Here is a 72,089-nt window from a genome sequence, read left to right on the forward strand (position 1 = left end):
GAATCACAGCAATCCGAATCTTTTAAGGTCAAATCAATTGGTTTTGCCATCAATGCCAAAGGGGGAGATTGTTGGCAATTTAGCATTATAATAGACAATGGGATATTGTTGGCATTTCAATAAGGATATTGAGAAGGTTGTTGATGATTATGGATATAACTGATTAAGGATGTTTACTGTCTTGATATTATTATTTTGTCATTGATGTCAATAAATTGATTTTCTAATTCAGTATGATGTTGCCATATCTTGAGAAGTATGATTTGAAGAGTATAAAGATGTCGGTAAAAGACACAAAAAGATTATGATGAATAAGAGGACGAATAAGGTATTCAAAGGGCAACTATTACCGAGTCGGACAATGATGAGATCGTGATGTTTAGATTATTTTGACATCATACATATGTTGTAAATTGTAAGGTTAATACTATATTATGTTACCAAGCAAAGAACCTAGTCGGTAAACCCTAAGGACCTAGTCGGTAAACCCTAAGGTTATCGCTATCGGTTAATGAAGGCAGAATGTCTACCAAGTGAAGTTTAGTATTTACCGAGTTGTAACCGAGCTGTAACAGAATGCATTAAATGTTTACATGCGTTATTTAATGAAGGAAGCTGATGAGCTGGAACTGATTAAATGATTGGTATGTTGTAAATAAAGTTTGTTAAGAATCTGCGGCAATGGAAGATTGGCAGGAAGATCTATAGTTCAAATTGAACCACAATACCTAGCACAAGTTCCAAGAAATATATGCAAGTTCCAAGGCGAGGTAAAATGTTTTTCAAATCGAAAGATGCATTGAACCTGGTCAAGCATAAAGATCTGATGGCTATGATTGATCATGGGAAATGTGATCAAGGAGATTAAGCAGATAGTTAATTGTTTATAAATAGGGAACTGTTGATAAACAATGCATGCGGGCAAATGTATGCACAGGGATGCTACATAGTGATTACCGAGCATAGAAACTTGAAGACCTGTTTGAATAACAAAGTATAGAAGCCCAACAGATGGACAAGATTAGTTCTATGTCTAGATTGTATTGAGCAAATAAGAATCTGCTTTAGCATTTTAGATGTGAAGTTGTAGATAGATTTTTATTACTGTTATTTTGTGAAAGTGATAGCAAATCTCTTAACCGAGTGGACTTAACAGTCTTATTTGTAAAACCCTCTAGCAAGGTGACATTCTGATTGAGTGTTTGAAATCCTTTAACAAGGTCACTTCTAACAAGGTGAAGATCCTAATAGATCTGAGGGAAATCCCTTAACCAGGTCACATCTAGCAATGTGTTTGTAATCTTTAACAGGATTTGCTTCTAACCGAGCATCCTCTAGAAGAGTATATTTCTTAGTGGGTTCGAAATCCCACAGTGGTTTTTCCCTATTTGGGTTTCCATGTTAAATTTGGTGTTATGAGGTTTATGATGTTTATATGCTTTTGAGTTTGTATGTTTAGCAGTTTTGGTTATATTACTGAAGTATATGTTACCGAGGTTGAATCTGATGTTTTTGTGGAAGATTAAGTTTGTATGATTCACCCGCTCCCTCTCATCTTGTTGGCTATTGGATCTGTACTTATATTAAGTATCAGAACTATCACCCTAAAACCTTTTCCTATAGGACCACCTTGAACAAAGAATCTCTCATATAAGGAAAGGGACCACTGAGATTTAAAAACAAATTGGGTTTGGAATGTACCTAGAATCCTTGAAACAATACAATCACCTAGCCATTCCTAAAAAACAAGCACAAGGAAAAGTATAGTCAAGGAATGAACTAAAACATGAATGACCAAGGATTTTGAAAGGCACCCCTAAACCTATTACTAGCATAAACCCCTACAAACATAACAATTGGGTACATAGGAGCAAGGAAAACCCTACAGCCCACCCCAATAGGACCAGGATCACCATAATTGGTAGAAGCCACCACAATAGGATCTACAAAACTAGCCTCAACAACAAGAACCAAAATCCTTGTAGGAGAAAACACAAGGGAAGATTCCCCCTCTAATAATCTAGATCTTAGAAAAACCACTCCCAATCAACATTGAAAGGGAGACCCACAAACCAAGAAGAAAAAGACCGTAGCAATGAAATCCACAACCCAGACAATTACGAGGAAGAAGTCAAACTAGAATGTTATTGGAAAGAATTTTAAAACTATCAGGACACATTCTAAGTACACATAATCAATTATGCAATAAATTGAACCAAAATTTTTCTATCTAAAATAGATATAGCCAAAACATTTTGGAAAGAGTTACTAATTAAAATGTGTAGTAGTGCTTGGTGTCAAGTTATAAACTTTAAGAAATTATTTGAAAATGCATAATTATCTCCACTTCAATTTATTAGTGCCCAAACAGAAGGTTGATTTCTTTCTCAAATAAAAATAATATTGTTGTTTCATACACAAAATAAGGATGACTTTATCTCATATGAATTCATCCATTGTTATAGATAAGCAAATCAAGCTACCCATATAATGCCAATATGAGAATCAACCAAATTGAAAATACTATGTTCTATGACTCGTCTTCAAACATGGAGTATAAAGATTTAAAATTAGAATTTCCATAATGATCATACGTTTGTTTTCATTTACCCTTTCATTAATTGTTAAAGTTTGTGCCTCATTCAAGTCTTTTAAAATGAATGACTCATTTAATCACTCTACAACTCCGCATGGTAAACAATTAAAGAAAGCTAACTTTTTAATCTACTTTTCATCGGAAGTTATTATAATTAGGATTTGATTAACTCTATAGTATTACTACAACTTATCTCTAAATCAATAGTTAATGTGAATGATATTTGTTTTTTTACTCACCTCATTTGGTTGATCATTCACACATTTTATTTTATGGTCTCTTACTATTTTAATTGTCATCTTACTCCTCTTCTTCTCTAAATACTATTAGAATGGGTGAGATGGAAATAAATATAAGGATTTACATGATTCCACAAAAAATATAACCACTCATTCTAGGTCAAATTGACTCAACCTTACTAGCATACAATTTCTCTATGTATTGGCCCCATGTTCAAATGGTGTTTCAAAGTTATTTAAAATTATGTTCTTAAGGTGACACCAATACACTTTAATGATTTAGTATCATCTTTGATTTCCACTCTAATTATATGAACTCAATGTATGATATAGACTTAAAATATAATTTCTTATGGGTATATTCAATATTTTTCACTATCATTTCCTATGATATAATTCTCTCTCTCTCTCTCTCTCTCTCTCTCTCTCTCTCTCTCTCTCTCTCTCTCTCTCTCTCTCTCTCTCTCTCTCTCTCTCTCTCTCTCTCTCTCTCTCTCTCTCTCTCTCTCTCTCTCTCACACACACACACACACACACACCTGGTTGTCTACCCACTACATTTAACTATAAATTCCTATTTTTCACTTTTAGTATTAAATATTTATTATTGATGATCTCTCACCTATTATTTTTAAATTGTATTGAAAAATGTGATGCCCTGATGAGAGAACATTTATTGAGATAGTATCATTTTTTGAACATTTTCAATGATCAAAGAAAACTGTCAAGTTTTTTAAAATAGCCTAATATTTTATATTTGGAATTTAAATAAAAATATAAAACAAATTAAAAATTCTATATTTGATTTTAACACAATTTCAATATTTAAAATATATATGCCACTTTCATACCATAGTCTAACATGATTCATTTCCTTTATTATAGTGTGTCATGGTACTCAAATTTTACTTGAGTCAATCTCTTTAATTTTAAATAATTTTTTAGTTCAAATAACTCTAGGAAATTAGAATGAGAGACTTGTTCAAACCCTTATAAAATGTAATTGAACTAGAATCTAATCTAGGAAGCTAAATTAATTGATAAAAATTGAGGTTGATCCAATCTTTTGTAAGCATTATAAATTAGAAAGTCATTCTGCACACAAAAATATCATAGAGTATCCCACAAATTATTAGGAAATGAGTTTGAAAAGCATTAGTTGAGCCTAAGAAATTCTAAAATAGAAAATCCCCACAACATAAAACATTATAGGAAATGAGGAGATTATAACTACCCTACCAAAATTAGTTGACCCATTTGTGCAAGATGACTTGCTCTTCTAGTTTGGTGGAAATTAAGGAAATTCCTCTTGAACTATAAATCAAATCATTAGAAAAAATTATAGATTTTATTTATATTTAGTTTGGAACAAAGAAAGGTATGTGAAGAGTTAAGGGAAGAAGTTGAGAGGTAGAATGGAAGTAGTATGAGATTTGAGAGGTCTTAAATAAAAATTGTGAGTAGAGAACAAGGACTATGAAGTGGAGTGCAATCTAAAGGGATATAAGAATGTAACATAGTGGAAGTAATTAGACCAATGTATAATTATGAATCTATATCATAGTATAATCTATGATTGAATTGTCATAGTAAGTGTAATTAAATGGCTATGAACTAACATGTAGGAGAGTGTATCGAAAAAAGTGATAAGTTTTAATCATTATTATAATAATGTAAGCTTAAATAAATAAAAATGTATTATTATTTTTTTGAGGTCTTTGTGTTGTGTGTATTAATCATTGTTATAATCGTTTAAACTAAAATAAACAAATCAATCATGTTCATATCTTGTAATTAGGTGTTATGTGAGACCATATTTCTCCAAGACATTATGTCAAATAGTTATGTGCCTTGTCTAGGCTTACACATTTTGCATACATTTCTAACAGGGCAAATGCGACTACACCAACTAACAAAATCCCTCATATGTTTTTCTTGTGATGCTCCCATTTTCGCACACGTTGTAGATGTTGATAGAGCATTTGGTTGAAAGCATATGAACTTTTTCATTAAACTTGTTTTGTGTATAGCCTGCAATTATAGCATTCCATGAGCCAACATTTCTTGGAGGCATTCGGTCAAACAGTTCACGTACCTCATCGATGCTTCCACATTTTGCATAAATGTCTATCAGAGCATTTCTGACTGTAATAAGAACTCCAAGAGCATTTCTGACTGTAATAGAATCTCCCAGAGCATTTTTTACTATAATAAGCCCTTCTATTAGGTCTACCCTGTTCAGAAGCTCCCATTTTGGCATAGGCGGGGAGTATGCTGGAAATAAAAACTGATGTGATGGAAACTTGTACGTGGAAACAAGCGGGAACAATTTGAATTCGAATGTTAACGACGCTATTCATTTGGACGGAATGGATGAGAATGTATGGTTAAGCAAAAGGACTGGGGCCACAACCACCTAAGCTCGGTCAGAGCTTAGTGTGTGATGTTTAAGGCCAACCCTCAAAGTTGATCATGCCACCTATTTTCCCAAGCATCCCTATTGACTCTCTTGGAGGGAATTTTGTTTTTTCTCTTTTTGGGGGGATTTTCTAAATTGTTTTATTTTTCATTAAATTGAGAATTTATTTCTTTTTAGTTTTGCATGTTGAAAGCACAATTCGAATGTCTCTTTTTAGTTTTGGTGGGTCACGAAAATAACATTTTATGTTTATATATATACATATCTATACATGTGTGTGTGTGTGTGTGTGTGTGTGTGTGTGTGTGTGTGTGTGTGTAGACACACACACACACACACACACACACACACACACACACACACACACACACACACACACACACACATATATTACATTTTAGTTTTATAAGAAAATTACATTTATATTCTATTTATTAATACTGATATATTGAATTCAATATAAAATATAATTTTAAAACAATTGAAATAAAATATAATCTAGAAAAGTTTGAAATGAAGAGCTCATAAGAGAAGGGGATTCTAGGTGAATTTCAAAGAGCAAAGACAAGGGAAGGAAAGTAGAGCATTCATCCAAACATGATTATGGGAGATCTAATTTCACACAAGGATGACATGAGATTGAAGGTAAGATTATCAATAACGAGAAAATTCTCTAGCTAATTAGATGCGTAGAGGGATCGAGGAGGACTTTCAAATGTGAAGGGTCTATACTAATACAAGATAATTAGAGGGAAAAGCAGTTTATTGGGATATTGTACAAAGCAAGAATGAAATACAAAAATACGAATGGAAACATGTGGCTACTAAGTGTAAACCCAATTATATTGGGAAACAAATGGTGTTTCAAGAAGAAATTAATACTATATTTGTTAGAGGTTGAGATGGAAAAGTCAATCACATGGCTTAAAGAAGATTCTTTCTTTTTAAAATGGGTTGGAACACGGAAAGCTAAAATTTGAATTCTAAAGTGGCACTAAGAGAAATAGTCTTATGAGGTGAATATTAGGTCTATGTTAAAAGGACATTACCTTGTGGAATATGGTTCATGGGTGAAGGAGGAATTTCTTTTACAATGACCCATGCACGATGGACATGATTGGATTATATGTGTGCAATTGGAAACCCAATTTCAATACATTAATGCATTTGGGTTATATAGCTCGCCTACAAAACAAAGATTTTATTTTTAAACACATCACTTGGGAAATTAATAATGAAGAAAAACCCTTTTCTCAAATGATTCATGTGATGGTCATAGACCAATATGTGATCTCCCCAATATTAAAGATTCTAGGAGAATTTTGGAGAATCAATGGGGCTTTGACATTAGAGACCATATTTAATTCAATGATAGGGAAGGTAGATGCAATTGAGAATGGAAGTAAATTAGTGACACAACATCCAGAAGGTCAAGTCCAATCTACTGAAGAAAACATGTGTCCGAAAGGAGGAGGACTACCCTAGATGGTGCTAGTCCAAGTCTTGAAATTATAAAGTAAATTTGGGATATATCATTGAGGAAGCATCTACTAGATTAGAACTCAATTGAAGTGGGAATAGCATGTGCCCTAGGTCCAATGTGTGTTAGAATTCGTCAAGTCATGGTCAATTATTCATAAGAAAGTCATATTTTCATGCATATGGTCAATGCAAATTAATCATTATCTAGGAAATCTAGAAATAAACAAATAGGATATTTTTTTTGAAAAATGAGATTTCTCTACAAATCATGGTAAAATTGGAAAGTATAACTAGAGAAGTGGTGAATGCTTGTCTACTATCAAAACATAAAAAAATAAATCATTTGCTCCTTGGGATGATAAGTCGAGGAGAAAATGGAAGGGCTTGAAGTTTCCCCCCATCCATAAGTTTATTCAATGTATCATCCATAGTCAAATTGTAGACAAAGGTATAATTGGTCTCCTTGTCCTAGGGATTGGAGTTAGCTTAATATTGATGCATCATGTAAGGGTAATCCTAATGTCTCAAATGTTAGATGTACCATAATATATCACGAAGCATCCCTAATTGGAATTATATTTAAGAGTGCTAAACATATAATAACAAATTATAGCATCCTAAAATTGCACCTCTTTACAATTTTGACCACATTTGGGTCCATACCTTAGCGTTTGCACCCCTGGGCCTGACTAGGACCTGGTTCTGCTCACACCATGCAAATATGGTTTTATTTTGACCTCACACATTAACTGGGCACCTTGTCTTTGTTGGCATTTTTGATGATTATGTTGTGATTGTCATTGATGGACACACACTTGTATTGAGATCCCCTTTATATGTATGAGCTTGTGCTCAACCGATATTTGTTGCAACCGGTATGTTGTATACTAGTCTCTAGACTAGTGATTTTGCAGAATGTGTTTCCCGGTCTGAAGCGGCATGTCGACCCCAAGCGGTTCATAGATCACAAGCAGTACGAGGGAGCAAAGCAGCACAACACATTCTTACCAGTCTTCATTTGTGACAAACCGACAACCGGTATTTTGTATGAACCAATAATACTCTGTGATGAGTTACCAACCGGCATTTTGTGATGAGTTACCAATCCACCGATTGTTTGACGGTGCCGACACATTGACGGTGATTCTTGTGTCGTGTTACTAAGTATGTCTAGATTCATTGAACCTAGGAAATCATAATGTAATCCTATTGGACCGACATGAAATCAGATTCCTTTAAAAGGACATCATGTCTAGGGTTTTAAGTTGTTGCTGAAAGGGTTAATGTTGAGCTAGGGTTTGAGGTGGAAGTTGAGTTGTTGTGAGAACGATCTTATTTGAGAAGATCAAGTTGTAACTGTGTGAGAGAGAGAGAGAGAAGACTAAAGTAATACTGGAATGCATTAGCTGTGAGCAATACTGGATCTAACCAAGCAATTTGTGCTATTAGATAGATCAAACACTTGTTGATTACTCACATCTTTGACAAGTCTGTAGCCCTTAACTGAGTAGGCCTCAAAGCCTTTGTAAAATCCTCCAACAAGGTGGTTCACACATGTGAATCTAAAATCCTCTAACAAGGTAGTCTTTAATCGGACTTATCTCCTAACAGAGATTGAGATTCCTAACAGGTTCTGTTCTGGTGAAGAACATTGTAAGACCTTAACCAGTCTGGTTTCTATTCTGCAGATAGTGACTTGTGAGTTCCATCTCACCGTGGTTTTTCCCAGTTGGGTTTCCACATCAAATACCCTGTGTTATGGTTGTATTGCTTTTGTGGGTGAATGCTTTATTCGCATTTTGGTTTGCATGTGTGGTAACTGGTTTGACTGTCAGACTGCTTTACCGGTTTATCTTTAGACTGTGTAAGTGTTTTTGTGCAGTAGTTTTTGGCATACTAATTCACCCCCCCTCTTAGCATTCATCAGTCTTAGCCCTGAAATGGGGTAGGACTAGGGTGTTATGCCTTGGTCCTCTCTATTTGGGCCCCTCTTCAAACCCTTTTTGCCTTTTCAAATTTGAGTAGGAAAACTAGCCTCGTGTCGTCTCATGTCAGAAAATTAGAAAAAAAATTCAATGGGCAAGTATAAAAGGAGGCTTTCCCCTCTCATTTAATGATCCACACACACAATCCACAAGCATTACACACATATCTAGCAATTGCATTCAAGCATTCAGGCAATCAAGTAAGTAATCAGTCTTCCTTCAAGCCTTGGAGCAACAACATAGTCAAGATTCAAGCATTGAAGTGGACATTCACACCCTATTTTATAAAAGACTTCATGAAACCCTAATCCCATGTGGAGACAAACAAAACTTCACAAAGAGGTATATCATTTGGTTTTCAGTCATTATTCAACATCTCCCTCAAAAGGATAATCTTTAATTACAACAATTCAATTATTTTTTCTCTATTTCATGGTTAATTCCAAATCGGGGTTTGACTTAGGCAAACCCCTATTCCCAACCTATTTCTCTTTCTTTCTATGTGCAAGAAACATGTATGGATATGTGATCTTCAGAATGGGCATTATTTATAGTGACGAATCAATCCCCCTTTGGTGTGCAAAAAGTTTAGAGGACCAAGGCGAATTTTGCCATGATTCCAAAAAATTAGGATCTCCTTTGAGGATCAAATCCGAATTTGCTTATATTTCTCATATCCATGTGTGTTTCAGTCCTACATCTGTAGCTCACTGTTTCTATGTTTTTACCTTCATTTTCAACACTTTACCCTAATTTTAGCAATTCAACTTACAAAAGAGGCTAAACAAATTCACACCTTGAATCCAATCAATATTTTCAGTCCTTCTCTTTGTTGGTTTGTGACTAAATCTATTGGATTCAACCCTCTTTCTAATGTAATAGGTCCTAAAGCAAAAATTGGCAGTTTTCATCCTTCTTGTGGTGGAAACCCTAATTTTCACCCATTACACAAATCAAGTCAAGGATCAAGCTTTCTATTGGTTTTAGAACTGTGTGTCAAATTTGGCATTAAAAATGTGAAAAATGAAGGTGATTCAATGACTATATCTAATGGATTAAATGAAAAGAGGGACCAAAATTGGAAAATTAATAATATTTGTTGGAAAATATATAGGTTCAATATCAAAGATTGTGAATATCATTCTTTATCTAATAAACCAATCAAAGGATGAGATACAAGGCTTGGACAACTACAACATGAAAATCTCAAACTAATAAACAAATTTGAGAATTAAGTTGCCTTGATGTAGAAAACCCATGATTTGATCCTTCTTCTCAATGATGTCAGGAATCAACCTATATATCATGCCTAACAATCCTATCTTAAGTATTATAACAACAAAGAATAAATAATAACATGTAAGATTCTCTCCCCTTAAATTATATCATAGAAATAAATAAATGCTTGAATTTGCATTAATATTAAATGAAATATAGTAACTCAATATTTACTTATAATATCAAATATATCTCAAATGAAGTTGTACCTAATCCAAGTATTAGCACATGAGAATGAGATAAATAATAGTACAACTTAGTTTCTCATGCCATGAAATTGACTCGTTACAAATAATAATATACAAGTACAAGTGATACACAAGATATGATATATAAAATATAATCAAAGAGTCTCAAAACTCCATCAACCCCAACAATCATCCACAAATCCTAGAAATATCTCTCAACTCCATAGCTTACAAGGAAAAGTTTAGGCTATTTATCAGTTAGTTTTGCAACTCACACATTGCACTCTTCCTTTCACACAATTTCTTAAGAAGGATAATGTTTTTAAGTGGATGTGGATTGCAAAAAACATTTTGATGACTTGAAATGTTACCTAGCCAATCCTCCTATTTTACAACTTGTTATACCGAATCATCCTTTTTTTCTCTATACTACTGCTTCTTCCAACACTCTTGTAGCCTTATTGGCCCAACATGATAGTGATGGTATATAATGTCTTATGTATTACAACAATCACACTTTACTTAATTATAAAGTTCAATATACTACAATAGAAAAACAATGTCTTGCTCTTATTTTTGCAACTCAAAAGTTAAAGCATTATCTCCTCACCATTGAAATGCATGTTATTATTGAGTTTGGTCTACTAAAACATCTCCTCTCTAAAAATGATATTTCAAGATGTTTTTTGACCTTAAGTTTGTTTCTTAAAAAGCAATTAAAGGCCAAGCTTTAACCGACCATCTAGATGATGCTCTTTTTCCTTTCACTTATCCCAACCAAGATTCACTTTTTGATGAGCTTGTCCTTCCTTTAGATGTGGACAATAATTGGGATTTATTCTTTGATGGATCTAGATGTTGAATTGGCTCCAGTGCTGGTGTGATATTAGTACCTCCTTCAAGAAATTTGATTCCTCTATCATATCATGTTAATTTTTTATGTACCAATAACATTGTTGAATATGAAGCCCTTATCATTAGATTGAAAGCAACTTTATCCTTTAAAATTAAGCACTTGCATATCTTTGTTTATTCACAATTGATCACAAGACAAGTTATGGGAACATGTCAAGCTAAACAATCTAAACTCTCTCAATATCATTATTAAAGAAGTTTGAGCTTCTTAATTATAGAAGATAATCAACATGTGGATATAGTGGCAAGTATTTATTCCCTTACATCCCTTAATGATCCTTATGTGCATTACTAAGTTATAATTCACAATCTCACCTCTCCTGATGTTTCTAATAGTTCTACTAAGATTGCTTGTTGTTATAACCAAGATTCTAATGAATAGTGTAACAAGGAAAATAGGTATAAGATTCATAACACAAATTAAGCTAACCACAAAAGCCTAAATGCTATGAAATATAATCCTAATAGAATCAATAAAGGGATTAAGATAAGACAATCAAAGTAAACACAAACCAATGCAGATGTCTCCTCCATTATCCTCCATTGTTCGTCTTTCTCCTTAAAATTGATATTTGTGGATCTTACCTACAAGTGCAAATGCAAATGAAAGCAAGTATGGTAGTGAAATCAACAACGTAAGGATATTCAAAGCGTGATTGAAAATGATGAGAAAAGGTGCTCAATTTATAGGCAAAATGATAAATCAATCAAATTGGAATGAATGATTCAAAAAGGCAAATGAATTCGAAAAAGGAATCATTATGACACATTTCTATGTTACCTTATGACAAATTACTGTGAAAAGAACTATGACAAGTTGCTATGCAAGGTTATGACAAATTACTGTGAAAAGAACTATGACAAGTTGCTATGCAAGGTTATGACAAATTTCCATGTCAAATCTATGACAAATTGAGAGTGGTTCATGCTTCCAAACTATGACAAATTAGCCTTAAAAATAGGAGCCCAATTTAATGGAGAAATTAATGGGAAAGATTAGGGGAGAAAAAGGTGGGAGAAATTAATAAATTTCATTTATTAATTTCTCTCATAAAAGGGACAATTGAGACAATTAAATAAATCAATTTAATTGTGACATAGGATAAATAAATAAAATCATTTAACTTAAGGAGAAGTGTTAATAGGATTAAATGATTAAATCATAAATCCCTAGGAGATGAACTAGAAATTAATTAGGTCTTGTTATAATTAAAATCATAAACATATGATGATGATCACAATTGAAGAGACAAATGACAGACTTGATAATTGATTGACAAAGACCAATTACAAATTGATCGAAGATGACAAAAGGATCAAATTGATGAATTCCAATTGACGAAGGACAAATGACTGGTTTATCCAAAATGATAAGGATTCGATAATTGATTGAGACCAATGACAAATCGATCAAAGATTGACAAAAGGTCAATTCAATGAAGATTAATTTGATAAAGAATTTGACAAAGACTAGCGACAAATCAATCCAAATTGATAAAATATTGCTAATTGAAGATTGAATGGAATCCCAAAATGATCCAAATTAACTAACAAATGATTGAAAATGATGAGATTTAGGACACAACCCTAATTGACATCGATTAGTGTTACAACAATGTTGAATTAATTTGACAAGACCTAATTTGAATTGTGAGAAATTAGAATTAAAGGAAAAGAATGCAGAGGAATGACATGATGTCAACAAATGATAAAGATTGAATGAACGACATAGATGAAATGTTAATAAGATGCAAAACCCCTAAAATAAGGTCACGTGGACATGTTAGAACATGACACCGCAAGCGTTGACCATTTGTAGATGCCTACAAGTAGTACTCCCATATTATTCAGTATTTGTGTGATGACCTACTTTTCTTGATCCCATAATAAAGAATACTATAACTTGAATTTGAAAAATTGTTGCACGATACATCATTCTCTCTAATTTTGTTTATAGGTGAGGCTGTAATGGTCTCCTTCTTGGATGTCTCAACAAATCAAATATCTCTATTTCTCTTGAGGAAGCACATTCAGGTTCTTGCAAGGGGCATTTTGGTGGTCAATCTTTGGTCCAAAACTTGCTATGAATGGGATACTATTGGAAAACCATGGAAGCATATTCCTTTGCTTTTGTCAAAAAGTGTCATCAGTGTTAGCAACATAATAATTTGATTCATGTATGTGCCCATGAACTTGGAGCCCAGGTTGCTCCTTGGCCATTTTCATTATGTATTTTAGATCTTATTTACAATATTTCACCTCCTTCTCAAAAACATACTTTCATCATTACAACTACAAATTAATTTATGAAATGGGTCAAAGCTATTCCTCTCTAATTTTCATTTGCTAAAGTAATTTGTTAGTTCATCCTAGATAACATCATTTCTCGATTTGGCATACCTTCCACTTTGATTTCTGACAATGGAAGCTCATTTAAGAACAAAGATGTGAATATTTTTCTCAAGAAATACCACATCCAACATCAATTTCCTACTCCTTACTATCCTCAATCAAATGGTCAAGTTGAATCTTTTAACAAGATAATTGAGCAAAATCCTTTGTAAAACTGTGAACAAAAATGGAAAGGATTGGACTACCTAGTTATCTTATGCTTTATGGGCTTATCGAACTAGTGCTTATACAATTATAGTCACCACTCCTTATAATCATGTTTACAATGTCAACGTGATTATGCCTTTAGAGTTAGAGATTCCTTCATTGTGAATTTATCTCAAGGGTATCCTTGACGATAATTCTAATAGAGAACAACATCTTCAACAACTTGAATGCTCAATGAATAATGAATAAATGCTCTGAAACATATTCAAGCTAATCAAAAGAATAGGCAGTGAAGCTATAATGACAAATTCATTCAACGTTCTTTCTCAGTTGGTGGCCTAGTGGTCTATGAGAATCAATAAAATATAAATGCTTTACCGGGCAAAAAATGAAAGTTCAGTCTAAACTGGCTTGGACCATACATTGTCACTAAGGCCCATTGATCGGGTGCTTATAAGATATTGAAACAAATGTGGAAGGCATGTCTCTCAAGGAACCCATTAATTCTATGCGCCTCTATAGATATTACATTTAATTTTCTCTCTCTTATCTTTATTACAAAACAGTATGATAGCATTTTCATCATTAAAGTATGTTATATTAGATAGTTTGATTATCTTTCTATTTAGTTTATATTGCTTCATTATTGACATAAAATTCTTACTTTGTCTTGGATTCATTTTGTAATTTCTTATTCTTAGGAGATAACATTTCTTTATGTTAGCAAATTGTACATCTCATCATGGATGATGGCTACCAAAGCCCTCAAGTCCTAGTTGTGGTGGTGGCATAAAGGATTGTCTATACAATTTCATAGATTGAGAGTGAGATCTAGAAGAACTCCTCCACTTCATCCCTTGATGACTCCCCTAAGTCTCCATGCCTCCAATCTAGACTTTGCAAGCTCCTATTGTAGTTGTTCATTCTTCTTCTAATAAATCTCCAATTCTACTCTAATAGGATTAAATGTATCTACATTCCTCCCTACACTCTACTAAGACCTAGTAATGGTTTATGAAGAATGAGGAGTGCACATGGATGTGATCATATAGGACACAATCCAGAAAATCACACCATCCATGTGTACCAACTACAACAAAATAGAGAAAATAATATCAGTAATATCATCATATGTATCAAAACCATGCATATAAACATAAATAAACATCATAAACAAATCACATATTGTTAGTTGGATCTCCCTCTTGCCACTCAAGATCAACTATAATAGGAGTATTGGATACTATGGTGTGCACTGCGTGTGGGGGCATAGCTTTACAACTCAAACTGTGCTTGTGCATACTAGGTATCTCAACAAAAGTGACTAGTGGTGATGCTCCATGTACTTTGGAGGTACATAGTTATAACATAACATTATCCTCCACTTCCTCTACTCCCTTCCCTCTATCCTCTGCATGTGGTGGGTCACAATAAGGTATCTCAAAATCCTCGTGATTAGGGACATAATCTTCTCCCTAATCTTGCTCATCATCTCCATGAAGCTCTGCATCAAGCTCATCCACTCTCTTAAGCTCATCATGTTTTTCTACCACATCATCGTACAATCATCTGACCCATGGCCTTGGGTCTCCCATATGATGACCCTTAGGAAAGATGAGAAGATAGCCTCCTAGTACCTGGTGTATGACTATTGAAAACCTATATTTAATCATATATTGTATGGAGTCAGTGCATCATATCTATCATCCTCCCCTAATTTATAATATCCACATGTAGTGTTGTTTTTCTAGGCCACGCACTAGATCTCCCAACAGACAAAGATGATTGCAAGAACACTAGTACTATAGTGGGAACACCATGTATCTGTCCAAATTTTCACATCACTGGATCATAGTAGAATGGCACAATGATGCAGCTACGACATCCATCCAATAAGTGATAATGTTGCATCCTCCTCAACTATCTATTATGTCCTAGGAAATCCATCGTACACATGTATGGTCTTCAAGTGATATCTACGAAATGAAGACAATTAAATACAACTCTTCAATACAATAAATCCCCTCTTTGTCAAGGTCTCCCACTGTTAGAAATAATGCACCACTAAGAGGGGGGTGAATCAGTGGTTCTCAATCTTTTCCCTTTAACTATTGTATGTGTATATACCGGTTATCATATCCAAACTAATGCAGACTTACCGGTTACTAGGGAGACTAGTCACAAATGCATTCACACATAAAGAGACATCACATAACTCCAACATATATGAGGAAAACCCAAGATGGGAAAAACCTCAGTGAGAAATGTTGCTGGAAACTACTACTCCAATCTAGCCTAGTGACAAACATATCCTTCAATCTTTGTACTGACAACTCATCATTCTCTACCCGGTTGATTCGGTGCATATCCCTGATCTCATGCACCTGGGGCATCCTTTTGTTTCACCGGTAGATCCAATGTGAGCCTTCAATCACTTGCCTTTACCTCTTCTTCCTTATCTCACAGAACTATGATGCGCACCATGCATAATAGGAGATAAGCTCCACTTACCGGTGGCAGTAGATCCTTGTCATCTACATCCTGCAATGTACTCATGTGGCTTCCCTATTTGTGCAACATACCCTCAAACAAGCACATGTGATATGGTGTGAGTACATTCACTGTCAGTCATCTCTTCACATGGTGACTACATCTTCATCCAATGGGAATCCTGTTGTTCTGCAACCACACAATATATCGATGACTTGTATATCCTTCTCCTCTTATGTTGATGTGAGTTAGGTAATATTTTGCCTCTTCATCACAAACAACAACTCAATATCTTGCCCACTCACAGATGTCATCGTGTACCGGTCGTTATATCATATCGGTCTCCTGTCCATATCTTCCACACAAGTCAGACACTAACTTGTGTATCGGTGACTCAACTGTGACTCCAATGGTCATTCCTTTGAATGACATTCTTCTTCTTTACCGGTGACCTGCAACACTTAGTTGACATTAATGACTTGATGTCAACAATAATCCCATATCAGTTTTCCTTCTATACCAGTTGACATCAATGACAACCCAATGCCAACAATCTCCCCATTTGGCATTGATGTCAACTCATGTAGTATCTGACATATTACATAATCTCTCTCCCCCTTTGTGTGATCCAACTCTCCCCCTTTGGATAATCCATGTATTCTCACACATGTAGTATGCGGTATACTATAGAATCTTTCTCCCCCTTTGACAATAATGGCAAAAGGCACTATCAGGATATCATTCCTCCTTGTACTTACCAGTCACTAACATAATTCTTTCTCCTCCTTTATCTTTATCAGATGCATCTCCTCATTTGATATGCATAAGCCATTCTGACCCCAATTAGCTGATATCAAATGTTGAAGCTGATACTAATACTAATTGCACCTTCACCGATACCCACTAGATGTTCTTTTGTGCAAGTAACTCTGCCTTTTTATAGACAACTCTTCTGGTGATCCAGTTGTGAATTCAATTGAATGGGCATTGAAATATCTCACAACCTGGGACACTTCCAAAAAACACCATCACACCAGTACAACCATAGATACTTGCACACCCTATGTGTCCAACAAGTCTGATACACATCAGAAAACATGGTTGTCAACTCCCCCTCAGTCGTACATCTCAGGTCCACACTGCTAGTCAAGTCCAAAATCGAAGCCAAACTACCCCTTATACCAGTTGAGTTGTGCATATGTGATCAATCTAATGATCTGTCAGCTCCATTATATCTACCACAACAAATGACATGATCCTGGATGTACACAATGCCACATAATGTCATCATCATGTCATGAATCAAACCGGTTAGCCCCAAAGATATGCATGCATGAATGATTAACAACCGGGCCAACATATGTCATTTAGGTCTTCATCAACACCACATGGCATCTTAAGGATTGTCACTTGTCCTCTTTGAGGATAAGTGTCTCGTTTTCAAGCCCTCTCACCTCCCATCTTGGCCTATTTAATCCCTCCATTTTCTTTGCAATTTATCCACTTTCATTCCATCACACCTTCGTAATGCTAAATTATCAACCCATATTTTGCACAATCAAACCATTTTAGCATAGCATTTTCATCCACTATTAGCTTAGCATATTTCGTCCTTGCATAATCATGGAGCACAATCGAGCATCCGTGATATAGGGAGCACACATCAAACCAAAGGACAATCAAATCAAGAAAATTGAGTTTGTACTTGTGAGTTTTGGCATTATCTGTTTTCTTTAATTTCCTTTTAGCATCCTTATCTTGAGTGTTTGGTTAATCTGTATTTGCTTGATTGTTAGTTTAAATATTTCAATCATTTTATTTAGCACTCACATTTTTACTCACACACTGTAAGATCAACATTAGGAAAAATAATTTGTCAAATTGTGATAACATACATGAAAATTATACTTTCCATGAGGAGACACAACAAAGTGGACTTCTAACTAAAAAGTTAAGGAAAAATCTAGATCTAGAGAATTTACCTATCCAAAGTAAAGAGGGGTAAAAAGAGCTTTACAATTTCTTTTAAAATATAAAACATTGACCTCTTTAAATGTTAAAAACTTGCCTAGGCCCTACTAGGGTGGAAATTTACTAGGGAGGTGGCATTTAGGCGGACCATAGAAGTGTTGTTTGGTCACACTATTCAAGTGATGAGGTGGTGGATGAGCAATGAACATGTGAGTCGTGGAGTGAAGGCGAGGTAATTTTTCTAGTTGCTTTACCTCAGTAGTGGTATTTTTTGACCAAATTTTCCTTTTGGTAGGGTCAACTATTGTTAATTTATTGGGTAGGGTACAAAAATGCCTAGCAAGCAATGGGCATATGAATCATTCCTACCAAGCATACTACATGGAGTACCATATTTAAAATTTTTTTTTTAAATAATGCCTAGTAAACTTTTTAACGTGACCGACGACGCGGGCATGACACACCCTCTGGCTCCACGTGAAACACTTTTGACCTGGAGCTATGAACTAGTGAGGCCACAACCGGGGGACCTCATCCCCACACTTCACTTGTTCAAACCTGCGAACACAACGACCCAACGAAGACACAAGGCTTGCAAGCACAATGGCCTAGTAGGGGTTTGAACCTTGGTGGCCGCTTCACCAACAAAGTTTTTTAACCACGACACTACATGTCCGAAGACCATGGAGTACCATATTTACTTTAGCCTACAAGATTTGATATTTTTTATTTTCTTTATTTTTATTTTTTAAATTTTAAAAAATGAAAGTATTTTTTTTCAAAAATAATGTTAATTTTCTATACATCTTGTATCATGCTTACACAAAGTTTGTATTATCTTGTTAGGAACAAGATTGCCTCTACCTATAATTTATCCAAAATATTTACATACTTTAGATGGATTTACATGTTTTGACACCTTCTAGATCCTACCATGGGGTGTGATGTATGTCAAAGTTCCTTGAAGTGCAAGTGACTAACACAATTTTGACATAATCCTCTATGCAAACGCTACCAAAATAAGCACTTAAAAATATACAAAAATAAAACTAGAGAAGAAACAAGGTCATGATGGGCATGCTAGAATTTATATCTTAGATTTGAGATGATTAGTTGGCAACTAATGTAAACATAAGATCCCTATTCTAAACTTAAGGACACCTCAAATAGAGCAACAAAAAATGCAAATATAATTTTAGAAAAAAAAAAGCTATTAGTAAATGAAAACCTTAGGTGCATTAGATATGCTCTTGAATGTTTGATATAAATATGTAAGCTTCTCCTCAAATCAAAGCATGTGTACTTGCACAATGACGATTCATGCATAATTTGATGAAGGATGAGGGTTTACTCTTATTTTTTTGCATGAGGATGTGAATAATGGGTATTTAACTGTCAATAGTGTAGTCGAGATTGATTAAGATGAGTGGAGAATCTTCACTAACCAAGAATCATCAAGAAGTATCATTGGGGATCATTAGTGGTCTCTAAAATAGGTGATATAATTAGTTTTTATTATTTATTTATTTAAAAATAAATTGATAAGTATTAATTTATTTAACTAAAAAATATAAAATATTTAATTAAATAGCGGTGGTAAATCAAGAGGGATATTATAGTGGGATTGGGAAATAGAATTAGGATACTACATGGTATTACAATAGAATGTTTATTGTCACATTATGATGTGGTGGGGTATAAGTGTCTACTCTAAGGTAGATAAGTGGGATAAGGAGAGAAGTATTGTGAATATGTTCGAGAGTATTAAGGAATTTATATTATATGAATAGGTAAGGGTTAGGTGTAAGTAAAGGGAAAAGTAATGAAATTGTGAGGTATAGAAAGGTCTACAAGGATTTTTTTTAATGAAATGGAGGGGTGTTGTAAGATCTTTACATAGTAAGAAAGGTAAGAATAAGTGTGAACTAAAGTTAGGTAGGATGGGAAGGGGTATTGGGAAAGAGTGGCATTTCTAGTTTGTTGGTAATGACTTAAATGCAAGGGTAAAATCATGGGACAAGGGTGTAAGAAGTTGGAGAAACATCATAAGGTGATGTTGTTCATGTTATATTTAGAATATATTTTTTGAAAGGGTGTTATAATTGTTCAAGCAATTTATGTTGTTGTCTAGAAAGCCACATTTCCAAGCCTCTACTAGCATTCTCTCATGACCTATGCCAAAATGGTGAGTGTATGAAGGTGACTAAACAAAAAAAGGTGGATACAACAGAATGACAAATGAAGATAAAATAGAAACTAGAGGGAATTCCAATGGCTTAGATGTAGTAAGAAAGTTGGGGCAAGTTGTATGCAGACATGGTAGGAAAACAAATTATCTATAAAACTATAACGGAAGAGGGAAAATAGGACAAATAGGGTGCACCAGAAAGACTAGAAAGCTCTAAGATGGCCCATACTTGAGAGGCAACTAAAGAATCTATATCTCCAATTCTACAAACTTAAGCTCCTATATTATACTCGCTCATTATTTATGTACCAATAATGCAAACAATGATTTTTCATATGTTGTAAGCCACATTATGTAGACAAATATTTTTAAATCTAGCAGTGTTTCTTCTCATAATAAGACTGACTTAGTTTACCATTTCCATTCTTCATATTTCAAAATGGATTAGACTCATCTTATAGTTAGAAAAATGACTATGAAATGATCATATTAAAAAAGGGCTAAAAAATATATAAAAAATTGTAATTGTAACTAATGATTAAAGAAAATTTTTTATTAGGACTGTACATAAATATGTGTTCATATTTGTATTTCTTCGAAATATTCATACTTGGGGAAGGGAATGTGAAGGATTGGAGACGCGCCTTAAAAGCATGTGATATTAGATTTCAAATTTAATACAAACATGGATTCTCTGCCCAATTATTTTTAAAATCAAATTTAAAATCATAAATGGTGATTCCTCCAATTCAAATTTAAAATCATGAACGGCTATATTCGTCTTCTAAATATACTTACATACAAACATGGATTCTCTGCCCAATTATTTTTAAATCCGCCCGTTTATCTACGAGGTTTTTATCTGCCCACTCAGTTTTAAAATCATTTTATTTTAGGCCTGCAGTACTACTCCATCTGTACTACTCCTTCTGCAGATTTAAATTTGTATTTCGTTTTGACATTACATTGTTTATGATTTACTGATTTCTTGTGATTGTTGTGTTGTGGTAGATGGACATCAAAGGCAACACGGCTTTGCATTTTACTGTAGACAATGGGAGGCGAATTCGAAATCGGAAAGGTATTTCGATTTCTTTTTGCTTTTCAATCGATTCAGTTTTATCTATAAGCAATATTCTTTTGCTTTTAAAAAAAATACCCAGATAGAATATTACTCCATTGCCTGTTGTATTCCATTGCAAGATTTTTCTTCTCAAAACATACCAGCCTCTCTAAATTCATTGTGTTTGATTCAGGAAAATTATTGATGGATTTGATGTACTTTAGATTGACTTACATAAAATTTCCAATCATATTTTGATCTTGATTAAAATTTCATAGTGGTGAATGTTGGCCCCTGTCTTGCTTAAATTAGAACATAGTTTTAATTGTGCACCTGAGCTCGTGTTCAATGCCCTCAGAGGACTGAGATTTCCCAGATTGGGCCCTCAGGCGAGTGGGATTTCCAAGAATGGGCACCTGAGCTTGCTTTCAATGTCCTCACGGGATTGGGTTTCCCAAGTTTGGGCAATTGGGTTGTGTTCAATGCTTTCAGCGGACTGCAATTATGTTCAATTCTCTCACCCAAATTAAGATTAACAAAATATGCATTAATCATAATAAACTTTTAATTGTGTACCATTTTCTATAGTTTTGCTGATGCATCTCTTAAATCATGGAAAAGTTACTGCCATTATTTTATTCACTCACCAAGATGCATACTGATGACTTAAAAGAGACAATTGGAACTAGTCATTTCATTAAGGACTTGTATTCTTCCTGGCACCAAAGAAGCTAAGTTGGAGATCTATATATATCCTTCTTCAAAAGCAATCTCACAAACATTAAAACCTGTATTTAGGAGTTGCATTTTGTATGCAAGATAATTAGTTGCTTGCCTGATCCCCTTCTGAAAAATAGCTCTGCTTTCCATTCCACTGTGGGAAATAGAATTTAACGTGCTTAATTTCGAAGCTTTCAAAACATGCAACATCTTGAAAAACAAAATCAGAATGCTTATGTTTGAAGTTGTACACAACAATATTGTCGAGTGAAAAACAGTTAAATCAGAAGCTCTGTTCTCTTGACTTGATTGAAAACAATTCTAGGAAAACATCTATAATTGAGCATGGCATAGATAGATATAGGTTTACAGGTATATGATAAAATTTGATAAACATTCAATGTAGGTCATCAGTGCTATGCTTCTCTACATTATATAATTTTCAATAAATTAAAATAACCATAAACATGGTTACAGGGAGATATGGTTATTGTTCTACTTCTGATGTATGTGTAGGTACTTGTCTGACATCGTTGAAATCCTAGGTTCGAAAGGGTACTTTGTGTACATCTGCATTTCTTAATTTAGAATGTCAGGTCTCGTGTAGAAAACAGTATAATTACATTTATCAACTTTATACAAGGGAAAATGCAGACATTTCTAAAACATAATTACTAATGTGTACATATATGCGATCTGGTGCATGGGTAGATACCATCATGCCATTATTGAAATCCAGGCAAACTGGAGTAACAGCTTTGCGCACATGCATGCATTTTTAAATTCAAAATGTCAAAAGATTCATTCTAACTGTAAAGAAAAAAGGACAAGATTATTTGAAACAACTGAGAGAAATTTCTTTGGTAGCGAATGATCTAGGCGCTGTACATAAGACTCTGTTAGATGCAGGACAATTAAATTGCAATAGAAATATAAGAAGATGAGTGCATTTAGTGAAAGAATATTCAATCTTCTAAAGCAAGAAAAAACCTCTAGCAGTAGACTCTTAAAAGGAGAGCACAAAGCGATAAAAACCTCTAGCAGTCCTAAGTTGGATGCAGATGGGAATCATGGCATAGGTATCCAACACTGAATGTCCAAAACATTGTGTATTTTCACTTGAGTTTGATCAAACAGTAATAAGTTCGTGGTTAATAAAATTCTTTCTAGCGAGAACAAAAGGTAACTGTCTTATCCAACATTTGGTCATCACTTGAAATCTTGTAATATTCAAAGATCTTGAAAGAGAATTTGTACCCGGATGAGCTCTCAAGGTGATGCCTAGTTTTTTTTTTAAATTGAGAATCCAGATTAACCTGCAACTCTATGAAATGCTAGCTGCGTACCAGAGGCTTTGCATATGTACAGGGCTGGGATATGTTTATTAATAAAACACATCATAATTATGACCACCTAATGCAGGAGCATCCTGGGTATAGGGTTGTGGGCATTCACAAGACAGAAAAGATTGTTTCTTTCTTATTTTAAAGATCAATCAAATGTATATAATCCTATACATAACTCAAACACATTAAGAAAGAAGACGATAAAGGATTCATTAGGGCTGAGTACCTTAGGTTGTTTGTCACAGCTTATAAACAAAGAATATCTCATATGCTCACAGATCTTGAACATATGGCTAGTTTTGGCGTGTCCAAAATCTGTAATCACCTACGCAATACAACTCAGACAAATCACATTCAATTTGTTGGCTAAAAGAGCATGGAAGCTTTTAGGTTATGTGTAGGCATTTAGAAACTAGGATATATTTAAAATTAACCCGCTTTTTTTTTGTTGTTTGCTTTAATTTATGAGCGTTACTGATCAAGTTTGAGTGTTATTTCAAACTACATGAGTTCTATTTGACTTGGCTGAGAGACATCAATTATTTGTTTTATATCTTTGACTAAATTAAGTTATTCTGTTTATTACATTTGGTATCTTTGAACTTCTTATGTGGTTTACAATTGTTTATAATCATTTTATGTTTCCTAAATTTTCTTCATGAACTGTCTTGTTTGATGGATCATTGTTTACTTGAAACTTACAAAATCTCGCTTGGCTTTTTTTGTGAGGGGTGAATGCAGGGATTGAAGAATGTCCTCTCAAGCGGTGCTGATGAAGATGGAGCAGACTCAAAAGGTCGGACAGTCCTGCACTTTGCCTGTGGGTATGGTGAGGTAGGTGAATTTCTTTCACAAGATTTTTTTGCTTTTCTCAATGGCAATGAAGATGGTTTCTCCTCCAACTGTACTTCTTCCGTCATGAACCTTCCTCCAGTCAACCCACTTTCCAATTTCGTAGAAAATTATGAATGCTGCTTAACCCTACTCCTCTGCAAAATATATCGACAGAGCCCAATTCTTCCACAAGCTTGTTCTGAACCTCTTCGAATTGATCCAACTGTTTCTGAAAAACCACAACCTGAATTACCCCACAACCCCACAATAAAGTGGCCAATGATTCTAAATGCACAAATAAATAAGGAATGTGAAGGAAATACATCTAGTTCATTTAGTTTTAAGATGCCTCAATCTTTTGTCGACATATTGTATACCCAATTCCATTGGCTGGCTTTATGGCTCATATGCATTGACCTCCAGAACTTAGATCTCCACTATATCTATTTGACATTAATAGTTACATCTGACCCTTTGATTTCAAATACCTTGATTTTGACAACTTGATTAAGGATTTAGATATTAACAAATGGAAATCCTAATAATGAGTGTCACTCACAAATGCCATCTGTAAAGACACTGTAGTTGAGATGTGTTAAATTATTGACACAATCTTCTTAAGACTTTAACTATATCTTACAACTAAAATATTAAATACAACCATTAGAAAATAAGATAAGAATGAGTTATCTATTGAGAAGACCCCAGAAAACTTTTGATTGGGTATTTGTAATTAAACTACAACACAAAATCAAGCAAAGCACTGAACAATGGAGTTAACAAATATACCAGTCTGCCATCAATGGTGTGCTTCTCCTGAACAACTCTGTCTGCAACTGCCAAGTCCAAAATAGAATACGAATCCAAATGATTTTTTTGTCTTGTGATAACAACCCAGATGATTTTTTTTTGCCTTTGGATGATAACCCAGATGTTTTTTTGTCTTGTGATAATAAGCCAAATGATTTTTTGTTATACTGGAGTTGGCAGACAAATATTAGAATTTCCCAAAGTCCGAAACCCTATAAAATGTCAGATTCTTAACAATTGTAGAACAGAGAAGGTTTCAGATGACGAAGATTTTTCTCTTTTTTATGTTCGCCAACATTGCAAGGATGAATCACAAAGTGTAATCCGATATATTGATGCTTAAAAAATTTACACAATCAAATTCAGAAACAAAAATCAACATAGATTTCAGATATTCTGAAGACCCAACAAGATGAATCTTATTGCCAAAATTTGACTCAAATGCAATTCTCTTATGGTGAGTGCGTGTGAGTGGTTACTGCAAAAGTATGATGAAAGCAGTTGATCGTTTTGTAAGTAGTTTTTTAACTACAAATGTTGGGTCTGCTCTTTTCATTTGTAACCTTACACCTACTATATTAGCAATTCGATTGACTTATTAGGGATTCAAATCCTTTGAAAATCTCTCAAAACCAGACATGATTGAGCCTGCTGATGTATAAATCATAAAAGAAATATTGCCCTAAAATCTTTTTTTGTGACCCCTCCCAATACACAACCCAAATTAAAACCCCCCTATTTTTACCACATATTGCATTTTTTCATAACCAGAATTAAAACCTCCCTATTTTCACCAAATAGGCAATATACTGAGATCATTTTTTGAGATATTAAACCCCCCAATATGAATGTACGTGATATAATATTACCTAACCAGTGAAGCCCTATGTTCGATATATAGTTGATAACACTTGTTTTTCCCATTGATAATGAAATAGAACATATTTTGAGTGAGGGTTTAATTCTTCAGTGTGTGATGAAGTGGGACTGTCTCAAACTCCAAAACTTAACCAATACCAAACCCAAAACAAAAAAAGACACTCTATTTCGAACTACCTCAAGGTTATTAAATCACATTCTCATACTTTTGATACAAAACAAAAATCTTCCCCCTTTAACTTAATTCACTTCTTTTTCATTACAACTAACTTAACTTTTGGGGTTTCAAGATTTCCATAACTTTAATTGAACCTCTTATATTCTTTCTATCCTCTTTAATCCCAATGTAAGTTACTAATTTGGGTATGGATATAGATAAGGAATCTGGTACGGATTCACGGATTCGACAAAAAAATAAAATCCATGGGTATGGGTACATCCACACACACACATGTATATATATGTTCAAACATGAAAATTATAATTATAAAATATAATAATATAATTTATAAACTATCACTACCATTATTGATAATTACAATGATACAATCCATACAAATATGAAATATACAATGTGACTTTCCATACATAAATGATAAATGATAAATCATACATCCATAATTGCCAGTGCCAATAAATATTCATTTATCGTAAATGTAATAACTAATAACCTGATAACTAATATCATGTTCATGTTTAAAATGGATCGAAATATCCTATTTCTACTTTTATTTTCTAATTTTCCAAATATATGCTCAGATTATCTCATGCCCCTCTCCAAATGAGATTTCTCTCCTTGTTATATTTCCTTAGTCCGCCCGGGTTCGCCTGGTTCCTATGGATTTCTCCCCGGTCTTTCCCAGGTGGCTGGGTCCTCTCTATCCACAGAGGACCCAGCCACATGGGAAGGACCTGGGAGGAATCCACCGCGAATCAGGCTCGGACCAGGATCAGGGAGGAATCCGAATTAGAAACCAAACATTTTAGGGAAGAATCGGTAACTTAGGTCCCAATGATTGCTCCATCTTCAATAGACATATCCATTTCTTGATCTAGAAGCCTTGATCTCTTCCTATGTGAATCACCATTATTTTCTTTTCTCATTTCCTGTCTACAAGTTATTTTATTCTATCAATGATGTCTTTTCCATCCAATCTTCTTAGGTTCTCTCATATTCTAATTGACCGATGTCAAAGTTTGTACATTCCTTATTGATTAGATCAAATGAAGAGATTAAAACTCTTCTTTAGAATCAACCAAATCTTATGGTACCTACACCAAAGTGACATTTCTCAAGTATGCCAAGGTCATGCAACTATGTTTTCGTGTACGAGCTTCATATGCAAATAATTATGTTGGACTACAATCATAATAATTATCTGTATGCTTTTGGAAATCAAATGAGAGAATTGTGTTGTACTACAATTATAAGAATTGACCTAATTATCTATTTGAAGGTCAAATGGCGGTACGATAGTTTGTAGGTTTGGCGAGACATGGATATTGTTGAAAAACCTGGGGCAGCATTACATTATTGTAGTAAGTGCTTTGAAAGCAGTTTAACCAGATAAACCACTCAGCTTGGGCTTCATATTTATTTGTTTCTAAACTTTTCAACAGGCTGCCCGGATTGGAATTTTACCAATTTTTTTCCTGTGGGTGCTGCCCTCTACAGAGCTTTTTGTCATATGTGACACGAAATGCATTTTGGTTGGGCAGCCAGTTTTGTTTGCCTTGCGAGTGATAAACCATCGATAAATTTGGCTTTAACCCTTAACCAAAGCAATTGGGCATGGACTCTCTCATGGCATAAGCCAATTAAGTAATAATAGTGAATAAACAATATTACTGCCCCAAAATACAATTCTTTTTTGTGCATTTGCAATAAACTTAGAAGTAGACAATAATATCTGACAAAAGCAATTGAATGGGAGCCGAAAGCTAAGTATACAGAATTGTCAGTTTAGATGAATTTCATGGTAATAAAGAATTACCTACTCATATGAAGAGAAAAGAAAAGACAGTCAGAGAAGCCTAATGCGCAGCTGCTTGGAAAGCTGGCTCCTCCTTGCCTATAAATTGTGCTGATCTTCTATGCTTTTTTCACAACCAACTTGCCTGCAGTGCTACATTGTCATTGCACATCTTTGAACTTGTTTTGTTGTCTAAGTTTTATATAGGAAATCATGGCTGCTATTACTGCTGGTTCCTAAATTAAAAAGGATCTTACCTTGATTGACTGCATTGCAAAGAATCTCTCTTGTCCCTGGAGTCATAGATCTCACATCACTTCCCATCAGCAATGGTGCCTACAATCATGATAAGAGGAAATGATATTTCAAGTTGTTTATCATCATCATTCAATATATAGTTGATAACACTTGTTTTAGTCATAATAGTGTTCTCAATGATAATGAAATAGAACATAATTTTTAGTGAGGGTTCAATTTTTCAGTGTGTGTAGCATTGTTTACTAATACCAGAGAAAACTCCATTTTCCCGATCCAAATCTGATATGGTGTTTTCTAGTAATGGCTCCTAAAATGGGTGACTTTGTTAAAATCGTTTATCTAAACTATAGACATTTTCAAACCCAAATAGCGACTATATGTAATTGAACCTTTCAGTAGGCTAAGATGAATGATTACAAAAATTAGATCTGAACTTGCTTGTGGTGATTTTAGTTTTAGGACAGTATAAATAAACAATTTTGTGCCCAGTTATGGTTTCAGTAAAATTCAAATAACGTGAAATATTAATTACAGTTCTCTTTAATTGGGAAAGTCCTCACCATTCCATCCCCCTGTTCTTGCATAGTCTTCCCATCTGTCGTTCAGATCTGCTTGAGAAGATATGCTGAACCACCTAAGCATCCCTGCTCAGAACAATTAATCTACAATAAGGGTGATTGTAAAGCAATCCATGAATTTGGGATTGATCTTCTCACCTATCCCAACTGTTGTTAATGTCTCATGTTGTCGTCCAGTTATTTCCAACTTTGCCTGCAAAAACATAATGTCAATTAGCAGCGTGCCATTAATAGGGAGATTTATTTTCCCTTTTCGATCAATTCTATTGTATTTGTTAGCAATATACCAGCCTTTTATGCTTTAGTTTTCCAGGGTACATTGTAAATAATACCCAGATAGATTATTACTCCATTGCATTTTGTATTCCATTGCAAAACATGCCAAACCCTCCTAATTCATTGTGTTTGATTCTGGAAATTTATTAGTTTTAATTGGCCACCTGAGCTTGGGTTCAATGCCCTCCGTACCTATGTATTACTCAAAGTTGTATATTAAATTGAGATTAAGTAGAGGGTTTTTAGTTTGATGAAATTATTTATTCAAGTAGATATGTATTACTCAAATTTTCCTAGCGTACAAACTTATAGTGGATTCTACCAAATCTTACGTAAGTACTAGCTAAAAACTATTATGGTTTATGTGCATATTGTAGGAATGTTACATATTTTAGGACTGGGTATCATTGCCTATACATAAAAGGGATTTACAGTATCAAAGTTTTCATTTATTTGAATACTCCAAACTTCTAATTTGTTTGCATGTCTTCTTTTAGATAATTGAGATGGATATTCACATGTTAGTTTTGACGCTGTTATTAATCCCTCTGAGTTATCACAAATTAACATTTTGCTTCCCAATCAATAGTTACAGTAATCAGAAAAGCCAAAGTAATAAAAAAAGCTAGAAAATATCAGTTTCAGTGCAATTTTACAATATTCATTTATAAGGAAAAATGAAAGAATTAAGTCTTCCTTATCTGCTGTAGCTGACTGGTCTCCTTTTTCAGACTTGTAGATAGAAATAGCTAAAATTTATTAATCTACCAAACTTAGCTAAATGCCTTAAACTAGACCCCTCCATTGCATATGCCCACAAAGATAATTGGTTTCCGCTATTAGAGTCTCTAATGCAGCTTAAACAACATAGAGAGCAATAGAGAACCAATAGAGAGCAATATTCAATAGATCAAAATTAATATTAAAGTTAAAATTTAAATTTTAGAATTATTAAAAATAATTATTTTTCATTATATTTCAAAAAATAAGAGTTAGTCATATATATTTACTAGTTTAAATAAATATCTTTTAAAAAATATAAATTATTTAAACAATCTTATTTTAGAATAGGTCCTTGTTTTAAAAGTTGATTGTAATATTTAAATTTATATAAAAAATAATTTGTATTTATTTTCAAGAAAAAAAGAATTAATTTAATTTATTTTCAAAAGTATTTACATATTTGTTAAAATTATTAGCACAAATTTAATTAGAATTTACTCTTTAAGTAACTTACAATTTTGAAAGGAAATTTGTATTAGACTATATTTTAAAGTATTTAGTATTAATTTATTTTAGTGAATAGTTTTAGTTAAATTTATATTTTAGGGAAACTAATTATTATAAGATTAATTTTTAAATTTATTAGTTTTAGTTTATTTTGAAAAACAATTAAAATTAATTAAATTTATATTGCAAAGTAATTTAAAAAAAAATTGTATAGTTCAATTTACTAGTTTTTAAAAGCCAATGCAGATTATTTGTATTTATACTGAAAGAGTAAATTGCAAAAGAAATAGTATTTAAAAGTAATTTATGTAATGTTTTTTGACTTCAAATTGAAATTTTATGAAAATTATTTTTATTGATGTTTATTCAATGAGAATTTCATTCTTTTTCTTGTAAGAAAAATTAATCTTTGATGAATAATTTGAATATCAATGAAAGTTTTCTTTGATTTTTTGTTTTTTTTGAGTATTTTAGCCATCAATTTTTTATAATATTTATCTTATGACATTGTTTCTATTGTTGAAATTGAGAAAAATATATTTTATGTCTTGATATTCTAATGAATATATTTCATGACTTATGTCTTATTGTTGATATTGATGCATTCTATGATCTATTGTTGAAATGAATTTTTTTGATTTATTATTGTAATAGATATACATTTTATGATTTATTGTTAGAAATCATACATTTTATACTTTGTTGAAATGGATACATTTTATGATTTATTGATGATTGAATATATTTTATGAATTATTGTTTTAATGGATAAACATTATGTCTTATTATTGGAATAAGATATCTTTTATGTTCTAAAGTTGGATATAATTTATGCTTTATGATTTGAATGAACATTTATTCTATTAGGTGTTGATTCATTGTTAAGAATAGTATTTTTTAAAATTTTTTTTTATAAAAGTGACAGAGCCAATAAATATATTATTAAAGTAATAGTATATTTTACATTTAAATGTTGTAATGAATATATTGTATGACTTATATCTTATTGTGGAAATTGATACATTTTATGACATATTGTTGGAATGAAATTATTTGACCTATTATTGCAATAGATATACATTTTAACACTTATTGTTTGAAATCATACGTTTTACACCATGTTGTTGAAATGGATACATTTTATAATTTATCATCAAAATGAATATATTTTATGAATTATTGTTTGAATGGATAAACATTATCTTATTGTTGGAATAAATGTTTTTTATGCTTTATAATTAGAATGGATATTTATTCTACTTGGTGTACATCTATTATTGAGAAATAATATATTTTACATCTTAGTGTTGTAATGAATATGTTTTATGACTTATGTTCTTATTGTTGATATGGATATATTTATAACTTATTGTTGGAAATCATACATTTTAGACCCTATTGTTGAAATGAATACATTTTACACTTTATTGTTGAAATGGAAACATTTTATGATTTATTGTCAATAATGAATATATTTTATGAATTGTTATTTGAATGGATAAACTTTATTCATTATTGTTGGAATAAGCTATCTTGTATGCTTTACTATTGGAATAATAAATCTTTTGTCTTATTGTTAGAATGGACATATTTGATGCTTTATAATTAGAATAAACATTTATTCTCCCTGGTGTTGATTTCATTTTTGAAATGGTTATTTAAATGATTTTCTTATTGTTGGAATGAATGTATTTTATGAATTATTGTTTAAATTGATAAACCTTATGTCTAGAGGATAACTTCCAAGTGGTGGGGTTATTCCTAACTCAATTGAACTTCTCTCTTCAATAAGCTTTAGATGAGGCGGAGATGGGTTTTAGATGGTTATGAATGTGTTAAAAAAATATAGTAACTTATATTTATACCTATTATGCTTTCGAATAGTGAGTTGAATGATGTGAATGTGTTGACTACCTTATAATTAGTATTTGTTCATCTATTGAGTAGATGACATCTTGTTTTGGATCCAAGTGATTTTTATGTGTTTGTTAAATTGATCACAAGACCTATAAGACTTTGTATATATGTTCCTAGATTCGTCAATTGTGAACTACTTGTTCTAAATTAAAAATCTCTCTTCCACTTAATGAAATGCATGCAAAGTGATATTTTGATGACCCATTTTGAGTACTCATTTTTATGACTCATTTTGATGACCTATTTTTAGTACCCATTTTAATGACCCATTTTGATGACCCATTTTTAATACATATATTGAGCACCATTTATTATGACCTATTTTTAGTACCTATATTGATGGCCCATTTTTAGTATCCATTTTGATGACTCAATTTTAATATCCATTTTTAGTATTCATTTTGATGACCCATTTTTAGTGTCCATTTTGATAACTCATTTTGATGGTTTATTTTTATGACTCGTTTTTAGTATTCATTTTTATGACCTATTTTGAGAACCCATTTTTATGACCCATTTTGAGTACCCTTTTTTATGACCTATTTTTATGACTCATTTTTAGTACGTATTTTTAAATACCCATTTTTATGACATATTTTAAGTATCCATTTTGATGACCTATTTTTATGACCCATTTTTAATACCTATTTTTAGTACCCAATTTGAGTACCCATTTTTATGACCTATTTTTAGTACTCATTTTAATAACCCATTTTGATAATCCATTTTTTGTAACCATTTTGATGTCTCATTTTGAATACCCATTTTTAGTGCTCGTTTTGATGACCCATTTTCAGTACTCATTTTAATGACCCATTTTATGACCTATTTTAATGACCTATTTTTAGTACCCACTTTGAGTACCCATTTTTATGACCTATTTTTTAGTAATCATTTTAATGACCCATTTCGATGATCCATTTTTTGTAACCATTTTGATGTCTTACTTTGAATACCCATTTTAGTGCTCATTTTGATGACCCATTTTTAGTAATCATTTTAATGACTCGTTTTATGACAAGAATTTTAATGACTTATTTTTAGTATCCATTTTTTATGACCCATTTTGAGTTTTCATTTTGATAACCCATTTTTAGTACCTATTTTGATGACCCATTTTTATGAACTATTTGTATAACTTATTTTTATGACTTATTTTTAGCTTTTTTAAGTATCTAATTTTATGACTTATTTTTTGTACTATTTTTATGACCTATTTTGAGTACCCATTTTGATGACCTATTTTTATTATCCATTATTATGATCTATTTTGATGACCCATTTTTAGTATGCATTTTGATTACTCAATTTTTGACCCATTTTGAGTATTTATTTGTATGACACATTTTGTCTACTCATTTTATTACCCATTTTATTTACTCATCTTGTGATCCATTTTGAGTATCCATTTTGATGACCCATTTTGATGACCTATTTTGAGTATCTTTTTTTATAACCCATTCTAAGTTCTCATTTTTATGACTCGTTTTGAGTACCCAATTTTATGACCCATTTTGTGTATCCATTTTGATGACCCTTTTTTATGATTAATCTTTAGTACCCATTTTATGTACCCATTTGGAGTACACATTCTAATGACCTATTTTGAGTACCCATTTTGAATACACATTTTAATGACTCATTTTTATGATCTATTTTATGACTCATTTGGAGTACCCAATTTTATGACATATTTTTAGTACCCATTTTAATGACACATTTTTATTACTCAATTTGATGACCTATTTTTAATACCCATTTTATGACCTATTTTTAACACCCATTTTGATGATTCAATTTAAGTACCCATTTCTAAGACTCATTTTGATGACCTATTTTTATGATCCATTTTGAGTACCCATTATTAAGACTCATTTTGTTGATAATTTTTTAATACCTATTTTCATGACCCATTTTGTGTACCCATTTTTATGATCCATTTTGACAACCATTTTGATCATCTATTTTAATAACCCATTTTATGACCTATTTTTAGTACCTATTATAGACACCTAAAATTGTCCAGGCCTAATTAAATATATATTTTTGTTTATTTAATTATTTTATCCTAAGTCTTCTATTAATTAAATAGATCTTTATTTATTTATTTAATTAATTCATTTATCCTCTTCTAGTCTTTCCCCATTTAAATAAATATTGTTATTTATTAAATTATCCTTTCCCTAAATTTAATTGGTCTCACTTCTATTAATTAAACAAATCTTTATCTATTTAGCTAATTCATTAGTTTTTTCCCTCTATGACACTTGTCATTTATCTCTTAATTTATCTCTTATCTACCCACTTCTTATTTTATTATTTCCTCTACCTACCCTTTAATCCTAGCTAACCATTTATTTCTTTCACCTCTTAATCTTATCCCTCCATTTCCTAAAGTGTCTTCTATATAAGAGGATACATTCATCATTATCAACCATAATCTCCTAATCATCTAATCTAGCAATCAAGTGATTTCACAACCACAATCCGTTTTTTGTTAAGCTCTTGTGCACATACAAAATCAGAGAGCAAATATATCAAACAAGATCAATGGAGATAGAAGACAATGGAGATCAAAACCTATTTGGCATGTGAATGATATTATCATCTTATTTGTTGATTTACATGTTTTTAGGTTTCTTCATTGGTGTATGGTGAATGCTTTATTGTAGAACTAGGGTTTTCTTGTGGGTTGGATCTATTATGGTTTTGCAATAGTTTATCATCATTCATTTTTTACTGCACACATTTTGGCACGTCCGGTAGGGTCCTAGTCCCTATTTTTTAACATTTTAGTGTTTCAAATTTTAAGATTCAAAATTTGCAGCGATTCAGATTTATGTAGTGTTTTCATCAGTTTTCGTCGCGTCCACTAAAGGTTTTCTGTGTTTTTGGTCCTAACAATTTTCTATTTTGCAGATTTATGTTGCATTTTTATTTTTTGTCGCATTTGCATAAGGTTTTCTGCATTTTTTATCCTAACGGTTTTTTGTTTTGCAAATTTTTGTTGCATTTTTATATTTTCGTCGCATCCGCAGAAGGTTTTATGTGTTTTTTATCCTAACAATTTTTTGTTTTGCATATTTCCGTTGTATTTTTATTTTCCGTCGCATTTGCAGAAGTTATCCTGTGTTTTTTATCCTAATAGTTTTCTGTTTTGCAGATTTGTGCTGCATTTTTACTTTTCGTCTCGTCCACAAAAGGTTTTCAGTGTCTTTTATCCTAACAGTTTTATGTTTTGCATATTTCTATTGTGTTTTTATTTTATGTTGCATCTATAGAAGGTTTTCTATGTTTTTTTATCCTAATAGCTTTCTGTTTTGTAGATTTTTGTTGCATTTTTTATTTTGAGAACCCATTTTTTAGTAGCTATTTAAGTACCCATTTTGAGTACCCTTTTTTATGACCCATTTTTATGACTCATTTTTGGTACGTATTTTTAAGTACCCATTTTTATGACAAAGTATCCATTTTGATGACTCATTTTTAGTACATATTTTTAAGTACCCATTTTTATGACAAAGTATCCATTTTGATGACCTATTTTGATGACCCATTTTTAATACCCACTTTGAGTACTCATTTTTATGACTTATTTTTAGTACTCATTTTAATGACCCATTTTGATAATCCATTTTTTGTAACTATTTTGATGTCTCACTTTGAATACCCATTTTTAGTGCTCATTTTGACGACCCATTTTTAGTACTCATTTTAATGACCTATTTTAATGACCCATTTTTAGTACCCACTTTGAGTACCGATTTTTATGACCTATTTTTAGTAATAATTTTAATGACCCATTTCGATGATCCATTTTTTGTAACCATTTTGATGTCTCACTTTGAATACCCATTTTAGTGCTCATTTTGATGACCCATTTTTAGTAATCATTTTAATAACCCCTTTTATGACCTATTTTAATGACATATTTCTAGTATCCATTTTTATGACCCATTTTGAGTTCTCATTTTGATAACCAATTTTGAGTTCTCATTTTGATAACCCATTTTTAGTACCTGTTTTGATGACTCATTTTTATGAACTATTTGTATAACTTATTTTTATGACCTATTTTTAGCCTTTTTAAGTATCTATTTTTATGACTAATTTTTTGTACTATTTTTATGACCTATTTTGAGGACCTATTTTTATTATCCATTATTATGATCTATTTTGATGACCCATTTTTAGTACGCATTTTGATTACTCAATTTTTTGACCCATTTTGAGTATTTATTTGTATGACCCATTTTGTCTACTCATCTTATGACCCATTTTGTTTACTCATCTTCGATCCATTTTGAGTATCCATTTTGATGACCCATTTTTAGTACCCATTTTGATGACCTATTTTGAGTATCCATTTTTATGACCCATTTTAAGTTCTCATTTTTATGACTCATTTTGAGTACCCAAGTTTATGACCCATTTTGTCTACCCATTTTGATGACCCTTTTTTTATGATGTAATAACCCACTCTACTCAACCCAAAAAAAATTGACTATTTTTTTTTATTATTCTTAATTGTGTTTGATTCAATTGCATACTCTGGGCATCTATCCAAATGGAATAGACATTCATCCATCTGGGATGAACATCTAACCATAGGGGTTAGGCATCTGTCCATACAGGACAAGATGTTTCATCTATCCAATTCGGGATAGGCATCTACCTAAGCGAGGTAAGCATCTATCCATTTCGGGATAGGAAGTACTCTGGCCAGAGACTTAGACTCATCGGGACCATCTGGGTCTTGAGTCACTCTCTAAGAACTACACTCCTCTGCTAGGAGTGCACAAAGGTCGCCATCCTTAGGAGTAAATTAAATAACATAACACAAGCTTGAATTCTGCCTCAAAATTTGGCCTAAAGCTTCGGGAAGTTAAGCAAATCCATACAAGATTCCTTTCGAGTATGCGTTTTTTTCTTAAAATCTTCCAATTAGGAGGCTTCGCAATTCATCTATTTTCCTTAACCAAACCCTAGACCCCATCCCTAAATGCCTGATACCCATTTCGGCACGTGATCAAGGCGTAAAGTATGTAGTTCTATTTTCTAACTAGGGTTTAATGTAAATTGATTTGGTGGGTACGCAACCCTTTCTAGGGTCAATGTCCCAAACAGTTTCTCTACGGTTGCTACCCAAGATGGTAGCTCTAAGCAAAGGCTCAAGGTGGCCTATTGCTTGTGGCCTAAAACAACTAGATCCTACTACCTATCATAAGCGTCACCCTTGACCCAGTTATGATCTGTTGAAAAGCATAAAGATAAATAAAACCTAACATCATACAAAACCAATCCCTAATGGGGTTTTTAAAGGTTAAACAAAGCGGATGTAGAATTCATTTAAAAATTATCCTTTTAGATTATCGATCCAAGGGGGATTACCCGCCCCTTGGATTTTAACTTCCATATGACCCTTATTACTCCCCAACAATTTATAGGGATGATGTCACAGACGTCGTTGTTGCAGTTTTATTAGGCATTAAGTGTAGTAGTTCAACACGATGACATTACCCGTAAGTGTGACCTAGAGGCACCATAGATACCGAATGTTGCTAAGGTTTTGGCTTCAACTCCACTTATATAGTTATCTAACTAGGAATGAGCCATAAGTTCACGAAAGCTTGAATAAATATTTACTTAACAATTATGAAACTATTACATTGAAAATAAATGATTGATTGATATTGAAAATAAGATATAATCGAAAGGAACATTTGACAAGAGCAAAAAATAAATAAATCAACTACCTTGGAGTAACATTCTTGTGAAAATAACTATGATACAATTCTAATTCTTGAACTAAATACATGAAAATTCCAATTTCTTGAAAGCTAGGATACTTGTAGGAAATAACTTACAAAATTATTTGAATTACTAACTGTTACACTTTTAATAAGCACTTAATACATGAAAGATACTGAATTGCTTGCAAGAAGGTTACCAACCAATTTAGTGCCTACTAGCTTGAAGGGAAAAGATCTTGATAACCACACTACCCACGTTTGAAATATGAGGTTAGGAGAGACAAATTTCTTGCTAATTAACCAGTATGAATAAGGCTCCTAATTAATACCAGTTGATCTACCTTTAATCAACTGTTATGAATATCAATTATTTTTAATTAACCAATATGAACACGGTTCTCAAATAATCCCAATCAATTCACTTTTAATTAACCAATGAAAATAATTCCAATCAATCAATTTTAATTAACCAATATACAAAAAGTTCCTAAGCAATTCCAATTAACCAATATACAAAAAGTTCCTAAGCAATTCCAATTAACCAATATACAAAAAGTTCCTAAATAATTCCAATTAACCAAAATACAAAAAGTTCCTAAATAATTCCAATTAACCAAAATACAAAAAGTTCATAAATAATTATAATCTTTGTCTAGTTTCTCTTGAGCCAATGCCAAAACCTTCACAAGATTATAAGGAGATAGCTAACTAACCCTCCCACTTGAAGAAATTTAATCCTTGGTTATTTAATAACTTTATCAATCTCAAATTTTTAGACGGGAGCTAAGGTTCACTCCTAGATCTTCCTCAATTAAAATTGTTGTTTAATCTTCTAAGTGATCATGGAATGAGATTCTCAAAACCCATATTAAGGAAAGAATCCAACAGTAACAAATTAAAACTCATTCATTTTCGAAGCTAAGTTTCATTAGACATTTACAATGAAAGACAAAAACCTACTTTGAGGTTCGCAAGCTAAGACAAGTCTCATGGTAGAATGATTTCAAATTTGATAATATAAATGTTATAACAACATAGATTATACCATGTAGATTGTATGAAGCTTTATTATGAGATCTACCCTTACATTAAATGTAATTTCCCCCTTTTACTAATCTTATGTTTTCTTAAGGTTAGAAAATAAATTTGACCATTATTAGGTTTGACTATACTAAATACCTTGTTTATTCTGCATCTTGGAATATAATAAAGAATAATCCAATATTCAACCTACTACTACTAAGAGATTTATATTCAAAATGAGAAGGACTATGGTAACTTCAATTATGCAACTTGCATGATAATCATAAATATGTATTTGGTATGATGACAATAAATGTGTAACTTGCATGGAAACAATAATTAAGTGACTTGCATGATAGCGGTAAATATGTAACTTGCTCGATAATAATAATAATGTAACTTACATGAAAGATTAACAATGTTCATTTGAATCATTTGCTTGAAACAAACAATTGACTAAGGTGGCTATGATTACTTAAAGATGAGGTCCCTTTAGACAATCTAAATCAATATAAATTAATAATGGAATAAAAATACCAACCAAATAACCCAATTAAATCTAAAACTAATTAGATGAGTCTAAACTATAAATTTAGCTACAACTCAATTTATGAATTTAGTTCCCTTGTTTTCGCAAGATTGAAGGGTTCATTAATATTAATTCTTCTAATAATTGCCCCATTCATTTGATACGAAATTAATCCCCAAATTTATTCCCTTAAATAATCTAATTTTAATGGTGAAAGAATTACAAATTTTATATTAATAAAATTTTATTCATAAACTATTCAATAATAAACTACCCCTCATAGATTAAATTTTATAATATAAATTTAAATTAATTCACTTAAAATTTCATATTAATAATCTTAATTTCCACTAATTAATAGAAGTAAAGTTTATAAAAAAAAGGTTGATTGCAATTTAACTAGTACAAATTAAAATTTAATAATAATTTTTATTTATAAACAAACTAAAACATTTTTTATTATAAAGTTAATATAAATAAGTTTATTTTTAATAAATTGAAATTTTAATAACCAAAAAGGGAAGAGGTTGTGGAGAAAGGAAGCCCGAGCCCCCCCCACATACCTCTTTTTTAATATAATTGATTTTTTTAAATCATTTTTATCTATATAAAGAGAAATATCCAATGATCATATCAATCTTTTTAATTGAATCTACCGAAGAGGGGTTTTCAGAGGAGAAATTTACACAGTATGCTATTTTTTTTTTGAAAGCAAAAAGGGTAAAGTATCACAAGGATATAAGCACAATTTCTTTGAGGTTATATACATATATATATTTTTTATTTGAATTTGATTGCAACATAGGGTGATTTCACAGAGGAAGGTTTCACAAAGGAATAATTTATACAAGATATGTTGAGTATAAATTTTCACGGGGAGATAGAAAGTCTATTGAGATAAGGAGATAAGATATCATAGAGAGAAAAATTCTTCAGGAGAGTGATTTGTACATTCTTTTTTTTGGATTTAATATAAAAAAATACATAAGAAATTTCTCAAGAAAATGCTAGATATGAATCAATCATGCTGAGATATTGTTTCACAGGGAAAAAGATTTCTGAGAGAAACAAATTGAATTAATATGATTGGAATAAGGTTTTCACAGAGGAAGGATTTCTCACAACAAATGATAGTTTATACACTCATTGAAAATAAATAACAAATAGATCTAAGACATATAAATCAAGAGAAGGACCTCTCTAAAAAAAATTGTACAATATGTTTTTATGCAATGTTTTTGAGGAAAAGAAGAAAAACTACTTTCACAGATAATCAAATATAGATGTTTGCAATCAAGGGAGTAATAAGTTTCAAAGAAAATATTTTTTCTCACAAATCTTTATCTAGATTTTAAATTCAAGAAAAGCAAAAGGTAAAAATCTGATTTTTTTCCCTTAAAATAGATGAATAAGATCTACATGTGCATTATTGAAAGAAGCTTTTTTTTTTTTTCAAATGCATTTCTATATTTGATTTGATCTACCTAAATAATTAAGAAATGTTTTCTTGAAGAATATTATCATACAAATAAAAATCTAAGAAAGAAATAGTAGATATTTATATAAAATTTACACATGAATGAATGCAAAGAGGGGAACTTGGTTGACGGAGCTCTTTGTTGCTGAATTGTCTACAATCCTTTAGCCAGTTTCTTCGACACTTCTTGTAGCTTGATGAAAATTTCTTCAAGAAAAACTTAACAATTCTATAACGAAGTATGACTACAAAATCCTACTACTATTCACAAGCACTTACAAAAATTTGAGAAAATACTTCACCACAACAAAAACCAATGAACTCCCCCTTTTCAAAAATCTAGAATTCAATATATAGGAAAAGAGAACCATTTCCCACTACAAAAGAATTAAATGATTTTTCATATTCTTTCTCCCAAAATAATTTCATGCAAAATTAATTATTGACAAAGTGGGAGTTACATGCAAGAAATTTAAATTTGAAATTCTCTTCTAGAATCTTCTCATTTCCTCCTAGAACATGTGCTAAATTAAAATAAGTAATTTCTAAATTAATTTTATGTAAAAATAGTTGTTGTCATTGGAGGGGTTACATTTGACCATGCATTCAAAATTTGAATTTGAATTTTCCTCCATTTTATCAAAAATGAATTTCGTAACTCCCTTGTCATAAAAAGGCCATGAATAGAATTATTCTTGTCATAGAATAATTTGTACCTCCCCTATCATATATTTGTTAAAAATAATATTATTCCTTAATATTTTGAATTTGAAAATTTCTTTTCTAGAATCTTCTTATTTCTCCTACACCATGTGCTCAATTAGAATATTGAGGAAATAAATAATTTCCAAATAAATTATGACCTCATGACCGAGTCACCACTTATTACTCCTTTTTATTTAAAATTTTGATTTCTAACTCATAAAAGTAATAATAATAAGGATAATAATAGTATTATTAGCAAGTTTTATCGAAGTCTAAAAAGAGGGTTATGACATTTATTTTTATTTTTAGGTAAGTGCTATCAAGTATGGGGATAGCACCCTCTATTAAAATACTAGAAAATTACAACAAGTTTCATCACCTACATATGACAAAAGGCGGGTGAATCGATCCATCCTGACTACCCTAAGACTCAACATTACAATTTGATAACAACACAGAGATCAGAGACAAAGACTAGAGCAAATGACCCAAATATGACGAACATATACCGAGATAGGGTAGTTATTCTCCTCGAAGAGCTTGAAGAATCAGAGCTGCATATTCTCCAAGGCTGATAACATTTGTCGTAGAGGTAGCAGGGAACCACCATTCGTCAGAGTTGGTAATGCGTCTGAAGGGTTCTGTGTTCCCATTCAAGACCACACACTTGAATATCTCCCTTTGCTCAACCTTCTCCAATCTTCATTGTGTTGTGTTGCCCTTATCGCTATTCTCAGAATTGGACCCATCCTCCACCTCTTCCTCTTCGGAATTGTTTGCATCCTCACTAGAATCAGAGGGTAGATAGTACTTAGGCTGGAAATATGTTTTAAGTATGTTGACCTTTGTGTTTTCATCCAAGTCGAGGATGCCATTGTCAATAATATTCCCAACGGATGACTTCACAAAATCACACATCAGCTCAACAGACCTCTCCCTTGAGTCGATGATGTCAACTAAGGGAAGCACCACTACTTCATAAATGAGTGCATCACACCAGTGCATGTCGAAGTTTAAAGTAATCCCCATCAGCCCCTGGATTGCCTCATACACATACTCCTCTATTACGAATAGGCTTTGGATTTGAGCGCCCACATGCATTTCACAGTTGACACAACTGATTTCTCCAAAGTGTGCCATTATCCAAGCTCATCCATACAGACGACATCATACTGTGAGGCAATTCTTTATAGAACCAGATGTCTCTAGAAGTTTCCTTTTCAAAATCCCAATAAAACAGAGTTTTGATATTGTTGCCCGATTTGCTCAGAAAAAATTATGCAGCTGTGTCGCCACTATTGTAGGAAATCATACTTGAATCTGCTTTTTGGGATATATATTGCAGTGACATCCAGACATAGTACCATGTGACTGATCCAGAGTCTAGTCTAGTGCCACCTCAATCTCGGGTACTTGTCTCAGCTGAAACCCTCATGTGAAGCATCCATTTTGATGTAATTAGTTATTTGTTGCTTGCAAAGTGTTGGTCAAAGGTAATCTTGTTATCATTACATAGCATGCCCAAGTTTGCAAGGTAATTGGCCAAGCGGTTCCCTTCCCGGTACACATGCTTATCTCAAAAGTGCTAATCAATTCCAATAGATGATTTATTCGAGGGAGCCATTTGCATAACTTCCAGCATTGGAACTTTGATTTGGTAATGCCATTTATAATTATTTGGGAATCTCCCTCAATGAGTACCTTGGAGATACCATTTTGAATGCAAAGATTTAATCCCGCCTCTAATGCTCTGATTTTAGCCTCATTGTTAGTAGCCTTGCTCAGTCCACCATATACACCATGAACTATCTTGCTAGAATTGTTCCTAATTATGGCTCCAAATCCAGCATCTCCTGGGTTACCCTTGCTAGCTCCATCGAAGTTTAATTTCACCCAATCCTGTGGTGGGGCCTTACATTTGATATCCCTCCTTTTCACTCTGTTATTGTTATCTATGATCACAGGGTGTTTGAGGAGCCAAATATTCTCCATGCTACGGTCCCAATTGTTATAGGATTTGATTCTCCTTGAGGAAGATTTCCCATTTATCATTTTCTCAATAGCTCTTTTGATGTTCTCAATGATTTTGTTAACTGGTAGTGAGGTTTCTTTGAAGATCCTCTTGTTTCTTTCTTTCCAAATGTGCCAAACAATTAATGAAGGCCCTACCAGCCACAGGTCGCTCCACCTTGAATTGTAGATCCTTGGCCAAAAAATGAGGAGGTCCTTGAGTACTTCACTTTTGACGATTCTAAAATTGGTAATTTCAAAGAACCAATTCCAGCAGGCCTCTGCCATGGGGCAATTGAAGAGTAAATGATTGGCAGATTCTTCATCTGCCTTACACATAACACACATGTTAGGTCTAGAGGTACCAATTGATTTTAATTTGTCCCCAATGAGGATCCTATTGTGAAGTGCCAGCCAAAGAAATGCCCCCGCTTTAGGGAGAAGCATCTTGCTCCAACATAGCTTATGTGGCCAGTCCGTGCACATACCCCTTTGTCTTTGTACCTCATACCCCAATTTGATAGAATATTCTCTTGATTTGGTAACACTCAAGAAGATCCTATCCTCATCATTAGACAGAGGGATACATCTATTTTTTAGCACATCTTTCAGAGACTCGCATATAATTGGATTGCTAATGGATATCTGTTTCCACACCCACTTCCCATACAATTCCTTATTCTGCTCAAAATAATCCTCAACAAACACACCATACTTAGACTCGACTAGCTCAATCCAATCCTGACTAAAACTGTCAGATAGTGCAGGAGCACCATCCCATGAGTCCCTCCAAAATTTTGCAGATTTGCCATTGCCAATGTGCCACAAAATGTGATCAGTTATAATGAATCTGCAATCCCAAAGAAAGTTCCAAGAGGTGGATCCCCGCTCAGTATTTGCCACAATGAGAATTCGGCAAGGGTTCTCAGAATCCAAATATTTCTTCCTGAATATTTTACACCATAGCTTCTATGGTTTTGTGTACATCTTCTGTAATGCCCATACCCTAGTCGGACTTTTAAAACCCGTTTAACCTTGATTGACTTCCTATGTGGCATTCTCGAATGGTAGATTAACCGATATGCAATGTGTAGTTTAGATAATATAAATAAACTGAGCATACTTATTATTGTGTTTTTGCATCGATTCTCGTGTAAATGCAATTGTTCCTAACCCTTGTGATAAATCTTGAGCTAACATCTTCATTGAATATGTATTTGTATATGCATGCTTGTATGAATTCATGGGTGCAGGAGATTGCAGGTACAACACCGCTTAGGGCAAGGTTCATCTCCTTTGGATATTGCAAGGTTGAGTATGCTCCTTCATCTTTTGAATTCGGATTTAGTGGTCATATAACTCTCGTCTTGCCTTAGCCATGGTTAGGTGAGCATCGTGTGTGGATTCGTGGGGCTTGCTTTTCATTGGGATGCATGTCGAGAGATTGGAGGACTCCCTCAATTTGCGTGCCATGGGCGAGGTAAGTGAGGTTTGTGATCCTAAGTACTAAATTCAAATTTATGAGTAGACGTGCACATTAGTGATATGGAAATTTAAATAGGAAGTTTCTTTATATGATAAATCATTAATTTAAGAGATTTCTTTAAATTAATATTGTAGCAAGTTTAAGGTTTTAACTGGGGTTAGTGTGCTCATTTACACAGTTGAAACATTTACGCATATGTAGTTGGGAAATTAGAATAAATAAGACTCTTGCATTAGATCGGTCATTTATTTTAAAATGTCGCTTTATTTTGTTGTAGCGAGTTAATTTAATAGTTAATTTTAATAACGACGATTTTAATAGATTATGCGTTTTGGAAAGGAAAAATTTAAAAGTCAATTGTGAAATAGAAGTAAATTAATCGTTTTCGCTTGTTGGGGGAAAAAGGGTAAAATTTATTATTTAAAAGAAATTAGTTTCATTTTGCTTGTTAAGTCGATATAGTATAAAAGTTGATTTTTTTTAGAAAATTAAAATTTAATCAAAACGCCTTACCCGGTAAGAAGTCCCAAAGTATAAATGTAGGCCTAAATCGATATTAAGAAATTAAAATTTAAAACTCAATAAGAAAAAGAAGCATTTTAATTTTAATAGGGGAAAACATATAAGATTAATAAATAATGGTAATGAATGACTTCCATTTGGGACTTTCAATCATTTTATTTTTAAAAATAAATACCTAATTTCGAAATTGAAATTAGGGCAAAAATTAGGGTTTTCTTTTTAATCTTGTTTGGTAAGCATTTTGGGGGCTTCTTGGCTTTTGGTCCTTTTTTTGGAAAAACATGGTTCTTGCAAGAGAGATTGGGGATTTTGGAGAGGGATGAGGAATGAGGGCAGCTGATTTGGGAGCTCATCTTCGTCAAAATCTCTTCCTGGAAAGCGTTTGGAGGTAAGAAATTTTAATCCACCCTTTTGTTTATTGTTATGCCATCCATGAAATGCTGGAAAAATAGAGAGGATTGCTACCCATGAGTGTTTATTAAGATTTAGTTTTCAGTTGGTTGAAGGCATGGTTATTCTTCAAAGACTCTTCTATTTTGCCCTCCTTTGAAATCCATAATATTCTGAGAATGAAAAAGAGAGATAAGAAAAAAAAGAAAGGGAGGAATGGCTGTGAGTGTGTTTTTTTTTTTTTTCAAAATGGGGTTGCTGGAAAATACTATAAGTCTTGTGGTTTCAGACTGTGTTTGGGTGAAATATTCATATATGCCCTTTGTATTGATTGCCCATTCTAATTAGTTAAAAAAAAAATATGCATAGAATCAAAAAAATGAAAACTGGACTGCACTTTTAATGGCAGCTTGGACTGTGACTGTTGTTGCAAGTTTAAACAGCAAAAAAAAAAAAAGTAATTAATAAAATAAAATAAAATAAAACCAAACACAAAAAAAACTATATTACCTTCCCTTACGCTGCAGGTGGCTTCTGCTACCAAATGGTAGGCAGCGCTACCATTGGTAGCGGTCTGCTACCAAATGGTAGCAGTGCTACCAGAGGTAGCAGCCTGCTACCATTTGGTAGCAGCGCTACCAATGGTAGGCTGCGCTACCAATGGTAGCAGGGTCTGCAGAAAGGGGGGGGCCCACGTGGTTGTCCACGTGGGTACCTTCCCACTTGTTTTTTTTGAAAAGTTAAAACAAAAAAAAAATAAATCATTCTATTTTATTTGTTTTTAATATTTTATATAATTTTATTAATTTATATGATTATTTTAAGGTAAAAAAAAAAAAAAGAATGTAGGTGTTCAATTTGTAAAAAAAATAAAATAAGAAGAGTCAGATTGATAAGTAAATTTTAAAATTTGTATAAGGGAATTAAACTTAGTTTTTTTTTTATATTACTCAGATTCAGTTTCTTTTATGTTACTTAATCTCAGATTGCTAAATAATAGATTTGGAAATTTAGAGATTCAGCATTTAGAAGATCCACACTATAATTCAAGCTATTAATATCATTTGATTACATCATACTCGGGTTATACTTGTTATTAACATAGACTAAATAGTAATGATGTATTAATATGAATTTTTAAATAAAAGTTGATTTAGCAAGTCTACCAATGGATTGACATTACTAGTTAGAGCATTACGGTAAACGGGTACCTCAACCGGACAATGCCTATGCTGAATTAAATTTCTACTATCGAATTTGGTTATGTAATGGTAGAACTTGCTATGATAGTGTTGGTCATAAGTTGGTCAAGCCCCTAGTCAGGGTACCGTCAAACAATAGAATCTAGGTATGTTTGTTTTCTTTGGGTTATAATTCGATTTGACCCACTTTTCAACGAGACCACTATGTAATAAACAATCGAGGCAGAAGTGGATTAGTGTATGTGTTCGCCTAAAAGGCAAGAATGTAAAGACATGTAAATATGCAACCTTAACTATATTAAATGCCCAAGGGGGTCTTGCAGTTGAGCAGACTCGGAGATGTAGCCCATCCGGGGTGAACTCCGAGATCATACCTGTGTTATGTGATGTTTTTAGCGTACTTGTTTTACGTTTTAAATTATCATGTATGGTTGTATTCTTGCATAGTGTAAAGTGTAAATTAAATGAATTCAAATTTAAATGTATAACATTTTTCAGATGGATAAACGTAGTTATTCAAGTTCATAAAATGTTGTGAATTATGAATATGGCATGGTATTTAAATATTGAAATTAAAGTGTGGAAAAAAAGTAAATTGGTAATGTTAATTTAAAATGTAATAGTGGAAGAAATTTAATTAGAATTACTTTATTGGAGTAACTTGATATTGAGCATATCAATGGAATGAATGTAAAAAGGAAATAAAGTTAAAATTCATGTCATAATTCCTAGATTTAAAACTAAAGGATGAACATTATATAAATATCTATCTGCTTACCTTAGTAAATGAATCGCGCCATGTCAATTATGTTTCATTACATTGAATGAATTTGATAAGTTATTTCACGTTTAAATCTTAACAATAATCCTCATCAGATTAATTTGATAATTCGTGAGGACTCAACTAGGCATCCATGTATATTGGATGGATATACTTATTAATCCATGTTGTAATTATAATCAATAATCCTCACCAGATTACATTTATAATTGGGTGAAATCAATTGGATATCCATATTTTTAATCCCTTATAAAAGGAATCCCTCATGATTGCTAAAATTAAACTAAAATGGAAAAGTAATTGATTTGTTGTTCAAACATTAAATCCTAGTAAAAGTATCTCTCTCATTTTAAGATCATTTAACAAGAAGAGAACAAAACAAGAGATATGCAAAAAGATAATTGTATTTTAATCCGAATAGAAGGACGTCATTATGATCTTATCTCTCTAATCTTGAAATGACGAATGTCATCTAGTTAACGATTCTTTAAGTTGAAGGATGCTCTCGTGTGTTCTAATGCAGACCCATCTTAATGAAAATTAGCCCATTTTCTTGCATTATTAAAACTTCAAATGTATCCTATGGCAACTCATATTTTACCTTTCATAAAAGAACTTCAACTCATTAGTAGGCTACGCATGATAACAAATGAAGAGACCTCACTCTACTCATGGAAGTTTAATCCGAAAGGAACAAATTTATCTTATTAACCATACTGTTTAATATTTTAAAAGAGGTATCAAATGTGGGTGAATATTTTAAGATCAAATGAAGGAATCCTCGTTATATTAAACGTAGTTTAACCCTAACGAATGAATCTCATTAAGCAGATTTATAGCATTAAAGGATGCTGTCAAGTGCGGATGGTTATTTTTTTAGAACTCTAATGAATGAACTTTGTTATATTTATAACGCTTGAACCCATTTGGAGACCTCCTAATGAAATTATGAATTAAAGTGCCTTGAGTAATTAACCTCTCGATGGTCTCCTCATCAACCAAAGCAATTGGACACTTCCTAAAATTATAAGATGACAACCCATTGAACACATATGTTATTAAGATCTATGCTTTATCTCGTATTTAAGATATCCAGATTAATGGGTCTAAAGACGCAAGTTGAGTTAGGTAAGATTTTGTAATCACGTTAGGAAACTCCTTAGGATTGTTTGAGCCTTCCGCTGTGATAACTAAGTCGACAGATAACTACAATGTGTCTTAATGTTGAGTCTAATTATGAACGGAGACAACTTCAAACTATCTTAACGATTGTAACATTTCATTAATGCACTTAATTATATTTAAAAAAAATAAAATTTACACTCTATTTGAGTGTTTTAAACTTAAACCCTTCGGGGTTTCCTGGCGGGGCATTACATCTTCCAAGATAATTTGGCACCCAATGCAATATTCTTAAGTGCCATTTTCCTAAGTCCAGCTCCGTCATCCTTTTTCAGTAAACACATGGTTTCCCCCTCCCAAACAAATTTTTTGAGTAGGTTGTCAATATTCTTACCAGTAGCAAAGGGCATCTTGAAGCACAACATGCCGTAAATGGGAATGGTCGATAAGATAGACTTAACCATTGTCAATCTGCCAACTTATGTTAACCATCTATTCTTCCAAAGTTATGGCTTGCTCGAACAAGATTTCAAAACATCTTCCCAAATTTGAGTTTACCTACATCCTTTCTCAATTCGAACCCCCAAATATCTGATTGGAAGTTGAGAAATTTTTATTCCCAACAGGTTCAAGATCCTTTGCTGATTCTGCATTTTAGTGTTGAAGAAGAATAATTGCGACTTGTTTTTATTCACCACCTACCTGGATTGCTCAGAGTATACATTTAGTGAGCTCATGATGTTTTTGGCTTCAATCAGTGAGGCCTCCCCAAATATTATTGTGTCATCAGCAAATCAGGAATGAGTGATAGTATCCAATTGGTTGTGTACTTTTATCCCTTTCCATTTGCTGTCTACATGTCTTTTTTCTATCAATTTCCCAAGAACTTCAACCATAATCACAAACAGGACAGGTGATAAGGGGTCTCCCCATTGCAAGCCATTCGTGGCAGTGAAGAAGCCACACAAATTTCCATTGACTATCATTGAGAAGTTAACGATGGATACACAAAATTTGATACATTCGATCCATTTGATAGGAAAACCAATTTTTTTTAATATGCATGTTAAAAAGCCCCATAGAACCCGATCGTATGCTTTGGCAACATCTAGTTTAATGACCATACCTTTTTGTTTCTCTTTGTATATTGAGTGGACTACTTCTGAGACTAGAATGATGCTATCAAAAATCTCTCGTTTGGGGGTGAAGCCATTTTGGTTCTCTAAGATGAGCTTCGGTAATAATTTCTTAAGTCTTTATGCCATTGCTTTGGAGATAATCTTGTAAATTATGTTGCACAGTGAGATGGGGCGATAATCCATCATCAATTCACAATTCTGCTTCTTGGGAATTAGTGTTATCAGGGTATGGTTGATTTCTTTGACAAATTTCTATTTTTTCCTAAATTCTTCCACCACCACCCAAATGTCCTGTCCCATTAAATCTCAACATTTCTGAAAGTATTCGGCTATTATACCATCTGGTCTGGGCACCTTACGTGGGTGAAGGGAGAAATTTGCACTTTTAATTTCTTCCAGGGTATACGAAGCTTGTAGCATAGCACAATCTTCATCTGTTATGAGTGTTTCAATAACCTCATCAATTAATGAACATGTCGAATTGGTATCAATTTTTCTGCTCCCCAACAACTCGATGAAATAATTGATGGCAACATGTTCAATTTCTTTCTGTAAAGTGCATACATTTCCATTTCTATCCTTGATGGATCCAATTTTATTGTTTAATCTTTTGGCCTTGGATGAGGCATGAAATTTTTTTGTGTTCAAGTCCCCATCTGCAATCCATAATTCCCTAGATTTTTCTTTCCAATATAGCTCCTCCCTTTTAAGAATTTCCAAGTACTAATCTTTTAAGAGCTTTTCAGCTTCGAACTCTTTATTTGTCATGCCCATTGCCATCACCTAGTTACTGATGTCCTCCAATTCTTCCTCAATCCTGGTTTTCTCCATGAAGATGTTTTTAAAGGATAATTTATTCCATGTTTTGAGCTTATTTTTAAAAAAATGCATGCATTTAGTGAATCTGAAGCTTGGAGATCCAGAGAAGATATTACTTTCAAGCCACCATTCCCTCAGATTCTTCAACAAGTTTGGATCTCGCCACCACATGTTAAGAAATTTGAAATATTTTTTCTTAGTAGGATTATCGTGAGCAATTGAGAGTGAAATTGGAAAGTGATCCGACCTAGTCCAAGGTATAATGTTAGATTCCAATGAGAGGTTGCCATTCATCCACCATTTGCCAGTCGGGAACCTGTCAAGTCTTTTAGAAATCTTGGAGAAATTGAGTCTTCTATTTGTCCAAGTGAATCTCCCATTTTGGGGAATGATATCAATCAATTTGCAATTGAAAATAAAGTCCCGAAAATCCTCCATTACCTTGGTGGGTTTTCTTAGACCTCTCGCCTTATCATCAATATCCAGGATGGCATTGAAATCACCAGCAATTATCACCTTATCATATGCTAACAAATTTATCTGAAGGGAAATCTCATTCCAAACTTTCTGATTCTCCTCAGTCTTTGTAGGTCCATACACTTTGAATAGGGGAAATTGAAGATCTGATCTCCTACACTGAATGATACAAGCCATCCAATGATCACATGAGGCAATTGTAATAACATCAATGAGAGATGGATTCCACAACAAGCCCAAACCACTAGTCGATCCCATAGCTTCTTGGAAGATTCCTTCCCATTTATAGCAATATTTTATAAATTCCACCGTCTTCTTGCCATTGAGCTTTGTCTCTTGCATAATTATTATTTTCGAATCAAGCTTGGTCAAAGATTTTTGACCAAGCATTTTTTGTCAGGGGCAGATAAGCCCCTAACATTCCATGAAGAGATCTTCATTTTTCTCCAAGGGAGGGGTTCTCTCCCTTGGATACTTTCAAATAATTCAAGACATTGACAATTCCTTTTTCGTTGGCTCTTTGTTCTCTGACCAGCCTATTACTCTTTCTGCCCCTCATTCCTTTGGATCAACCAAGGAGGATGTTGGTGGATTGGCTAGTGCATCTAGGGTCCAGGGTATCCATATCCTCCATTTCCTCAAATGGTTCAAAGGTCTCTGAGTAGGAATCCACCAGACCATCCACAATACCATGATCGTTTTGTTCCATATCCTTTGGAGGATTATCCTGAATTGACCTATCCAAGTTGCACGGGATGTCGTTTTCCACCATATTGAGGATTGGCACCTAATTCTGCAGAAGTGGGTTATCATTCATATGTGTTATTGGAGGATTGGCCTCATTTTTAGGCGCTTCTAACATTAGTATGCCCTCATGTGAATTCTCCTTCTTTTTCCTCCATTCTTGTTTGGGTTTCCTTTGTGGTCTATTAATTCTCTTCTCACAAACATTCTGCATCTGTCATATAGGTGAAATTTACTGCCGCATTTGTGACATGCCCTAATTTCTTTCTCCACCTCGACTTGTTGATTCCATTCACCATTCGATGTTATGATCATGACAAACTATGGAATGGTCTTAACTGCCGCAATTTTCAACCTCACATATGTGTACAGATCGCTTTCAATAATATCCTCATCGATTTCCAGAAGTGTACCCAGAGTTCAACCAATTTTCTCCAAACTTGAGTCGCTCCAATATTCAATTGGGAGATTGAATAATCGGACCCAAACCGGTTCTTCATAAACTGCTAAAGAGGTGGGATTGAAGTTAGGGGTCTAGGGTTGGATGTATAATGGATGATTATCCAAGTACCGGTTCTCCTTTTCCAAGATATGATCCCTTTTGGTTTCTTCTATGAAGACAACGATGAAGAAGCCTTTTGGGAGGAACTTAACTACAATATGTTTTCCCTATTTGTTATCAACCCAGTCGTGAATGGATTTTCTGGACATCTTTGGTCCTATGAATCTGGCGATGATTGCTTGTTTTTAAAAAAAGACTCTTTCATCCACCACGTCTTCTGTTAGGTCAATTTCGATCTTGGATCTAGATGTTTTTGTGCCTATTTCCTCACAGTATCTGCTTTCAAGGGTTCGATTAATGTTACCCTCCTTAGGATCTTTCTGCGCTTTAGTCTACTCATCCCAATCAACCTCTAGGATCCTCCATTTGACGGGGTTTACTAACAGTTGCTCATGCTCGTGCGACTCCTTAGTACGTTTGCCAATCTGATCTATGATGTTCATCTGCTCCTTTCTTCTCTGCTCCTTTTCGCTCGCCATCCGTAAAATCACGTTTTCTTTATTTCTTAAAGAGGGTTATGACATATGATTCATCTTTAGTACCCATTTTATCTACCCATTTAGAGTACACATTCTAATGACATATTTTGGGTACCCATTTTGAATACACATTTTAATGACTCATTTTTATGATCTATTTTATGACTCATTTGGAGTACCCATTTTTATGACATATTTTTAGTACCCATTTTAATGACAAATTTTTATTACTCAATTTTATGACCTATTTTTAATACCCATATCTATTTTTAGTACCTATTTTTAACACCCATTTTGATGATTCAATTTAAGTACCCATTTTTAAGACTCATTTTAATGACCTATTTTTACGATCCATTTTGAGTACCCATTATTAAGACTCATTTTGTTGATCTTTTTTTAGTACCTATTTTCATGACCCATTTTGTGTACCCATTTTTATGATCCATTTTGACAACCATTTTGATCCTCTATTTTAATGACCTATTTTTAGTACCTATTGTAGACACCTAAAATTGTCCAAGCCTAATTAAATAAATATTTTTATTTATTTAATTATTTTATCCTAAGTCTTCTATTAATTAAATAGATCTTTATTTATTTAATTAATTCATTTATCCTCTTCTAGTCTTTCCCCATTTAAATAAATATTTATATTTATTTAATTATCCTTTCCCTAAATTTAATTGGTCGCGCTTCTATTAATTAAATAAATCTTTATATATTTAACTAATTCATTAGTTTTTTCCCTCTATGATACTTGTCATTTATCTCTTACCTACCCCCTTATTTTATTATTTCCTCTTCCTACCCTTTAATCCTAGCCGACCATTTATTTCTTTCACCTCTTAATCTTATCCTTCCATTTCCTAAAGTGCCTTCTATATAAGAGGATACTTTCATCATTATCAACTTTAATCTCCTAATCATCTAATCTAGCAATCAAACCTTCAAGCAATCAAGCAATTTCACAACCACAGTTCATTTTTTGTTGAGCTCTTGTGCACATACAAAATATTAGAGAAAATATATCAAACAAGATCAATGGAGATAGAAGACAATGGAGATCAAACCCTATTTGGCATGTGAATGGTATTATCATCTTATTTGTTGATTTACATATTTTTTAGGTTTCTTCATTAGTGTATGGTGAATGTTTTATTGTAGAAATGGGGTTTTCTTGTGGTTGGATCTATTATGGTTTTGCAATAGTTTATCATCATTCATTTTTCATCGCATAAATTTTGGCACATCTGGTGGGACCCTAGTCCCTATTTTTTAGCATTTTAGTGTTTCAGATTTGAAGATTCAAAATTTGCGATGATTCAAATTTATGTCGTGTTTTCGTCAGTTTTCGTTGCGTCCACTAAAGGTTTTCTGCATTTTTGGTCCTAACAATTTTCTATTTTCAGATTTCTATTGCGTTTTTATTTTTTGTCGCATCCACAAAAGGTATTATGCATTTTTTATCCTTACAGTTTTTTGTTTTGCAAATTTCTATTGCATTTTTATTTTTCGTCACATCTGTAGAAGGTTTTCTATGTTTTTTTATCCTAACGGTTTTCTATTTTGCATATTTTTGTTGTATTTTTATTTTCCGTCGCATTTGTAGAAGGTTTTTTGTGTTTTTTATCTTAACAGTTTTTTGTTTTGCAGATTTGTGTTGCATTTTTATTTTCCATCGTGTCCACATAAGGTTTTTAGTGTCTTTTATCCTTACAATTTTTTGTTTTGCAAATTTCTATCGTGTTTTTATTTTCTGTCTCATCTACAAAAGGTTTTCTACGTTTTTTTATCCTAATAGCTTTATGTTGCATCTTTATTTTTCGTCGCGTCCACAGAAGGTTTTCTGCGTTTTTTATCTTAACAAATTTTTGTTCGGTTTTTTATTTTTTGCCGCGTTCGCAAAAGGTTTTCTATGTTTTTAATCATAACATTTTTATGTTTTGTAGATTTCTGTTGCTTTTTTATTTTTCATCACATCTGTAGAAGGTTTTATGTTCTTTTGGCCCTAATAGTTTTCTATTTTGCAAATTTTTGTTGCATTTTAATTTTCCATCATGTTCGTAGAAGGTTTTTTGCGTTTTTGATCCTAAGAATTTTCTGTTTTGCAGATTTCTATTGTGTTTTTATTTTGCATCGCATTTGTAGAAGGTTTTCTGTGCTTTTGGCCCTAACAGTTTTTTGTTTTGCATATTTATGTTACATTTTTATATTTCGATGCATTCGCAAAAGGTTTTCTACATTTTTTTATCCCAACAACTTTCTATTTTGCAATTTTCTATTGCATTTTTATTTTCCATCGTGCCCCTAGAAGTTTTTTCTGTATTTTTTATCTTAACAACTTTTTGTTTTGCAGATTTCTGTTGCATTTTTATTTTCCGTCACATCTAGAGAAGGTTTTTTGCGTTTTGATCCTAACCATTTTCTGTTTTGTAGATTTCTGTTGTGTTTTTATTTTTTGTTGCATTCGCAAAAGGTTTTCTACATCTTTAATCATAATGGTTTTCTATTTTGTATATTTCTGTTGCATTTTTATTTTTCGTCGCATCTACAAAAGTTTTTTTGCATTTTTTATCCTAACGATTTTCTGTTTTACAGATTTCTATTGCATTTTTATTTTCTGTCACGTCCGTAAAAGATTTTCTGCATTCTTTATCCTAACAACTTTCTGTTTTGAATATTTTTGTTGCGTTTTAATTTTTTGTCGCATCTGCAGAAGGTTTTCTACATTTTTTATCCATATAGCTTTCTGTTTTGCAGTTTTTGTTGCATTTTTATTTTTCGTCGTATCTGCAGAAGGTTTTCAGTGTTTTTTATCCTAACAACTTTTTGTTTTGCATACTTTTATTGCATTTTTATTTTCCATCTCATTTACAAAAGGTTTTTTGCGTTGTTGATCCTAATGGTTTTCTATTTTGCAGATTTATGTTGTGTTTTAATTTTTTGTCATCTCTGTAGAAGGTTTTCTGCACTTTTGGCCCTAATAGCTTTGTGTTTTTCAGATTTTTGTTACGTTTTTATTTTCTATCGTGTTCCCAAAATATTTTCTACGCTTTTGGTCCTAACTATTTTCTATTTTGTAGATTATTTAAAAATTTGAAGCTTCTAAAAATCGTTTTGTCAAAGGCCCCCTTTTCACATTTTGATTTGAATTTTCTAAAATTTACCTAACAAGTGTGCTTGCAGGTGGGGGTAATTATCAAAATTACTAATCATTTTGTTACAAGGGTAATTTAGTGTGTGTGTCTTTGCATTTTAATTCCTAGCTTAATTAGGCTCACATGTTTTAATTGATCTTTTTCTTTGTTTGTTGAGGGGATTAACTTTTCTTGAAGTGTCTTGTGCCTCTTGGCACGCTTGTGTTTAGATTAGAACCCTAAAGGTGATAACAAAATTATCCTCTCCCCTCACCTTCCATTGGACCTTGGGTATAAGAGACATTATTATTGTCTTTTAGCGGGCTTTCCTCCCAACTTGTGAGAGGGAACAACCCAAGTGAAAATGGGCTAAAGTTAAGTCACCTCTCAACCACTATATAAAATATGTGAGGATGAAAGTCTTTATAATAGGTGTCAATTTCCTACATATGTCAACTTCTCCAGTACGTGTGTTCTATAGGAAGGAAGCCTCCCTAGGGAGAGAGTGTATATGGACGCTCGAAAGAGAGTCATGTACTAAAAATCCTTTTGTCTTAGAGGCCAAAATCCCTACATTTGATGGTTCATGTACCCTTTCATGTTGAGACAAGAATTCCTTTATTACCTTTAGATCTTCAAAGTAAGAGAAATTGATATGCCTGAGAAGTGAGTATGAAGTAGTCATCGGTGAGGAGGGACCTCAAAGAGATCAATCTAGACTGGTCAGCAAGATTAAACACAACAGAAACACAAAGATATGATGGAGGCAATGCATAATAGATTGTTTTATTTCATGAAAATTGATTACAACCAATCGGTAACAATCGGGTTACAACATAATCGGCTCACAGGTCTAGTAGAACATATAGAATAGGTCACAACCGAGACCTTGAATCTTAAGATCTCTCTTCTATGCAGAGTCTCGCTACTTGATTATTAGATTTATTACATTCTAATGCACAATTATAATAATATATATGATCCAAAGGATCCAGTCGACCCAAAAAAGGGATCAAAACCCAAAGAATAAGACCTAATGTGTAAAATTAACAAGGTTGGCCTTCGCCAAGGGATTCCTCCAGAAAATTCAAAGGATGAAAGGTAGATCGCAGGAAAAGGTTGGTCACATGCCAAGGAACATCGGAATCAACTCCCAAGGCTCCACAAGCTTTGGAAGGGGTTCTAGTAGATCACCAAAATAGGTCCAGGTAATCGGTAACAAGAACTATCAACCGGTAATAGAAAACTATCAAGAAACCAATAGCGATATCTTGCCAAAAAATGATCCAAATGTGATGCGGTCTGGAAACAAGAAAGATGATCAAGTGTTCAAGTAGAATCCAACTCCACAATGTCCGGTGAGCCAAAAATGGGACACACAGAAAGAAAAGTTGAAACTACAAACATAAAGCAAAATAAAAAGAAAATGTTTTTGGTTGATGCAAGATTTCTATGAATCGGGGATGCTCCTACATTAGAGTTTCATGGTGGGGAATCTTGTGCTACTGAAATCTCTAGTTGTCTGCTTATTTGAGGTATTTCTATGTTGTAGGGGCCCCATTGAATGATTTCTCTTTCAACCTAAGTTGTGCAAGTGTCTTCAATTTGTTGAAATCTTTTGAACACACAACAAAATTTTATAAAAACACCTTTAGACATTGTGTCTTAATTATTTGTTGTGTTTTCTTGCCACGGGACATTCTACAATAAGATCTGGTCACATTCAATAATTACAAAAAATGGGATAGATTACAAATTTTACCAAAAATGCCTCTCTGTTTTGAGATCAAAGAGATTCTAAGGTAGCTTCTCCTAGGACTTCAATTTTACTCAACCAATCTTTATCATGACTTTGTCACACATTTTCAGTCATTTCCAGTCATCATACACATTTTTCAAACTAGAGTCAAAAGATTGCTTTATGGTCCTAATCATATCTTCCAAACACACTAGAACATATCACTAGGTGGTGCCTGTATCAGATCTATCATCTTGGGTCCCATTTGGTTCTCTTTAGTCAAGGTCAACTTACCTCATCAAGAGATCTATCATCTCTTTGGAAGCCACTGTAGACACTTAAATTAATTAATTTAATTTCCTCATATAATTAATTTATTAATTATGTCAATCCCTATATTTTCTCAATGTTAATTAAAAATAATTAATATTGGCACTATAGTCTAGCTATTTATTTATTCAATAAATCAATCTACCTTTATTCTTCTAAAATCCCTAAAATAAATTCTCTTTAAATCCCCCCTTTAATTAATTAATCTCAATTAATTAATTGTTCCAGGTGATTTCTACAAATCACATTTTCCTAATCCATCTTTAACCTAATGAGTTCTTCTAGAAACCCTCTAATCTCACTTATCATTATTCTTCTAATTTTTAATTCCCTCCACTCATTCTCTCTCCTAGTCAAATCCTCCTACAAATCCTATTTGTCCTAATCCCACCTAATCATTCTTCTAATCCCTCCCCTAATGAGTTGCTAGTGGCTAATCCTCATGATTAGCCATAAATTCAACTCCTTGTCTTTTCCATCCAACCACCTTCCTTAAATGCCCTTTCCCTAGGTGAATGTGAGATTTTCAAAATCTCACATTTCTCTAGACATCTTTTCCTCCAAGGAATTTTTAATTTCTCCTTATTCCTCCAATCCCTATGACTATCCTTTTTGAGGAATTTTTAATTCCTCATCCCCATCTCTCAAGGAATATTTTATTCCTTTCTCTTCCCTAGGCACATTGGGAAGTCTTCCCAATGAGCCTTGAGGAGTTTGGAGACAAAAAATATCTTTAAGGCATATCTCTTGGTCTCCACACTTGTCTTGTCACCTCCTCTTGGGCCATGTGTGGGCTCACATGGATTCCTAACACTTCATTTTGGATCAATCCTAGCCCTCCATTTCTTCTCCTCTTCTCCTATAAATTGAGGACTCCATCCTCTTATTCCACATCTCCAAATTAGCTAAGTTTATGCTGTCCAATTGAGTCTTAGAAATTTTCCATAATATTCAAACTCTACTCAATTTTCCATCTATCCATCACTTAGTCAAAATCCGTCATTCATTCCATCTAATCATCTTGTGCACAATCTTGGAGAGCCATCCACATTCAACAAGGGAGCCAATCCAATCAAGTCAAGGAGGGGCGCATCCTCAGCTTCATCAAAGGCCCAGTTTGAAGGAGAAGGTATAGATTTGCAAGGTATAAATAGCTGTTTTGTGTTTTTATGTGGTTTGTTTGATGTTTCATGTATTTATGTGTTTGAATGCTCTATTTTCATACTAACCAATCATCTATTGATTCATGTTCATGCCAAGGATAGCCTAGTCATCAAATTTCTTCTAATCACCACTATCACCTCTCTTTGATCAATCATCCTTAATCTTTCCTAAGGACTTAGCACATCAATTAATCATAAATAAATCATCTTCAATCATCAAATCAATTCTCAAATCCAAATCAAGTCATCCATTAATCCAATTTAACCTCACATTAAGGTTTTATGCCTTGTAAAGTTTTATTTAGACCCCATCCTTAATCAATCAATCATTTGGATTTTATGCTTGAAGAAGAATCCTCTACAAGCACCTTCACCCCATCCTTTGAGTCGATCGAGACTCTTATCTCACGTCTTTACTTTGCTTAGGATCATTAGTCAATCCTTAGTAGAAGAAAGAATTTGATCATTATCCTAAGGTCTAAATTTTACCCAACTTGGTCATTACCTTGCTTGTGGTTTCATCAACATCTCCCACCTAGAATCCTCATCCAAGGACTAAGGTGCATTGTTAATCAAATCCATTTCCTAATTGAAGAACTTTACCAATCAATCAAATCCAATTTCAGAAAATCCAAATTAAATCCAAAATCCAAGATCCTTGCTAAGTCCTTTCATCAAATTTCTTCTTCCTCTAATCAATCTTTCTAAGGCTATTCTTATATGGTCACAACTAGATCTCAAAAGAAAAAGATGGCCGAACAAAAATATGGCATGCCAGACATTAGTGTCCTATATCGAGACTCTACACAAGATCTTACACAAAGTGTGCAACCCAACATCCAAAATAAACCACAAGAGGACCCTAATATGGTTGATCAAGATGAAATCTCTCTAGAAGTGCGAATGTTTTTATAAGCCTCTTATAATCAATAAATATTGGAGAAATTTATCCGACATAATCCTAGTGCTCTTCTAAAAACTCTCCTTGAAAATGGAGCTCAACTTCTCCTCAATTTTGATAGATCCATTCCTGGTCAACAACCACAAGAAGACCTTGCTCCTACTCATACCATCACACCCATTCTCCAACCTCAATCAATTGTGCCCCCGCCCATCATTCAACCCCAATCAATGGCGCCTGCGACATCTGTCCCCATGGTCTCCATTCCGCCTTCTTCCTTCTTAGCATCTATGCCAATATCAAATCTGATCTCATCTATTCTCCAACATGCTTCTATGCCATCTTCTTCTACCCGTCCATACATTTCTATTCCATAATCCTCCATTCCTCTCAACAATTTCGCTAACTTTATTTGGACTTCATTTCCTCCTGTCACAACAATTTGTGGGTCGCAACCAACTGTCACTCAAGTCCCTGTGACATTGGTCATCACATCTCACATCCCCGCTTCATCATTATATCAATACATTAGTGGTGGTGGTCCACCTTCCATGACACACCCAATTCTAGGGGCAAACACAATTCATCATGTCTAAAATCCACAACAAGACCTCATTAAAGAAATCCAGGACATGAAAAACATTATCAAAGACATGAAGGAAGGGACTAACAAGAGGAAACCTTACTTGTTTGAGGAATTATTTCCTTGTCCTTATGACCCATCTATATCCGTTGCACTGTACCCAGCAAGGTTTGAGATGCCTAAGTTCACAAAGTATGAGGGTAAAGGGGACTCCTGAGACCATGTTCGTGAGTTTCACATCTTATGTTAAGAAGTCTCCTATAGTGACTTATACCTTCGAAGGATCTTCCCTAAGAGTCTCATGGGAGATGATCTTGCATGGTTCTCGTCCTTACCTTGAGGTTCTATCACCTCCTTCCTGGACTTAGCAGAAAACTTTGTGGCTCACTGTGCCTACAACATTGCCAATGATGTTTCCATGATGGACCTTTGTAACATGAAACAAATGCCTAGAGAGACTTTCTCTAACTTCTTACAATGATGGTGACATCTTATCAAGAAATTCCAGTGGGACATACTAGAACAACACCAAATTGAATTATTTCAAAAGAATTTGGTGCCCGAACTATCGAGACCTTTAACATCTCAATGTATAAAATCTTTCCAAAAATTGACTGACAAGGGCCTAGCTCTTGAACGTATCTTGTTAGAGGAAGGAACCTTAAAAAATTACCAAAAATCAAGTCAAAATTCTTCCTCTTACCATAATGATAAACCAAAATGTTGGTCCAAAAACAAGAACGTTGTCAGTGATGGTGTGATTGATGCAAAATAGGTTCAGACTGTGGCTTCTCCTCCAAAGCCCACCACCACCAATCGCCAATTCAACAATCAAAATAATCAAAATCAATATCAAAAGCCTCATAACAATGTCTCACTCCAGGGGCGACCACCCTGATCCAATAACAAGACTCCAAGAGACTTTACTCCTCTTGTCGAGTCCATTGAAGTGGTGTTTCAAAATCTTGTCCAAGCAAGCGCAGTGGTCTTCTTGATAACTCACCCGTTCGACCCCAATCAACCCAAACATAGGTGGTATAATGAGAATGAGTATTGTGAGTATCATCGTATCAATGGGCATGATACACAAAAGTGTATGAAGCTTAAAATATACATACAAGATCTCATTGATAGAGGTGAGATTGAGGTAGCAACTTCAAAACCTAGTAGCAACAATGACAAACTCAAAATGTAACAAGAACCCTTCCTAAAACATGACAAAGGTAAAGGCTCATCATCTAATGCTATGAACTATGATTACACCAATCATATAATGGGCTTTGAATTTTTAGTAGGTCCCATTGAGCCCGCAGACAACCACGTCAATTTCATAACTATCGAAGGAGCTAACCCTCCCCCTTCCCAAAATAGACCTAATCCTGCTAAGATAGTCATTCAAGGCGCTACACCTTTCGCTTCCCACTCTCATAATGATTGCAATGTAACCACCCACTGAGGTAGAGTCACTGTCCAAGGAGACCCTCCCGCCATGTCTTCCACCCGTCAATATGACCTCCTTGACCAGCTTGAGAAGACCCCTGCACAAATCTCCATCCTAGAACTTCTCAAGACTTCCCTTGTCCACAAGAAAATTTTGGAACATGCCCTCCTTGAGTCTCGTGTTCCCAATAATATCAATGCGACCCAATTTCAAGCTCTCATTGAAACCTTGCCACCCAGTAACACCTTGTGTTCACTTCCAATGATGCTCTTGTAGATGAAGACCATAATGAATCTTTACACATCGAAGCCCTTATCCAGAAGCACAAGGTAAAATGTATATTGATAGACGGTGGATCTAGACTCAATCTGTGTACATACAAGTTAATAAAACAATTGGGGCTTTCTAAGGACCAGGTAGATATATCAGGAAGGATCACAATAAAAGCATATGATGATGCAGAAAGAGTTTCTAAAGCCATGATCACCTTACCTCTTCAAGTGGGCCCTATTACAATTGAGACCCCTTGCCAAGTCCTAGATCTTGATCTCCCTTACAATATTCTCCTTGGTCACCCATGAATTCATTGCTTGTAGGTTGTCCCTTCCACTTATCATCAATGCATCAAATTCCACTTCAATGGAAAAAAGATCACTATCAAAGGTGATCCACAACCCTTCAATATTGCAAGCTCTTAGAGGGGAAGAATCCATATCATTTCCCACTAAATAGACCCTCTCCAACTCCTCCGTCTGACACTTCAAATGTCACCTCCACCTCATCCCAAGCAGAGCCTAAAATCAAGATCCCAGATAATGGCTGTGGAGAATACAAACTCAAGGATGTCTTATTAATAGGCAATCCCCCCTTATCTCCCAAGTCATTCGGTAAACCAAAAGAAATAAAAAAAAGATCAAAAACCTATTATACAATGCAAAGATACCACCTTTTAGCAGTGGGGTCTGCTTGATGAGGAAAGCCTTGAGACATATGTCTCTTTATGGTTGTACAAGGAAGAATATGAAGACCCAACAAAAATACCTAAGAAAATGTATCCACAAGCATCAGCTATAGTAGAAAAGATGGGTTACAAAGGACACGGCCTGGGACCAGAGGAGAAAGGAATAAAAGCACCAATAAATCCTATCTCATACAAGTATAATAGGGGCTTTGGGTATACTCCAGGGCCTAACATCACTATCATTGGTGTCCCTTCAAGTCCTTCTTTGGATGTCGAAGACTCTGATGAAGATGAGTTCCATGAAATGCCTTTTGAATACGAAGATGACATCTTCTTTGATAACCACAGCAACACCATCACTCCCATAACCCCTTCCATTATGCATGAGCTACAACTTGTCCATCCTAAACTTATAGATTGGGGCCAACGAGACAAACCCACTGTAAACATTTGCGTCCATGATAACGCTCTCATAACTCTCCTGACTATGCGTAATTTGGAAGACTACAACAGAGTGCACGGAATTCAACTGCATGAAAAAGGATACTTTGGTAGTCAGGTCAATGCCCTTACTCACAAAAAAGATAATAAAAAGAAAAAAACATGATTCCCTAGGTGAAAACCTCTCTGAGGCACCTTTGGATGAGGAAAAAGTCAAAACAAAGGGCGTATTTGAAAGTGAAAACCTGGAAAAGGAACCTGAGGATGAGGGACTTGATGTCCCTACCATTGGTTGTCTTCCACAGGACAAGTCAAACTTGATAATAGAGGAAACAAATAGTATCAATATGGGCACTGAAGACATTCCAAAGAACGTGCTCATTGCCAAGTCCCTCACAGATGAAGAAAAATAAGATTTCATCAGTTTCCTCACAAAGAAAAAAATCAACTTCGCTTGGTCCTATGCTGACATACCAGGCCTAGATCCCGACTTGTGTAGTTCACAATCTTATTGTCCTTCCAGATACAAAACCTATAAAGAAGAAGTTATGCAAGATGCGTCTGCATATTGCACTCCTTGTCAAAGCAGAACTTCAAAAGATGTTGGATGCATAATTCATCAAACCAATAGATTACCCTGAATGGGTCTCCAACATTGCACCTATTGGAAAACCCGTTGGGGGCATCCACATCTGTACTGATTTTCGAGATCTAAACAAGGCTTGCCCTAAGGATGATTTCCTGCTCCCCAACATAGACATGATTGTGGACCTCGCAGTGAGACATGAGATGCTATCACTTATGGACGGATTTTCTAGATATAATCAAATTAGGATCATGGAGGAAGATCAACACAAAATTGTATTCGCAACACCATGGGGGAATTTCTATTACCACGTCATGTTTTTTGGTCTCAAAAATGTCGGAGCTACATACCAACGTGTAATGACAATAATTTTTCAGGACCTCTTGCACAAAATCATGGAGGACTATGTAGACGATCTTCTAGGAAAATCAAAGAAAAGACATGAACACATCCCTATCTTAAGGCAAATATTTGAAAGATTGGAAAAATACAAATTGCAACTCAATCCTAAGAAGTGTGTCTTTGGTGTCACATCGAGAAAACTGCTAGGTTTCATTGTTTCCCGTAGAGGCATCAAAGTTGATCCTGCAAAGGTGAAAGCTATTATGGAAATGCCTCCCCCAAAGACCCTTAGATAGTTGCACAGCCTCCAAGGAAAAATCCAATCTATCAAGTTCTTCATCTCGCATCTTGCAGATAAATGCCATCTGTTTGCACACCTGTTGCGCAAAGACACAAAATTCAAATGGGACTACCTTTGTCAAAAGGCTTTTGAAAACCTCAAAGAATATCTGGCATCACCTCCAGTTCTTATGCCTCCTACTCCTAGAAAGCCTCTTCTTTTGTACATATCTGCCACTACAGTGGCATTGGGGGTATTATTGGCACAACCAGATGATCAGGAAAAGGAGCATGCCATATACTACATCAGTCGAACACTCATGGGGTATGAGCTCAATTATATTCCCATTGAAAGAGAATTATTTGCATTGATCTTTAGTACACAAAAACTCTGGCACTGCATGCTAAACAACAAAACAAAACTGATTGCTAAGATCGACCCTCTCAAATATCTCTTGTCAAAAGTTTCCCTCACTATCTAGACAGCTAAGTGGGTCATGTTGTTAAGCAAGTTTGACATTGAATATGTAGACAAAAAAGAAATCAAAGGACAGGTTATCACAGACCAACTGGATAATGCTCCACTTCCAGGTGACCATCCGATCCTTACAAAATTTCCAGACAAATTCATAATGATTGTTACCGCATCCTCCACATGGCAGTTGTACTTTGATGACTCTTACAACCAAAATGGATCGGGGGCAGGAATATTGTTGATCACACCTCAAGGAGATTGCATCCCAAAATCATACAAGATATCCTTTGCATGTACCAACAACATCACAGAATATGAGGCACTGATTACTAGATTACGCTTGGCTATCCAATGGAATATAGTCGAATTACATGTTTATGGTGATTCCCAACTTGTCATCAAACAAGTCAATAATGAATATCAAACAAAAGATGATAAGCTTCTTCCCTATCGTAGTATGATTGAATATCTTAAGCAGCATTTCATAACAATCAAGTTTGATCAAATTCCATGAACAAACAACAGAGCTGCAGATGCAATGGCCACCATTGGCTCCCTCCTTCAGATGTTGACACTTAGTCAGAAGTGTGAGTTCCTGATCAAGCAATTATTCATACAAGCATATGATTTACCAGAATCTGAAATGGTGTGCGTACTCATTGGTCCTGAATCCCCCTGGTATCAGGAGACCTTCACTTTCCTAAGAGACAACACTATTCCCACACACCTCACCAAAACACAACAACAAACCTTCATCCACCGATGTGCTCGTTACACTATCCATGGAGACACCTTATTTAGAAGGCATTTCGAGGTTCCCTCCTAAGGTCTTTAGATAAATAAGAGGTTGAATGGGCATTACGTGAAGTGCACAAAGGCATCTGTGGGGCACACTCAAGTGGGCTCACCTTGATTAAAAATATCTTACGAATAGGATATTACTATCCTTAAATGGAAGTAGATGCATATAATTATGTGAAGAAATGTATCCCTTGCCAAAAACATGGTAACAAGATTCATGCGCCTGTGTAGGAGAAAAAGTGACACTAAGCAAACATGCCCTAATCCCACTTTCAACCACACACTTGTGGAATACGAAAGAGCCTAGAGGTATCACACAATTGGCTACTTCTTTTTGTGGAAGAGAGAGCCACGGGATACCTATTAGGATTTCTATTCCCTTGTTGCAATTGAAAGATGAAATGATGCAAGTTCAATCCCTAACCCCAAAATGCAAGTATGAACTAATAACAAGATTGCAGAATTGAACTTAAATAATGGAAAGCTGTAAACACAAGGACAAGACAAGAATGCAAATGCGTACCTGGAGTTAAAATCTGAGTGAAAATGTTCAGGACGGGGGCGCAGGTGCCACTGTCCTAATTCTGCCCCTGAAACTGCTCCGAAAACTGCTGTTTTTGCACTCTGGAAAAGCTGTCAAAAATGCTGAAAATGCTGTCTGTCAGGAGGACCAGGGCGCCCAGCGCCCTTGTCCCAGGGACTAGGGCACCCAGTGCCCCTGTCCTGGCAGGACCAGGGCGCCCCACGCCCCTGTCCTGGTCTTTTGCTCTGAAATTTGGTGGGAAGGTCGGTCTCAGTCTGCTTCTCCCGGATCTGCAACCTGCGGCGTTGTCTGAGTCCCGAAACCTGCACTTATATCTGAAAAGGTGTTGTGGGCGGCTATATAGGGTTTTGCCTTAGTCAAACCCCCGCTTCGGTGATTTCCACCTCCACGAATAGCCAAGTTGTATTGTAAAATGTATTGTGTGTGCAGACCTAGTGTGTGTGCAAGGTCCTTAAATGCAAGAAAGCAAACTAGAGAAACCTAGAAAGTAAACCCTAATTGCTTGTAAATGATAATGTAAATGCTCTAAATCAAGATGCAAAGTGATCTAAAGCATGAATAAAGGATATATTGAAGCTTATGCAAAGACATGAAAACAACATGAAATCATACCCAACCCTCAAGGGAGGAGTACAAGCCAATCTTCAGTCGGTAATCTCCTATTGTTCTTCAATGTCTTCCAAGCCCTAAATGGATGAATGAATTTGATAAGTGCTTGATAGAGGAATGTTGAATGTTGTTGAAGTCTTCAAAGATCTTCTCTTTCGCTGCATATGAGGTTCCTAAAAACAAAAATCGGATCCCTTCAAATGAAGAAAGAGAGCTCTTATGTATGAAACCCTAGGTCATAATTTCAACTTTTGGCTGACCTAGAGATTGAATATCCCGCCAATTTCTTGGGGTTAAGCTTTATTTTATGATTGGATCGCGCTCCTAAAATTTCGGGAAAAATGTCCGGGATCATGTGCACTCCGGGCGCCATGGTCCCGACAACTTTTCACCAAATTTTCAGGGCCGTTGGATATGATGATTTTAGAGAGAATCCCGAAGTTACAGGTGATTTCGAGATGTTTTTACCCCGAAACCAAGCCCCCAAGTTCGAAATAGGACTTAATTAGGGTTTTTGATTAAATGATGTATTGGAGGAATAAAATGAAAAGGGCACACTTTAATGAAAGGGGCCCAACTTTATGATGTAGGAGATGATAAAATAGAACCTTAGACCTAATTAATTCAATTAATTAAGTGCCTAAGGAGAAATGCAATGCATAATGTAAAATGCACTAAGGCGGGTGCTAAACTAGATGTGAAATTGTACCACCCTAGCGAGTGCGTACAATTTACGACGCTACATTTAGCCCCCACTTTAGCGGTCATATGAACACTACGTGCATATGCAAGCTAAAGTACAGAAAAGTAAACATTATTTGAAAAAGGATATATCCATAAGTCTGTCGAACGAAGCCCCCAACGGTATCTGCAGTACACAGTTAGGAACCGCACCCTACAAAACACACGTTAGATCACAAAATCACCTAATGCTTACTAAGGAAGGTGATGAAAATTCGAGGGTAGCTATTAGCCCCCCCCTGTTTCGGCTTGCTAATTTTAGTGAGTTGAAACAGGGTATCATGTTTACCACTTCGAATTGTTAAAGAATATTGATGACAAATGCTCACAAGAAGATTTGATATGAGATCAAAAACTAATGGAGAATCATTTGGTAAGAAAGAGGACTAAATCTCAATTCCAATACAACAAAGAGTGTGAGGATTTGGGAGTTCTCTAACACAAGATGAAGGATGTAAATGGAAACAAAATGCAAAGAGAAGAAAAGAAAGGAAAAAAGCATGAATACACACATTGGTGATCTATGAGAAGAATAGTGAGAGAGAAAACATGGACTTCTCGCCCCTAGATCTTGTCTAGGTGATCCATGTAAGGGAGGAGAGTGAGAAAGTCTAGCCTTATGCCGCTAGTTCCACTCAACCTCGTGCATGTGTGTGTAAGGGAGGTTAGAAGCACCTCATAGGAGTCTATGCCCGAGTATGCTACAACCTGTATATGTATAGTACAAAAACGTGACATCTCGCTCTAAGAGTCTGTGCTCTGGTTCCGAGAATAATCAGCTTGCATAAAAGAAAAATGGAGACATCTCGCTCTAAGAGTCTGTGCTTTGGTTCCGAGAATGACCCATTGGTCAAAAAGCGTAATGTTTATGTCATAAGCAAAGTAGAACAAGGATACCTACCTTCATCACAAAAGAAGATACCCCAAAAAATGCAACAATGTCATAGATCCAAGCAAGGGAGTTTTTGCACTCTTTAAGCAAGGATAAGATAGTTGAAAAGGGATATCTTGTAGTATGTGTAAAGGAGATCCTTAGAGGAGAAGAGACCTTTGTACAAAAGACACCTATCCCAAAGAGGAATTGTCTTAGACAAATATAACATCTTCTAGAATAAGACAAAGAAGAGAATAAGAATGCAATACTTCCTTCTTTTGCGAGGTGAAAGTGATTCTTAATGAAGGATGACGCTCTTTTTAACCCAATTGGGAGAGTGAATTCATTATGGATGTAGTTTACCAAGTGCAAAAGAGGTTGTAGTCAAGGACTTACACCTCTTGTAAGAGAGAATCCTTGAACAAACAACAACAAATGCATACAAGGAATAACATCAAGTAATAAATTTCACACCATCCACGAAATAGGAAAAAGTGGATCCTTAGATAAAAATAAGGAAAGATCATTGCCTCAATGAGGACTTACACAATCTTCTAGGAAGAGATTTGGACATAAGAAAAAGAAGAGATGTATGAAATCACTCTTGTCCCCATAGGAACAAGAGATAACATAGAAAATTAGGCTATTATGTTGCTTCAAAAATATGATTGCACTTGAAATTGTACCATCATGAATGGCAATGAGCCCCCAGTAAATGAGCTACCAATGTCACATAATGATGAGCAACATAATAGCCATTAATGTTATTTAAAGACATGATGGATTGAATGAGGTATTTGAATATGACATGCTAAATGCTCAACTATAAGTGAGATAAAAAATATATGTAAAATGATAAAAATTGAACAAGAAAAGTCACAAGAAATCTTAGGAGAGGGATGAGTGTAATTTATTAGAGCCTTATCCTTGGAGGAAAGGACTTTGTGATGAATAGGAAATAAAGATTCATAAGTGGATTTAGAAATTTGAGGGGAGTCATAAAGAGATTTGTTCATCGCCAAGATTTCCTTATGAGGGGAATGAGAGTTGATAGAAGTAGAAGATGATTTAGTTGAAGTGAGATCATCATCACTACTAAATATAGCATTCACATTAAGAGATGTTTTTTTAGATGCTTTAGTGTGTTTGCAGGGATTATAGCCAAGTCCAAAGGCATAATTGTGAAAATTAGTCTCTAGAGGAACTTTTATCCCTTGTTCATGAGCACCACAACCATTTCCATGATACCCATGCTTAGCAAAAATGTGAAAACCAGGACCATAACGATCAGCCATTTCAGGAAGAGAGGGTGGTTTTTCATAAGACAAAGAATCAAACTCTTCATAATTAGAGGTGTGAGGAGAAGAAGTTTGAGAGGTGGCCACAAAATTATTGCTCATAGGTTCAGGTAAGACTGATTGATCTCTAGTTTCTTCCTTCTCTTTAACTTTAAGCACTCTAGGAGGAACCCTATACTCACCTACAAAGGTGGGATTAAAGTCAAGAGATCCCCAATCGTCTTCTGCGAGAACCTTCTCAGGATCAAAAGCCTTTTCATGTGTAGATTCAAGTCGAGAAGAATCTTCTTCAGGAGCTCCAGAATCATCCAAAGAATTTTGATTATCATAGGGTAATGATTTGTTCATAGGTATCTTGTTTAAAGAGTCATCATTAGAAGAGGAAGATTTAGAAGAACTCCCTTTGGAAGTAGATGTTTGCAAACAAGCCTGAAGATTAGTATCACCTATCAAGGTATATGTCTTATTGTTATAAATAAATTTAACTTGTCTATGCAATGTAGAGGGGACAACTTGCATATTGTGAATCCAAGGTCTCCCTAATAATAAGTTGTATGTTAGATTCCCCGACATAACATGGATAGGAGTAGGCAAAGTAACAAGTCCCACTGTGATTGGTAAGGTGATAATACCTAATGAAGACTTAGCCACATTATCAAAGCCTCGAATGGGATGAGAGCCAGGCTCAATAAGGGATGTATCCACATTCATCTTATGCAATAGATTAATGCTACACACATTAAGGCCAGAACCATTATCTACCAGTGTTTGTCTTATAACAATGTCATTTATGATAACCACAATCATCAAGGGATCATATTGATGTTGAATTTCACTAGTAGGCAACTCATCTTGTGTGAACACAATTTGAGCTTTAGGATTCATCACAGAGTTAACCAAAGATACTATATTACTAGATGTATTAGGTGGAGGAACATTCAAATCTTTCAAGGCATCTTGTAACATTCCATGATGAGCGGAAGAAGTTTGGATCAAATCCCAAAGGGATATCTTAGCAGGGGTAGCTTTAAGTTGTTCTATGAGATCATATTCCTTACCGAGAACTTGTGAAATATGTGGAGCTTGCGGAAGAATAGGTTGGGAAGGAGGAAGCGAAGTGGGGATAACTGGAGGAGGATTAGGTTGCCTATTGTTTCTTGTGTTATAGGTATGAGCAACCGCATGATAACTCTCTCTAGTCAGTTGCTTAGCATACTCATAAGGGCTCTTAGTAGAGTAACCTCCTTGCACAATAATAATAGGTTTCTTAGGAGTGCAAAAAGAATCATTAGCATAACCACCTTGAACCACTAAGATAGGCTTATTTAAAGGTTGAGAATTTTGAGAAGGACAAGCACCTTGGATAGTGAAGAGAGGTTTGTTAGGTGTCTCATTCACATGTATCAAATTGATTGAGGATGGTTTAGA

The 72,089-nt window shown here is 34.0% G+C and overlaps 1 long non-coding RNA gene across 6 annotated transcripts; it reads right to left on the reverse strand.

Moving 5' to 3' along the window:
- Window positions 1-22,336: 22,336 nt before the first annotated feature.
- Window positions 22,337-29,571, reverse strand: LOC131048619 (uncharacterized). Of its 6 annotated transcripts, none has more exons than XR_009358853.1 (6): window positions 29,104-29,568; window positions 28,910-28,964; window positions 28,754-28,855; window positions 28,193-28,271; window positions 27,957-28,080; window positions 22,337-22,663 (listed from the first exon to the last, which is right to left on the reverse strand). It is a non-coding gene; the product is annotated as an uncharacterized LOC131048619 (long non-coding RNA). The 6 variants fall into 6 exon arrangements; XR_009358854.1 differs by having other exon boundaries at window positions 29,059-29,568; XR_009358850.1 differs by having other exon boundaries at window positions 28,754-28,837; window positions 29,104-29,563.
- Window positions 29,572-72,089: the final 42,518 nt, after the last annotated feature.

The sequence above is a fragment of the Cryptomeria japonica genome, chromosome 9 (genome assembly GCF_030272615.1).
Source record: "Cryptomeria japonica chromosome 9, Sugi_1.0, whole genome shotgun sequence".
In the NCBI taxonomy this organism is placed as follows: Eukaryota; Viridiplantae; Streptophyta; class Pinopsida; order Cupressales; family Cupressaceae; genus Cryptomeria; species Cryptomeria japonica.